This window comes from Gossypium hirsutum, chromosome A02, assembly GCF_007990345.1.
Source record: "Gossypium hirsutum isolate 1008001.06 chromosome A02, Gossypium_hirsutum_v2.1, whole genome shotgun sequence".
NCBI lineage: Eukaryota > Viridiplantae > Streptophyta > Magnoliopsida > Malvales > Malvaceae > Gossypium > Gossypium hirsutum.
The window spans coordinates 76,490,544-76,562,632 of NC_053425.1; the positions used below are offsets into that span (position 1 = coordinate 76,490,544).

At 35.4% G+C, this 72,089-nt stretch overlaps 1 non-coding gene across 1 annotated transcript; it reads right to left on the reverse strand.

Moving 5' to 3' along the window:
• Positions 1–10,855: 10,855 nt before the first annotated feature.
• On the reverse strand, positions 10,856–10,962 carry LOC121217561 (small nucleolar RNA R71). Its single transcript, XR_005913668.1, has one exon. It is a non-coding gene; the product is annotated as a small nucleolar RNA R71 (small nucleolar RNA).
• Positions 10,963–72,089: the final 61,127 nt, after the last annotated feature.

Consider the following 72,089-nt stretch of genomic DNA (forward strand, 5'->3'; position numbering starts at 1 on the left):
TCTTTTCCTTTTATTTTTTGAGGAATCTTGGTCGATGTTAGCTATAGATTAAAAAACTATAATAAATTATCAATACACTATAACACCCTTTACCCATATTTGACACCGGCACAGGGTACGAGGCATTACTGGACTTATACACATGCAATCATACAAAACCGAGACGTAAATTCCCATCCAAATTTTAAACTTTTCCTATACATTTGTATCGTCGCTGAAACAAGCCTTTGAGGCCCAAGACATACATTGGAAGCGATTCGGGACTAAACTGAGAACTTTGGAAAATTTCACAACACTTAGAAAAATTTTCATATTTTAAGAGCCACATGCCTGTGTGGCTTGGGACACGCCCGTGTGGGCAGGCCGTGTGGTTACACACGCCCGTGTCCTTAACCTGTATAACTCTCTGTTTGTCACCCAAGAACAAATTAAAGACACACGGCCAAGTCACATGCCCATGTACTAGGCCGTGTGGTCGATTTAATTTTCATAATTTTTTATAAAATAGTGCAGACTTCACATGCCCAAGGCACACGCCCGTGCCTGAGGCCGTGTCATCCACATGGCTGAGACACACGGTCGTGTCTCTACTCGTGTGCTCAATCTGAGCATTCTGTTTTGCAACAATTAAGGTGCAGGGGACACAAGGCCAGAACACACTCCCATGGGGCAAGCTGTGTGTCACACACGGCCTAGACGCACGCCCGTGTGTCTACCCATGTGGAAAAAAAACAAAGCTATTTACCAAGCCATTTTGTCACCCTTCCATGCACACACCTACAGAACAAAACATAACACCAATCCAAGCAATTATATTCAACCAATTCAGCCAAAAACAAGGCATCCACACATCATTCACATGGTACCATTTACCACATACAACATCACATACTAGCTAACTTAAACCATGCAAATTTCTACATCCATGAAAACATCATCATAGGCATATATACTTAAACCAAAATTAGCCAATTTCAATGATCATTTACAAAATGAATTATCAACCAATATAGGCCAACATATTAGGCCAAATCAATTATGACACATAACAAAATGACAAAGTCCTTATACATGCCATAACTCAAAATGTTAAATTATTTGGTACCCAAAATAATAAGTTGATAGTGTAAGCGGATCTCCAACAGCCTTCGATCCCTGAGCTAGCTTGGTGACACTATAAAACAAGGGAAAAGAAAAGGGTAGTAAGCTATATAGTTTACTAAGTTCCCATGCAAATAATAAGCATCATAACCAAACATTTAACACACAATTCACATGATGATAATTAGCATAAATATCATTAAGATCTTATAATCATAACTTATTCAATCATAACCCTACCGAGGTTCGTCACATAACGAGCTCATTTCGAATGAGTTTTACGTACATACCTAAATCATCTCGAATTGGATTTACACACAATTCATCTTTGACATACTTGTTAAATTACCCGTTGAACCACTTGGAATACTAAAGGATACTCGGGAGTCCCGTACACATGGAATCGTACCAATGCCATATCCTAGATATGGTCTTACATGTAATCTCGTATCGATGCCAATAGCCCAGCTATGGTCTTACACGAAATCTCACATCGATGCCATATCCCAGATATGGTCTTACACGAATCTCATACTGATGCCATATCCCAGATATGGTCTTACACATAAACTTGGTAACCCTAATGTCATGACATTTGTATCCTATCTATTTCTAAGGTTCAACCGGGATTTCACTGTTGTCATAACTTTGTTGAACACGCTCAATGGTCAATCACAATTAATACTATAATAAAGCATTTAAATCTTAATTAAAATAATGCATTATTTACATAAGGACTTACCTCAGTACAAAAATAGTAGAAATAGGACCTAATATGCATTATTTACATAAGGACTTACCTCAGTACAAAAATAGTAGAAATAGGACCTAATCGTCAAACACCTTATTTTTCCCCCGATCTAGGTCCGAACCTTGTTTCTCTTGATCTGTAATAGCAAATTTAACTCATTTATTATTCAGATTACTCAATTCAGCCCGAAAACTGCATTATGGAAAAATTACATTTTTGACGCTGTACTTTGACTTTTTTACATTTTGGTCCCTAGGCTCGTAAAATGAAATAGATTCAATTTCTTCATTGCCCAAGCCTAACCGAATACTAGTGGTGCTCATAACAACCACATTTTTCATTTAATCACACTTTTACTACCCATTTTGTGAATTTTTTACAAATAGGTCATTTTTGATATTTTCATCAAAAATCACCTAGCAAAAGTTGTTTATCTTACATCTAACATACGTTTTCTACAGTTAGACATCAAAATGCACAAATATTCTTAATGGGTAAAATTTTAGACTTTGATTTTCTTTCAAATTATCCTTGAAATAGCTAGATTAGGTTACAAGGATCTCAAAAACATAAAAATCATTAAAAACGGGGCTAGAACGGACCGACAATCGAGCTTGGAAGATGAACAAACCCTAGCTATAGTTCCCTCTTGAGAATTTCAGCCATGGGAAGAAGATGGACAAAATTTGGTTTTTAATTTGATTTTTAATTCATTTATTAGCCAAAGAACCAAAATGCCCCTAACTTAAAACATAAAATTTCTCTTACCTCATGTCCATTTTTGTCCACTAACTTAACAAATGGTCTAATTACCATCTAAGGACCTTAAATTTAAAATTTCATAACAATTAGAAACCTCTACCATGTAGAACTCAACTTTTTCCCCTTTTACAATTTAGTCCTTTTTGCTAAATTGAGCTCGAACGTCAAAAATTTTGAACGAAATTTTCACGAAATCATTCCATAAAACTGTAGACCATTACAATAAAAATAAGTTTTTCTACGCTAGATTCGTGGTCCCAAAACCAATATTCTAACTAGGCCCAAAATTGGGCTGTTACATACACAACCAAATTGGCATTCAATTGCAAAATTATACAACTTTTGCATATTATTTGATTTAGTCCCTAAAATCAAGATTGGCATAACTTTCATATTTAGCCCTCTAATTTAGTTCCAAATACACTAGAGTCCCTATAGGAGTTCCTATTTTTCAATTGTACCACATATTTCATAATTTTTGTATTTTAGTCCCTATTGCACAAATCGTCAATTGACTTTACAATTTAGTCCTTTTTCAATACTAAACTTAAATCCTATCAATTTAGTCCCTAAACCTCAACTATTCAACAATGGTAACATACTCAAACTTTAACAATACTAAAAAATGTTACATGGCTAAACTAGATTGAACTTTGAGGACTCCAAAAACATAAAAATTACAAGAAAATGACTAAATTGAACTAACCAAATTGAACTTGAAAGATAAAAATCCCCAAGCTGTGCGTCTTCTCTTTTCCCTTTTTTGTTTTGGCTTCTTTAACAAAAAGATGAAAATAAAATGCTTTGGTTTTCCACTCTCTGCTATTATTATTATTATTATAATTTTTTAATTGATTTTTTTCATTTTAATTTAAAATTTTATTACAATTTAAACACTTAAACCTCATATACCGTCCATTATATTTATAAAGTGGTATAATTACCATATTAGCTCTTATTCCTTTTACAAATAATGAAAACATATAAAAATCAAAATTTTGATATTTTTTCGATTTAGTCCATGTACCTTAATTAAGCACTAATTCGCTAAAATTACTTGACCGAAATTAAAATCACTTCTAAAATAACTTCAAAATATTTATAAGTCTAGTTTACGAAACCCGGGTACCAAAAACCACACTTTCTGACAACATTGACTTTCGGGTTGTTACACATTATGACGTGCTTTTCGTTTTCATAAGGTTCATTTGGTACCAATTCACAAAACCTAAAAACAAATGTCAAATGAATCATTCCAAACATTTTTGCAACATTGCCTAATTCAGGCAAGGTTAGAACTGGCGCTTCAGTTAACATCTATTTCAATTTCTCGAAACTCTCCTAGCATTGATTGCTCCAAATGAATTGAACATTCTTTTGCAAAAACTTTGTCATAAGCATGGCTATTTTTGAAAACCCACTAAGAAACCTTCAGTAGAAACCGACCAATCCAAGAAACTGTAGACTTTTGACACATTTCTTGGTGTTTTCTACTGTACAATAGCCTCCATCTTTTTCGGATTAACTCTAATCGCAATAACTAAAATAACATGTCCAAGAAATAGAACCTCAAGTAACTAGAATTCACATTTGCTAAGCTTTTCGTACAATTTCTTTTCTCAAAACATTTGCAAAATGATTTGAAGATGCTGTTCGTGCTCAGCTTTAGATTTTAAATATATCAGAATGTCGTCGATAAAAACTACCACAAATTGATTTAGATAGGGTTGAAAAATATAGTTCAAGAGACCCCTGAATGCTTCTAGAGCATTTTTCAGACTGAAAGGCATTATCAAGAATTCATAATGCCTATATACGTAGGAACACCATTTTTGGTACGTCACTGTCTTTCACTTTCAACTGATAGTAACCCAATCTCAAATCTATCTTAGAAAAGAATAAAACTCCTTTCAGTTGATCGAATAAGTCACCAATATAAGGTAGGGAGTACCGATTCTTAATCATTAAAAAGATATTTGAATTGCCTAATTGTTGTAAATTATTCGTAAAGTTTAGATGTTAACTTTTATTTGATAGATGTTTATTCAAGACCGAGACATCCTCAAAGATGGAAATTTGGGCTGACACAGAGTTAGTGTCGCAACACGATAACCCCGTGTCACGACACTTTGTGTAGAATGCAAGAACTGAAGAAACCAACTCGACGTCGTTGTAACACTCCTAATCCATATCCGTCGCCGGAATGGGGTTACAAGTCATTACCGTTCAAATTACAATTCAGAACAAGCTTTCATTACAAGGTAAATCATCTAATATTTAAAAAAAAACAAACTACCCATTTTGATACACTATTTAACTAATTATTCGAATCTGGTAATTCAATTCAAACAAATAAACATAGAAATCTAATACTTAACTTATAATCCAATACAATTCATTTCATATCCAAATGAAATATGCAAACTTAACATTCAAAATATACGAATGGTTTATATATAAATGAATCTGTCAACTTGCAATTTATATTCACCAACTTAAATTAATAAAGTCACACATCATCATGCTTCATATAAATAACATATATCTCAATGTCCATTTCATTTATCAAATATTACCTAACATCATAACATACATTACTTAACCACAATTATTTTATCCCACAATTATAACATGAGCATATAAGCAAATATATAATGACCTGTTTTTATCACATTTGCCGAACCACATAGGTTATGCATGAATAAGTCGAATTAACATACCCAACTTGTCTCCACTTAGCCAATTCACTACATTAATAATCATGACATATGCATATACATATATGTGTACTCATACGATGCTTTTATAACCGAAATAAAATAGCTAATACTTATTTACAATTATATGCATTTTATAATCATTTCATTTCAGTGCTAACCGAAATTAGTATACCATGCTCTAATACAAAGCATAACATATAATTCATATACCAAAATAGATCCTAGTCACATTAGAATATAGCCGAATACTTCTTAGTACCAAATCATGATATAAAATGTACTTTTCAAAGGTAAATCATTCACTGATTATAAATAAATATGTATATCCAAGACACAAATTTCACGAACCATATGGAAAACCATACAAAATATCTCCAATCATGTTCGGTCATTACAATACATCCTTTATTACCAAATAATTTATAACATCTTAACCTAACATAGTAACTAACATTTACATATATAAATTTTCTTAGTATAAACCGCATCCAAATTGAACAAACATGCTTATGTATATATTTTGACCAATTCATTCACACCACATCCGTATCACCAATCAACTTCAATGTACAACAAAGCACATATCTCAAATAATATTCATCCATAGCATAAAATACCATAGCCAAAATAAACTCAAACCATAAGGAAACATAACCGAAATCAAACATGGAAATTAAGCCATTTTCGCATGGCTCAAATTATACAGAACTAAAATCCAACATTTCAAAAGATAATCCAGCCTATACATGCCATAGGTTTGATAGTTCACTTATAAAGGTACCGAAAATAGTGGATAGTGTGATAGACTTTGCTAACGATCCCCGAGCTCGTAACTTGAATCCAAAATCTATAAAACAGAAGCAAATATACACACAGTAAGCTATCTTAGCTTAGTAATTCATAAGCAAATAAACAACCAAATGATATTATCAAGCTCAATTAAACTAAACCATAATATATCATCTTTATCACATTTAGTCTCAAACTATCAAGGTTCATAAATAATACATTTTCATAATCAAACACTACCTTGGCCGAATACTCACATGATCAAGATAATTAATTATCATCCAACCTTCAACGCCAAAATGTCAATATATATATATAACCAAATGTATATACACTTATATTCACAAGCTTAAAAATCATAATATAACATCGTGTACATGTACTATCTATATGGCCGAATATACATGGTCTTGTATACACATATTCAAAAACCAATTCCATAATATTCATATCATTCATTTATAAGACCGAATACACATACCATAATCACATATATTCTTCATTTGCATTACACATGATTTGTAACAAATAATCAAGTTACTTTCTTACCTTATTTTAGGTAGGTAACAAGCTAATTCATTCCTGGTCATTCCAACTCATTTTACACTTTCGTTCACAACTTATCGATGCTCGATGAACCATTCAGAATTGGATAGAACACTCGGATAATCACACATGTATCATACAATGCCAATGTTCCAGACGTGGTCTTTCATATAATCACATATCGATGCTACTATCCCAGATAGGGTCTTACTCGCTCACATATATCGAAATCAAATATCAATGCCCTGGTCTTACTCGCACATCACATATCAGAATCCTATGTCATGAAATATGTATCCTAACTATTCCTAAAGTTCATACGGGGCTTTCGGACGTCGTAACTCGTTCGAAACGAACAGGTGAACATGGTTACCAAGCTTATACACATTCGACATTAGCAAGTATATATTCTCACATTTCATTTTAGCATATATAATTTGCATTTAATTAAAATTAGGAACGTCTATTTTCTTATAAACTTACCTCGGACGATATAAAACGGAACGGGATGGCTAGTCAACAACTTTCGTTTTCCCTCGATCCAAATCTGATTTCTTTGGTTCTTGATCTAAACATATTCAAATTAAGCTCATTCAAACATATTTTCATTCAATTTAGTCCCAAAACATAGAAATGGGAAAATTATTATTTTATCCCTGACATTTACACTTTTTACAATTTAGTCCCTATTGCACAAAACACAAAATACACAAAATTTCACTATGCCCATGTTAGGCCAAATTTTACCCATATTCATACAAGTCCATATGTTTCATTTATTTCACACTTTAGTCCCTTAAACTATTATTTTTACAATTTAGTCCTAATTACTCAAAATCATCAAAAACTCCAATACAAAACATGTTAACCCAAAATATATATTTCATATTTCATTATCAAACAACAAAAATCTCAAGCTCTCATTAATGGCATAACTCAAAATATTCATCAAAATAAAAAATTCAAGATGGGTCTTGAAGATAACTTAGTAACGATCTCAAAAACGTAAAAATTATCAAAAATCGAGCTAGAACTTACCTTGAATCAAGTTGAGAAATGGCCGAACCCTAGCTTCTTTTCTTTTTCTGTCTTATTTTGGTTTCGGTCAAAAGAAAATAAAATGAACATGGCTTATTTTATGATATGTTTATATTATATTAACTTATTCTATTAATTTACCATATTAACCTTAGTTAAAAATATTATATTATCACATATATATGTCCTTTTCCATCCACCGATTTTAATAGTGGCCCAATTTCAACATAAATACTTCATATTAAAAAGACATTAACAATTCGATCCTCACACATTAAACTATCAAGTTTTCATTTTATGCGATTAAGTCCTTGTATTTAATCGGGCACCTAAACGACTAAATTAAATCAGAAAAATTTTACACACACAAATTCATACATAACAAACATAGAAAATAATTTTTAAATATTTTTATGACTCAGATTCGTGGTCCAGAAACCATCGTTCCGGTTAGGGTCTAAATCAGACTGTTACAGTCGCAACACCACACTTCTATGTCGTGACATGGATGACACTTCCCAAATTTCCAAACTAAGCGATGTGTCACGACACTGAACCTTGTGTTGTGACAATGATAAGCTACCAGGTATGTCGCGATATCACTACAATTTTCTACAAGGTTGACCGGACCCAATTGCGCAACCCAACGACTAAACATTTATTTTTACACAATTTGTACCATTTAAAACACTTCTTTTATAACCCTAATATACCTCATAAACATATTTAACACCCTTTTACTCCTTAATCCTCTTAAATCTTTCAAAACTTTTCAAACCATAAAATTCTAATTCTCATTCTTCTTGCAATTAGTGTGAAATCCTTCATCATTCAAAATATTTTGATGTGGAAAAGGAGGGGAGGACGCATAGGAACAATAAGCAGATGTGTACGATAAGGACTTCAAAAAATTCTTTGAGGTTAAGGGTTCTTAACTCAAACTTGTTATTGTTTTATTGAATATTGTTTAATAAATTGATTTGGTTCTTTAGTTTAATCATGCCTCTGAGAAAAGTTAGACGAACTAGTGAACCCGAACCATCGATAGTTCCAAACCCTTCTAATTTTGCAAACTCAGATATTGGAAAATATTTTACTGAACTACAAGGAAAAACCTTTATCCAAGATTGGGGATTTGATCCATTGATGATTTTGTATAAGGAAATATAGCCTTTAGTAAGATATCATATGTGGGAACGTTTTTGTACGATCCTGATAGATAATGTTATGGTTTCTGTTTTTCAAGAGTTTTATGCATCCTTACGGGACTAAGAATCTGGAAATATAGAACACCATATGTGTGACATAGTACGCGTGCAAGGGAAAGAAGTGTGAGTAACCCCTCGAATTATTTGTTACTTTTATAATGCTCCATACTATAAAAAAGATTTTATTGATGAAACTGATTTGGAATATTTTTGAGATATAGTTATGGATAACATTATAAAATTTTTGATTGAAGGGAGGGGTGAATGGAAATATCGCTCAGGTACCAATGTTCTTGTGTCCTTTCATCAAGCCATTATGTTTTCGAAGGCTAAAATGTAGATTCAATTTTTGCGCACGAGAATAGTACCTTCTTTAATTGTTTTTAACGTTAATACTTTTTGATAAATTTTATTATATGCAATCTTGCAGAAAAAGTAGGAGAAACCGGTAAATAGATCCACCATAACATGAAGAGATGCATGAGTGGCTAGAAGGTAGGCATTTTCTTTCCCTATCTAGTGACGACTTTATGAAAAAATATGGGTGTACCTAACACATCCACTAAGCAGCCGCTAAAACCTTCAAAAAGTATCATCGGGGACACCTTGTTCCAACAATACATTAAGCTGAGAGCTAAAGAAATAAAAGAGGGAACAGGTGGCAACAAGACGCTACGACTACACCAGCTTCATCCCAGAGGTTGACACAAGCTCAACAAGAAGTTGGTGAAAGTAGTCATCCAAATCTAGATTGGATGATATAGTGGATGGAAGAATCGGGGCCGATTTTCCAATAATTCTCTAGGCAAAACAACATTCAGGTCCCCAGTTATACACCTAATGATAACTCTTGAAAAAAGTTATATTTTAGGCCTCTAGATTGAATTAATTATTTGTAATTAATTGAATGTGTTTGCATTTTTAGGATATTTTTAGAACATTTCATAACAAAACTTGGATTGGGCTATAAATGTCATTATTTGTTATCGAGGAAGAAAAGTGTAGGTTATTGTTGGCAGTAGGTGCAGGCTGAAGAAGAAAAGAGAGAAAAGAGAAAGAAAATGGAGGAAGTGAAATATTTCCATGGAAAAATGTTGGTTACATTGCCAACAAGAATGCCATGGCAATTCTAGGAAGATGACATAGGACTCAGCCCACGTCACTCTCAGCTAGTTGTACTTGTACTAGATAAACCACCCTGAAAAAGAGGAAGCAAAATGTGTGTACTAAGAGGGAGGGACCTACAGTATAAAGTAAGAAAGGGAAAGGATGTAAGGAGATGAGGATTTTAGGGAAAGAGGAATTGGAGACGAGGATTTTGGGATAAAGGAATTAGAGACAAGGATTTTAGGGAGAGAGGAATTGGAAAGCATTTTTTCTCTTCATCAAATTCTAATGGAAAATTTTAAAGAAAAGAGAGGAGAGGGTAGCAGCTTACAGAGTAAAAATCATAGGCACGAGGAAGGGGAAGAGAAATCTACCCTGGGTTTTGCATCAAATCACAGTATTAAAGTGAAAGCTAGAGTAGCGAGAACTTCCTGCAGTTTTACCTTTATTTTTTGATTTGAACTTTGTGATTCGTAAAATTGAATGATGATGTTGAATAGTTTTGTTTTGGATTTAATTGTCTAATCCATGAGCTAAATCTCATTGGGTTGGAATTATTTGGGTGAATTTTTCAAATGTTACAAACTGTAGGGTAGTTTAGTGGATTACTTACTGAAGATCCACAGTTGCACTTTAGACTCGTTTTGGAAGTCTGCGATTCATTCAGGCAGCAGGGTGTTCCTGAAGATGCCCCGAGACTGAAGTTATTCCCTTATTCATTGCAAGATCATGCTAGAGCATGGTTAAATGCATTGCCCTTAGGTACGGTGACATCTTGGAATGATCTTTTATAGAGGTTTCTGCTAAAATATAATCCTCCAAACATGAATGCCAAATTGAGGAATGATATTACGTCCTTTCGGAAATCTGGGGATGAAACATTATATAAATCATGAGAGTGATTTAAGGAATTAATTAGAAAATGCCCAATGCATGGCTTCCAACATTGGACGCAAATGGAAATGTTTTTCAATGGATTGAATGCACATATAAAGATGGTGGTTGACGCATCTACCAATGAGACTTTGCTTGATAAATCATATAATGAGGCGTATGAAATTCTGGGGAGGATAGCAAACGACGATTATCAATACCCCACTATAAGAGAAGGGACTAGCAGAAAAGGTCCTGGAGCAATGGAACTTGATGCGATTACTTCCCTAGCAACTCAGGTATTATCTTTAATGAATATGATTAAAATAATGAAAAGATCAACTGCAGTGCAGGAAATGAAAGTAGCTGAGCTAGCATGTGTTTATTGTGGAGAAGATCATGTTTTCGATGAATGCCCATTGAAACTAGCCTCAGTTTATTATATGGGAAATTTTAATCTCAACAACAATAACACATATTCCAAGACATATAATCTGGGGTGGAAGCAACATCCCAATTTTAGCTGGAGTAATTAAGGGGTGGGAAATTCCAGCAATGCTATTCGACAGAATGTTACGAGTGCACCACCTGGATACAATCAGCCCATGCCACGGCAAAATGCTCAGCAAAATTTAGCTTCGAGTTCTTCATCTATGGCAGCTCTATTGAAGGAATACATGACCAAGAATGATGTTATTATTCAAAGTCAAATTGCATCGTTAAGAGCTTTAGAAAATCAAGTGGGACAAATTTCCAAAGCATTAAGCTCAAGACTGTAAGGACCATTATCGAATGATATGAAAAATTTACGATTTCAAGAGAAGGAGCAGTACAAAGCCATTACACTCAGAAGTGGTACAGAGCTAGTAGGAGTTGTTAATGATACCATTATTGAAGAAGGCAGTTTGAATTTCACTAATAAGAAGAATTCATAACCAGTAGTGGAGCAGGCTATGAAAGAAAAGAGCAGCTTGAAGTAGATTCATCTTGTATTACCAATAAAAATGCCACGCCAAAACAACCTCAACAAATGGAAGGAAGGCCGCAGCCACCTTTTTCTCAGCATTTCCAAAAATCTAAGTAAGATTTTCAATTTAAGAAATTCTTGGATGTCCTGAAGAAATTACATATCAACATATCGCTGGTGGAAGTATTGGAAAAAATGCCCAATTATGTGAAATTCATGAAAGATATCTTATTAAAGAAGAGAAGATTAGGGGAGTTCAAAACTGTTACTCTCACTAAAGGGTGCATAGTAATGCTGAGAAACAAGTTGCCACCAAAATTGAAAGATCTAGGGAGTTTTACTATACCTTGCTCTATTGGAAATCATTATGTAGGCAAAAAATTATGTGACTTAGGTGCAAGTATAAATCTAATGTCTATGTCTATTTTCACAAAGCTGGGAATAGGGAAGGCGAGAGCTACAACTGTCACATTGCAATTAGCTGGTCGTTCATATGCACATCCAGAAGGTAAATCGAAGACGTGTTGGTAGAAGTTGAAAAATTTATTTTTCTAGCAAATTTTATTATTCTGGAATGCGGGCTGATAAAGAGGTACCAATCATACTTGGGAGATCTTTTTAGCAACTGGTAGAACATTAATTGATGTACAAAAAGGTGAATTAACAACGAGAGTTAACGATCAACAAATAACCTTTAATGTTTTCGATGCTATGAAGTTTGTAGATACATATAAAGAATGTAACGCTGTTGAGATTGTTGACACAATAGTTTAGGAAGTGTGACATCCCTAACTCATATTCGTCACCAGAACAGGATTATAGAGCATTACCGTAAAAACACAACTTATAATCTTACATTTCCAACTTCAATATAAACATGATATAAATCATACAAACACATGTATATCGTCCCTTATTCGAACCTTTGAGGCCTTCGAAACACTTTAGAAACCATTTGAGACTAAATTGGAAACACTTGAAACATGTAAAAAAAAAGTTAAAAAAATTGAACTGCAGGAGTCACATGGCTGAGACACACACCCGTGTCTCAGGCCATGTAACAATCGAAATAGGGACACATAGCCGTGTTCAAGCTTGTGTCCATGCCCGTGTAACTCTTTGTGTTGGGTCACACAGCCAAGCCACAAACTCGTGTGCCAGGCCATGTAACTCTCGGAATGGCCTTTCACGCCTGTGTGCCAAGTTGTATACTAGGCCGTGTAACAGCCTATTTTCAGTAAAATCAAAATAGTGGTTTTGGGACCACAAATTTGATGTGAGAATATTTATTTTAATATTATTTTAATGTCTACAATATGTTAGCAAGGTCGTATAAAAATTTCGTTAAGAAATTTTATCATTTGCATGTTTAATTTGATAAAAAGGACTAAATCATAAAAGGTGCAAAATTAGAGTTCTTTAAGTTAAAGGTACTAAATGGCTTTGAAGTTAAATGGTTAAGGGATTTATGTGGTAATTATACCATATTTAGTATGAGTGGACAAATATGGGCATTAGATAGGTGTTTTTATATGTTAATATTAAGGTTAAATAAGTAATTTTATAATAAATATTAGTACATTAATGAAAACCAGAGCTATCATCTATGTTTTTCTTCTTCCACCAAAAATTGACTTAAGAAAACACCATTGTTAATGTCTTAAGCATTTGACCATCTCTCTTTATTGCATGTAAGTATTTTTCATCCCGTTTTTAATGATTTTTATGTTTTTGAAGTCATTGTAGCTTAATCTAGCTAGCCCAGGGACTAATTTGCAAAACTATTTATAGGTTTGGATATTTCCATGAATATATTTATGTGGTTTTTGATGTTTGATGGAAGAAAATGAATCTTTTTTGATAAATAAACAACTTTTGTAAAGTGAATTTTGTTGAAAATGTCAAATAAGGATTTATTTGTAAAATGTGTAAAGTACATGGTATGGGTTGTGAAATAACGAATAATATGAGTTGATATGGACCTATATGAAATTCTGCAAACTTGGGTAGGGATGGAATTGCTTGAATTTCATTTTTCGAGCTTAAGGACTAAATTATAAAGAAGTTAAAATATTAGGGGTAAAATTATAATTATGAAAAAAGGTTTTGTGGATTGAATTGAATAACTGAGATTTATTGAAATAATTAATTGAAAATACTTATTTATTTAGATTAAGATATATCTCAGCTGGTTATAAACCGAGGGAAGGTGAAAGTCACAAATTAGCTCGATCATTCTCCTACGTGCTAGTTATAAATGTAAGTTCATAGTATTTAGATGTATAATTGAATTTTCGTATGTATATAATTTCATTTTATAACCATGTATGTTAATTATACCTAACTGCACATACGTGCCTCTGCTTGTACTTTGGTACCCCTGATTGCACATACGTGCCCTTGCTTATACTTTGGTACCCCTGATCACACATACGTGCCCCTGTTTATACTTTGGTAATTTCAGTCGAGTAAAATAAAAGTTGCATTCAATTGATGATAAGTTAAAAGATTTACTATGTTCTTACTAAGCTCTGTAAGCTTATATGTTTTTGTGTATTGTTTTGTAGATCATTATTAGTGACTTTTGGATGGATTGAATCTATGACTTACACTATCCATCAATATTGGTAGTTCTTGTTCTCTTCAGGGTTGTGGTATGTATATGTTTTTGGTATAATATGGTAAATTACTAAACTAGGTGATTAGGTACTTGTCTAAGTTTGTGAATAGATATCTTTTGATACAAATAGAATGTAAGTAAACACATATCTATTGTTTTTGTTTTTTGATAAATTAAGTTGATATGTTTGGTTTATAAATGCAGTATATTGATTGGTGTGCTTTTGGCCAAGTAAAAGTATGTTTTGAATGACCAATTTGGTATGTTTGATTTGTGGTTAATTAGGAAATGATTTGGTATAAAGATAAACTAGCTGATGAATGGTTAACTGTGACCATGTTTAGGTATGTTTTATGTATGTGTTTAAGGTGCCTATATGGCATATTGGCTATATGGATTATTAGCCTATTGTATGGATATTTTTATGCATGTTTTGAGCAAGTTTAGAAGTTTTTATCATGTAGGCAAAAGTGCCTAAGTTTGTTCTTGTGAAGGGTAAATGAAATGGCTTGATTTTATCCATTTTCTTGTCCACACGGCCAAAGACATGGGCATGTGTCTCAATCGTGTGTGACGAATGGTTGTGTGTCCCTACTTCGAATATCCATAAGGCCTGGGCACACGGCGGTGTGACCCTTGTAGTATGAAATTTTGTAGCTTTTTCCTTATTATTTTAAATGTTCCCGAATTAGTCCTGAATCATTTTTAAGTGTTTCTAAGGTCTCGAGGGCTCGAAGAAGGGACAATATGTATATGTTTGACTGAGCTATGATATGTTATATAAACTATTTGAAGATGAATGATTTAAGTTGCATATTCACGGTAATGCTCCTTAACCCTATTACGGTGACAGATAGAGGTTAGGGGTGTTACATTTAGTGGTATCAGAACTAAGGTTTAGTCGATTCTAGAATTAACATAGAATAGTAGAGTTTAGTATAAACATGCCACATATACCCTGTGATAGTGTAATGTTTTTGATCTGTTCCAACATATTAATTCTTATATATTCAAGATGTCAGCTAAATCGAATTGAGTTATAGTTAATGAAGCTAAAAGTAATATTCAAGCTTCGAATCTTGAGGCAAGAAGTAGTGCGCCTATTCCACAATCTGTCGGTGATGTGATGGAAAATATGTTTATGGGAATGATGAACCAATGGTTCAACGAGTTTAAGCAAGAAAATGTTGCAACTCCGCGACCTCTACCCCCTATTGTGCCTCCTCGGGCACCCTTGAATACTACCAATCCTGTACTTGTAAAGGCTCCTCAGGTATCTATAGGCAAAATTTAAAAATGTAGAGCAGAAGAGTTCAGAGGTACGGTAGATGATGATCCTTCAAAAGTCGAGTATTGGCTGTTAAACACAATGAGGGTTTTTACAGAGTTATTGTGCACCCCTGAAGATTGCTTGAGGTGTGTGGTATCTTTACTAAAAGATGAGGCGAATCTATGGTGGGATACTTTGAGTACGATGGTACTTGATAATTAGGTTAATTGGGATTTCTTTCAGAATGATTTCAAGAAAAAGTATGTTAGCCGGTTGTTTATCGACCACAAAAAGAAAAAATTTCTGGAGTTAAAACAAGGAAACTGGACTGTAGCTGAGTATGAACGAGAATTTGCACAATTAAGCAAGTATGCTCGTAACATCGTATCAAATGAGGAGGAAATGTGTATCAGATTTGAAGATGGGTTGAACAATGAGATCCGTTTGGCTATAACAACATTAAAGATATGGGAATTTTTAGAACATTCGAAATGGGCTCAGAAGGTCAAAGAGGTTTGTAAAAGCAAACGACAGTTACATTTGAGATTTAGAGATCATACCAAGAGGGGGTTATTCAAACTTGTTCAATTATCTCCCTTGAAGAAATTTAGAAATGACACATGTCAATCAGCTACTCCTTCAAAGTTTGTTAATCGAGATAAACTGAGACAAAGCAATTTCTAGTCAACCAACGCTCCGGTGGCGAGTGTCAAAAGTGTAAGAAATGTGGACAGAATTGTTCTAGTGTGTGATGAATGCAATAAAAGACATTTTAAAGGGAGTCAATCAAAGTCAGAAGCTTGTTTCCGTTGTGGGCCTACTGACCACTTTATTTGTAATTGTCTTAAGAAGCAAAATGATTTCGGGAATCAATCAAATAAGCCTGAAGTAACTTCTCAGAGGGGTAGATGATCTGGAAATGCTAGAAATACTACTCTCGGTTAAGGAAAGAATATTAAGATGAATGAACGGTTAGAAGCGAGAACATCGACTAGAGCTTATGCAATCCAGACTCGAGTAGAAGCTACTGGTCTAGATGTTATTACGGGTATTTTTTCTCTTTTTGATATTAATCTATATGCATTAATTGATCCTGCATCAACTCATTAGTATACATGCACTACATTAGTAGATAAAAAAAAATACTTATTAAATTCACTAAATATACTGTTAAAGTTAGGAATCCCTTGGGTCAGTGTGTTTTAGTTAATCAGATATGTAGATCATGCCCACTGAAAGTTAAGGATTGTGATTTCCCGCTAGTTTGGTGTTGTTACTTTTTGATGAGTTTGATATGATTCTGGGTATGGACTGGATGACATTGCATGATGCTATTGTGAATTGTAGAGTAAAACATATTGTGCTAAAATGTCAAGATGGCAAATGGGTTTGAGTTGAGTTAGACATATTGGATGGTACATCTAGTATTATCTTTGCTATGATGACACAGAAATATGTTAAAAAGGGTTGTGAAGCATATCTTGCTTTTATAGTTGATTCCAGGGTTTCGAAATTGAAACTAGAATTAGTTCCGGTGGTATGTAAGTTTTGGGATGTGTTTCCAGAAGAGTTATCAGGGCTACCTCTGACTCAAAAAGTTGAGTTTGGTAATGAGTTGGTGCCCGAAACATCCCCAATATCGATAGGCCCATATAGAATGGTACCTACAGATTTGAAAAAGGTGAAAGCACAGTTGCAAGAGTTGACAGATAGGGGCTTTGCTCGGCCCAGCTTTTCTCCTTGGGGTGCTCCTGTGTTATTTGTTAGGAAGAAAGACACACGATCTAGAATTGGCAGCTATTGTGTTTACATTGAATATATGGTGTCACTATCTGTTCGGTGAGAAATGTCATGTTTATTCTGATCACAAGAGCCTGAAATATTTGATGACTCAGAAAGATCTGAATTTGAGACAACGTCGATGGTTAGAGCTGTTAAAAGACTACGAGCTTGTGATTGACTGCCACCCAGGAAAGGCTAATGTTGTTGCTGATGCTCTAAGCCAAAAATTATTGTTTACTTTGCATACAATGAATGCGCATCTAGCTATGTTCGATGATGGTTCGATAATAGCTGAATTAAAAGCAAGACTCTTATTTATTCAACAAATTTGTGATGTAACAGCCCAAAATTGACCCTAGTCGGGAAGTGGTTTCGGGACCACAAAACCGAGTCATAAAAATAATTAATTTCCATATTCTATGCTTATTATGTGTGTACATGAGTATGTGGAAGTTTCATTCTCCAATTTTGCCAATTGCATGAGAAATTATTAAATAGGGATCGATATGAGACATGGTGAAAATATGATAGGCTAATTTAAAATGGTCTATTAATGCATGTTGTGAAAATGATGGGTTTCCATGTCAAATTACCCAAAATTTGAGCTAGTGGTTGGCCATGCTATGGGTGGAAACATGTTGGGAGCATGTTGGCCTAGTGAGGTATGTAGGAAAAAAATAAAATAAGGAGTATGGGTAATAAAGAAAGGAAAAACAAAAAAATGAGTGGTTGTTTCCCCCCCATTGCCGTGAGCTAAAGAAAGGAAAAGAAAAACTTGTTCATCCTTTTTCATCCTCTTTTGACCGAAAATTCTAAGGGAGGAGGAAGGAGTTCTTGCTTCATGTTTGGTTTGGAAGAGAATTAGGAGGAAGTTTGGCCATGCATGTAACTAGATTGAGGTATGTTTGATATTATTCTTTGAGATTCATGTATATTTTAAGTTGTAAGTTTGAAATCTACCTAGCCATGGTTCAAACTTTGTTAAATGATGGAGATGATATTCGGCCATGCATGTTACATTCTTGGTTGGTATTTTGATGTTTGATGTTGTGGTGATGAGGCATGAAGATGAGTTAAGATTCGGCCTAGGTGGAGTTTGTGTTAATGCCATTGCATGCTAAATATGAAGCTTGTTAATGATGCATGTGATGGTGGATTGATGATTCTTGAATCTCTTTTTTTTTAGCATTTTTGAGTGAGCACATATGTGCATTGGTTGCTAGATGGGGAAGAATCGGCTAGCAAGTTGTGTGCTAAGGCCGAATATAATTTTTGTAGGTTAATGAGTAATGCATGTGCTAAATTGATGGAAAGGAAGAGGATGCTTTACTAGTGTATAAATGATATAAAGATTTTAGAAATTATTTTTGGTTAGGTGTATGTATGATTAGGTATATTCGGCCATATGAGTAAATATATAGATGATGTTAAATTTGATTATGTATAATGGGCCATATAGGGTACACATTGTGATATTAACTTTGATTCTCCATAATTGATCAAGTGGGTGATTAGTAAGGGTGATTGCCGAATATACTAACATACATATGCATGTGTAATTGGATTGTAAATATTTAGCAAGGCGGTTAAACTAGTTGATTTATTGATTAAGCTCAAGGAGTTAAAGGAGGAGAATCGAGCAAAGGCAAAGAAAAGATCATCGAGTAGCCGAGTTGGAACCATCTTACCCAACACAAGTAAGTCATTAAGCATATCTTTGGTATTGATTTAAAGGATCGTAATACCTATACCATTGTGTTTAATGAGATGAAATGTATACAAATGTATATGTAAGTAGAGATGAAATTTGTCGAATGTAAAAAGGAAGTGAAGCCTATTGAGTGGCTGGTTTTCGGCACTAAGTGTGCGGGCAATAAGTGTTCACGGTCATGAGATTGGCACTAAGTGTGCGGGTTTAAATTGTACAGCACTAAGTGTGCGAGTTTAAAGTACATGGCACTAAGTGTGCGCGGTTGATTATTAAGCACTATGTGTGCGAACCCAATATATATTTTCTATAAATTATTTACATTAAGGGTGCGACTTTACCGAGTCGATTTTGGACAGCGGAAAAGGTAAGTGTGCGAACTTGAAATGCATGGCACTAAGTGTGTGAGTTTAAAGTGCATGGCACTAAGTGTGCGCAGTTGATTATTAAGCACTATGTGTGCGAACCCAATATATATTTTCTATAAATTATTTACATTAAGGGTGCGACTTTACCGAGTCGATTTTGGACAGCGGAAAAGGTAAGTGTGCGAACTTGAAATGCATGGCACTAAGTGTGTGAGTTTAAAGTACATGGCACTAAGTGTGCGCGGTTGATTATTAAGCACTATGTGTGCGAACCCAATATATATTTTCTATAAATTATTTACATGAAGGGTGCGACTTTACCGAGTCAATTTTGGACAGCGGAAAAGGTAAGTACCTTGAGTTCATGGCTAATAGGCGCTATGTTTATATTTGGAGTTGAGCTTGGTAAGTTTTGAACCTATGTGACGATTATAGTTGAAGTCACGTACATAAGGTTCATTGTGGAATAGCTGAAAGTTCGTTTAATTGTATGATTATAACGAAAATAAAATGATGTATGAAAGGCCAATGTAGGACTTGGTATGAGATTGAACCATAGGGTTTAAGGAACTATGGTATAGTTTGGTATGGATGGAGTACTTAACCTCATTTCATTGTTTCCTGTTGTGATAATTTTATTAATGGATGGTTGTGGAATGCTTATGGCTTACTGAGTTATATACTCATTCGGTGTTTGCTTGTCACCTATTCTAGGTTTCTTGGACTCGTCTCTTTTTGCGTGATCGTGCCGTCGTCGAAGTCATCACACCGGCTAGCAACCTTTGGTATTTTCTTCTTAGTTGGTCTAAGAGAACATTTTGGCATGTATAGGCTAATATGTTTTGTTGAAGTTTGGTATGTAAACTTTTAGCCATGCGAAAATGGCATAATGTTCGGTTGAATTTGGTTCTAATGTTGGGTCGTAAGTCTTGGTAATACGATTTTTATGCCATATGTCATGGTTGATTATTTTGGTGTTAAAATTCATGATATGGCAATAGTGTAGTAGGGGGATATTTGACAATGATTAGCCTTTGGCATGGCTAGTCATGATCATAATTTGTGATATGTATGACGAATTACTAGTTAGATCAAGGAGAAATCACGAAATGGGCATAGTTGCTTTCATAACAGATGCTGGCAGCAGCAGTGACGTGAGATTGAAAAATCACTAAAAATAGTAGGAGTGGAATTAATTGATTAATAAATTATGTATTCGAAGCTCGATGAGTCTATTTTCATATAGAAGCAACGAAAAGATCATATGGACAGTATGTTAAGAGATATTCAGGTTCTCGTGAGACAGGGCCAGAACGGTTTCTGGATTCCCTGTTCCGACTTTGGAAATTCATTATAAATTAACCAGAGACAATTAGGAGTCATACCATATATGGATAGACTCCTCTCTGAGTCTAGTTTCTATAGAAACAAACGGCATCAGTATTGAAGCTCTGTGCAGGGAGATATCCAGGTCGTAATGCGCAAAGGTCAGTGTAGTCGATCCCTGTAACATGGGAGACTTTGACTAATAAACTGTACTAATTGGCCCAACCAAAAATTCTAGAAAAAAATATGTAGATGGGAATATGAGTCTAGTTTCAGGGAAAAATCACGAAACTGATTTTCGAGTTGTGAAACTCAAGATATGATTTTTAAAGCGACTAGTACGCAGATTGGCAGTGTCTGAGAAATATTTTTATAAAGGGTTTAAAGTCTGTTAACACCTCGTGTTTGACTCCGGTGTCGGTCTCGGGTTCGGGGTGTTACATGTGATGCTCAGAAAGTTGATAATGATTTGTTAGCAAAACGGGTCCAATGTGATTCAAATGTTGATTCAGAGTTTTGAGTTGACGCTGAAGGTTGTCTGAGGTTCAGAAACTGAATATGTATTTTGAGAAATCCAAAGTTAATTCTGATGATTTTGAACGAAGCTCACAACATTCGGTTATCTGTTCATCTGAGTAGTACAAAAATGTATAATGATCTGAAACGGCTTTATTGGTGGCATGACATGAAATGAGACATTTCTGACTTTGTTTCGAAATGTTTAGTCTGTCAGCAAGTAAAAGCCGAGCATCAGGTACCTTCTGGATTGCTTCAGCCTATCATGATACCTGAGTGGAAATAAGACAAAGTCACGATGGATTTTGTATCCGGTTTACCGTTGACATCAAGCAACAAAGATGCAATCTAGGTTATTGTGGATAGATTGACTAAATTGGCTCATTTAATTTCCAGTTCACACAGATTACTCGCTTGATAAGCTAGCTAAATTGTATGTTTCTCAGATTGTGAGGTTGTACGGAGTACCTATTTCTATTGTTTCAGATAGAGATCCGAGGTTTACATCGCGGTTTTGGAAGAAATTGCAAGATGCTCTAGGTAGGAAATTACATTTCAACATATCTTTCCATTCGTAAACAGATGGCCAGTCTGAACGAATCATTTATTTACTTGAGGATATGTTGAGATGTTGCATTCTCGAGTTCAAAGGTATGTGGGAATGACACTTACCTCTGATTGAATTTGCGTACAATAATAGATTTCAATCGAGTATCAAAATGGCACCTTATGAGGCTTTGTACGGTCGTAAATTTCGTACACCATTGTATTGGACCGAGCTTAGTGAAAATAAGATATATGGGGTCGATTTGATTAAAGAGACTGAACAGAAAGTAAAAGTGATCCGCGAAAGTTTGAAAACAGCATCAGATCGTTAGAAATCTTATGCGGACCTGAAACAAAAAGATATAGAATTTCAAATTGCGGACAAAGTCTTTTTGGAAGACTCACCGTGGAAGAAAATACTCAGATTCGATCGTAAAGGCAAATTAAGTCTGAGATTTATTGGGTCGTATGAGATTATAGAGCGTATCGGGCCAGTTGCTTATAGACTATTGTTGCCACTTGAGTTAGAAAATATCGATAATGTATTCCATGTCTAGATGCTTTGTAGATATCGATCTAATCCCTCACATGTGATTAATCTGTCAGAGATTGAGATTAAGTCTAATATGACATATGAGGAATAACCGATTCGTATTTTGGCTTGCGAAGTTAAATAATTGCGGAGCATGAAAATTTCATTAGTGAAAGTACTATGGCATAAACACAGAGTTGAAGAGGCAACGTGGGAGCTAGAAGATGCAATGAAAGAACGTTATCCGAACCTATTCACCAGTAAGATTTTCGGGGATGAAAATCCCTAAGGGGGAGAGTTGTAATAGCCTGATTTAGACCTTATTCGGAACAGTAGTTTCAGGACCACGAATCCGAGTTAAAAAATATTTTAATATTATTTTCTGTGTTTATAATGTGTGAATTTATATGTGTGAAATTTTTGTGTTTTAATTTTGTCGTTTGAGTGCCCGATTTAATAAAAGGGCTTAATCGCGTAAAATGAAAATTTGATGGTTAATTGTAAAAGGGCCGAATTGAATGTGTCTTTATAAGTTGAAGTATTTACAATGCAATTTGACCATGAGAATATGATATGGATGGTTGTAGTCTTAATGGATAAGGTTTTGTTATTAAATTTTAAAGGTTAAATATGTAATATGTGTAATAATATATATGATATAATATAACATAATTAAAAGCCATGTTAATATGTTCATATTTTGACCGAAATAAAAAAAATAAAGAAAACAACAAAAGATTGGGGTATTCAGCCATTAGCAAGCTTGATTCAAGGGGAGTTTTAGCTCGGTTTTTGATAATTTTTACGTTTTTGAGATCGTTGCTATGTTATTTATCAAGCCTGTAATAGCCTGATTTAGACCCTATTCGGAACGGTGGCTTCGGGACTATGAATCTGAGTTAGAAAAATATTTAAAAATTATTTTCAGTGTTTATTAGGTGTGAATTTATATGTGTGAAATTTTCGTGATTTAATTTGGTCGTTAGAGTGCACGATTAAATAAAAGGACTTAATCGTGTAAAATGAAAATTTGATGGTTTAATGTGTAAGGACCAAATTGAACGTGTCTTTATAATTTGAAGTATTTATGTTGCAATTATGCCATTGAATAAATGAATGGACGGTAATGGCATGCATTATTAAGTTGTTATATTAAATCATTAAGGTTATATTAGTAAATAAATAATAAAATGTTATTATAATAATATATGTTATAATAAAATTAAACAAGCATTTGTCTTTTGTTTCTTCACCACCGAATGTCAAAATAAAAAAGAAAGAAAAAGGTTTTCTCATGTTTGACCATTGCTAAGCTCAATCAAGGTATGTAACTATCTTGGTTTTTGATAATTTTTACGTTTTTGAGATCGTTGCTAAGTTATCAACAAGACCCATGCTTGAATTTTGATTTTGGTGAATATTTTGAGTTATGCCATTGTTGAAAGCTTGTGATTTTTGTTGTTTGATGATGAAATATGAAAGATATGTTTTAGATTAACATGTTTTGTATTGGAGTTTTTGATGATTTTGAGTAATTAGGACTAAATTGCAAAAATAATAATTTGAAGGACTAAAATGTGAAATAACTGAAATATATGGATTTTTTTGAGAGTGGGTAAAATTCGGCTCAATTTGGGAAGCTAAAATTTTGTGTATTTTGTCTTTTGTGTAATAGGGGCTAAATTGTAAAAAGTGTAAATGTTAGGGGTAAAATGTTAATTTACCCATTTATGTGTTTTTTGACTAAATTGAATGAAATTATATTGAATTAGTTTATTTTGAATACATTTAGATGAAGAACCAAAGAAATCAGATTTGGATTGGAGGAAAACTAAAATCGTCGATTAATCGTCTCATTCCGATTACCGTTGTCCGAGGTAAGTTTATAAGAAAATAAACATAGTTATTTTTTCTTAATAAAAATAAGTTACATGTGCTGAATTGATATATTGGAGAATGTATAAATGATAGCCAAATATGTGTACACTTGGGAACTATGTTTACGATTCGATTCGACCAAGATTCGATGTCCTGAAAGCCTCGTACGATCCTTTGGAATAGCTAAGATACATATGTCATGACATAGGATTTCCAATATGTGTTCTCATGTAAGACCATGTCTGGGACATCGGCATCGGTATGTGATTTTGAGTAAGACCATGTCTAGGACATCAGCATCGTAATTGTGATTCGTGTAAGACCCCATCTGGGACAGTGACATTGACATGTGATTACATGTAAGACCACGTCAGAGATGTTGGCATTGTACGATATGTGTTATAATCCGAGTATCCTTTTTAATTCCAAATGGTTCAACGGGCAAGGATAAGTTACGAATGAATGTGGAAACAAGTTAAAGAGAACAAGTATGTGACAATTTATTACCTTTTCGGAAATAAGGTAAGTTGATTATTTGATATGTGATACAAGTTATAAATGACGTTAATGGTAGTGATTGTGTATATGAAAATCTATATGTGGATTAATGCATAAGTATGTGATATTAATGTTTGATTTTTGAGCTTATATTCGGCCTCATGTTACATGAGGAATAAATTAAAATGTGAAATTCATATTGATATTAAAGGATTTATGTGCATTCGACTAGTAAGTATTTGAAATGTGAACCTTGAACGTGTTTAATGGGAAGTATATATATTCGGCACAATAAGGCCTATGTGATATTAAATATGTTAATGAGTCAATGTGTTTCTGGAAATGTTATAATTTATGTATAGATAAATGTTTGGTAATTAAATTTCATAAGTATGGCTTGGTTATGCCTTAATAAATATGCCATTGAGATAATATTTGAATTAAGGATTGAGCTATGAATGACGTGAATGAAACCATATGTTTAAGTATATGATTGGTCATATTCAGTTTAACGATATATATATGTATGATATGGAAATGTGAATTTCATACTTATGCCAAAGTTTATATGCGCATTTGTCTATATGGTAATTGAATGTGAAATTATGACTAAGGAAATGTGAATTGTATAAATGTATTATGATAGTATGTATTCGGTCAAGTGAAATTTTTATTGATATTGAGTATGAAAGATGATTTTGGATAAAGAACGAATGCATGCTTGGACAAAAATTAATTCATGTTTAGTTATATGTGGATATTTAAATTTACAAGTATGGTTTGGTTATGTCTTATTAAATTATTATTGTTATTGAGTTAATATTTGCTTATGACTTACTAAGCTAAGATAACTTACTCTATGTGTGTATTTTTACTTCTATTTATAGATTTTGGAGACTAGTTTTAGGCTCGGGGATCATCAGCGAAGTCTATCACACTATCGACTGCTTTCGATACTTTTAAAAGTTGAATTAGAAACCTATGGCATGTATAGGCTATACTACTTTTCTAATATGGTTGAAGTTGTATATATATGTCTAAGCCATACGAAAATGGCTTGTCCATTTTGCTAATCTTGGAATTTATGCTTTGGCTTGATGATTATGTTTGGTTGTGGTTTTTGTTGATTTGGTTTTGGTATATATAAGTATGGTTATGTTTGATATTTTACTCATGAGTTTATTGATTCAAATATCTCTTGTATTTGGTTTTATTGAGAAATGCGATTTTGTGCATATATGGCTAAAACTTTGGTTTTATAAGGATAGGTATAAAATTTGATTCATAATGTACTTTCATTGAATAGCCGAATATAAAATGACTTAATATGGTCTTGTGATTTGGAAAAAAGTATAATTCCTATATGTATTTTAAAACATATGAATTTAACTTGTTTATATTCGGCAATTGTATTTGGGTTTTGACCATTTGAATAGTAAATTTGGATGCTTTGTTGTGTGTTTTCAAATTATGTTAGTTTATTAATAATTATTTCCGCGTAAGAGATTTATGTTTAAGACATGACATTTATATATAATGGATGTGTTAGCTTATTATAATTCTTTCATTAAGTAAAGAAATGGATAAGAATTATGTTGGTAAATAAATCACGATTTGGTATTTATATATATATTTACATATAAGTATATGAAGTGATGGGTTGATTTATATATAATTGTCTGTGCTTAGTTGAATATGTATTTGTTGAATTGGTCTTGAATATGAAGTTTGTTATATTGCAAATACATAGTTGTATTGTTCTTAATGTGATATGAAAATTTTGGATAATGTTTGGAATTAGTTCTATATAAGAATATGATTTGCAAAAAGATTAATGTAGTTTTATTTATATTAATAATTACTGTTTTAAGAGTTTCAATAAAAATATGCATATGATTATTCGGAAGTTATGTTTCGTCTGGTAATACCTCGTAACTCCTTTCTAGCGACTGATACAGGTTAGGGGTGTTACAAAGCCCATGTCTCAATTTTTGAATTTGATGATGATTTTGTATTTTGCCATTGTAGAAAGCTTGTGATTTTTGTTGTTTGATGATGAAATATGAAAGATATGTGTGACAGCCCGATTTTTTACCCTAGTCGGAACGGTGGTTTCGGGACCACGAATCCGAGTAAAAAAAGTTATTATTTATTTATTATTTATCTATGTTTTGAATGCATGAATTTGGTTGGCGTGAAATTTTATTTTAAAATTTGCATCATTTGAATGCCGATTTATTGAATAGGGTCTAAATGCATAATATTAAAACTTAATGAGTTATTGGGTGATAATCAAATTATGAGGACTATTATTGGTGGAGGGATTTCATAGGAAATTTTGCCATTTCCAAGTGTAGTGGACGACACTTGTTATTGTTATTAGTTTTATATAATGAATATATGCATTTTACCTATTAGTATTATTATATTATTGAAATGAAAGTAATAAAAATAAAAGAAAAGGAATAAAATAAAACGACTTGCCTTGTTCTTGTCGAAATAAAAAGAAGAAGAAAATAGAAAAGAAACAAGACATTCGGCCTTCCTTGATTCAAAATTTAGGTATGTGTTTAGCTTTAATTTGAAATTGGTTGCATTTTTGAGATGTTAGTTGTTTTTTGATCATAACCCATGAATTTATTTTCCGAATTGTTGAACATTGAATGTTCGGTCATGAGGTTGATATTAAGAAATGCTTTAGTTCTTTGTTGAATGTGTTAGAAAATAAGAGTTGGTGTTTGATTATTGAGGTTTAAATTTAGATGTTAGGTGATTTTGTGTTTATGGTATGAAAATGAAATAAATTGTTAAATGGGAAGTTAATTGCGAATTGAAGATATGTAAGGATTCATATAGGCATATGGAGCATTCGGTTATGGTACATTGAAATAAAGAATTGATGTATTTTAACTATTAAATACTTTGGACTATTTAGCAAATGTTGAATACCATGAGGAGCGAATAAGTAAACTTATTAATTATGAATTAAGAATTGATTTGTTTATAAATTAAATTGAGTGAGTTGAAATTGAAATTTTAATTAGATCAAGAAACGAGGAGATCGGAAGTGGATAAGAGAAAAGCGAAATTAATTGAATAGCCGAGAAACTTAATCTGTCGATAATCAAGGTAAGTTTTAAGCAATTGAGTTGATTGAATTTAATTATAATGTAATTCATGAATTCAATGGAAGTACATAATTATATATGTATAGTTTGGTATAATCAAAAGTGAATACATATGTATGGTTTGATATCACCGAAGGTGAATATATATATACATTTATTTGATCTAGCCGATTGTGGCATAAGTATGTGTATATATATTCAAAATGGTAGTAAGCTTGAGATGAGCACTAAGTGTGCGAAGTGAAATTGGTAATGAGTACTAAGTGTAAAAAAATTGATCATTTGGCACTAAGTGTGCAAACTGAATTTATACCGAGTACTAAGTGTACGAGATCGGTTAATGAGCACTAAGTGTGTGAGTTTATCTTTACGTATCAAAGATGGATTAAGGTGAATAAATGTTTATTTGTTTGTTTGAATTAAGCTCAAGAGAAAAAGGAGCTAAATTCGGAAAGGGGGAAAGCAAAAGTAGTTGATTAATCAATTCGTAATTGTGCAATGACATTCAAGGTAAGTCCTTAAGTAATTAAATTTGATTTGCTGCGCGCTTAAGATTATATAATATGATAAGAAATTATTTGACCTTTACAAGTTCGATTTGCAATAAGTATATTGAATGTAGGCTATAAAGCCGAATATGAAATGGATGATTTATGTATATAATGTGGCCGAATGACTATTAAGTAATGATGTGAAAGTGTGTAATATGTGTGTACAATTTTACTGAACTTGTTTGTATAAAGTCGAATGTGAATTGAATGGTATATATGTGGTGACCGAATAGCTATTATGAAACAAAGTCAAAGAATGGGATATTTGTATAATTGATGAATTGTGACTATTGTTCCTACTTGATCGAGGTTGTGTGTGAAATAATTTGTGAATATGGCATATAGCCGAATGGTTATTAAAAGTGAAATTGGGATAGTGAAAAGATTATGTGTTCTTTGTGTATGATTATTGAACCGAAAGTTAAAGGGTAGGTGTACATTTTGTGCTTATATTCGAATGAAGCAATTGAATTACTAATGTGATATGTTATGTGAAATGTGTTAACATGTGAAAAAAATATGCAAGACACTGGAAATGTATCCGGGCTAAAGTCCCACAGGCTTCGTGCTGGAAATGTATCCGGGCTAAAGTCCCGCAAGCTTCGTGCTGGAAATGTATTCGGGCTAAAGTCCCGTAGGCTTCGTGCTGGAAATGTATCCGGGCTAAAGTCCCGTAGGCTTCATGCAGGAAATGTATCCGGGCTAAAGTCCTGTAGGCTTTGTGCTGGTAATATAATTTCAGGTTTTATACCTAGCAGGCCAAGTGCCGATGAATTTGATAAAAGTATACAATTACAAGATCCTACACTAAGATGACAAATTGAAAGTGTATTACATATTAAGTTGGCCAGGTATGTATCATGTACTCGTATGTGATTTTGATTTGAATTAAATTATAAATGTATAAAGTGATGCATCTGTGAATAAGTGTTATGACTATATATGCGATCGTGATACATTCGGTAAATGTGTGAAGTTATGTGAAGTGATTCTATGTTTATATTCAAATATAAACACTTGGTCCTTGTGGAAAGGTTTGTGGAAGTATATGATTTTAGTTTTAGGTGATTACGATCATGGAAAATTAAATGTGAATATGATATTGTATTTTATTCGTGTCAATTGAACTAAAGTTGATAGTGAATCATTTTAATGCCTATGTTATATGAGTTCGATCTTGAATGACATGATATACATGTTTAAATAATTTGAATGCAAGGAATGTGTGAAAGAGCAAATTTGTAATAAATCTGCTTGGGACAGCAATAGTAGTGTGATTTTGGAAAATCACCATAAATTGTGTAAATTGAATTAGAAGCTGAATAAATTATGTAATTAAATATTAATGAGTCTAGTTTCTTATAAAAGAAACCTATAAGCAAAAGAGTTTTAGATAATGAGATATTTGAAGTGGCGTGACATAGAGTCAAAATGACTTTGAAATCCCCTGTTCTGTTTTTAGAAAATCACTGTAAATTGTACAATGATGATTATAGGATAAAGTTTATATTCTTAGACTCCTTAATGAGTCTAGTTTCAAATGAAATAAACAAGAACATATTTTGAATTCTGTACAATGAGGAATTTGATTTATAGTGAAGAATGGTCAGAATAGTCAAACAGTGAAACAGGAGAAATTTTAAGAAAAATATGGTATTGATTGGTCAAACCAAAAATTATGAAAATTTTAATGATATAAGATATATGAGTCTACTTTCAGGGAAAATTAACAGCACATGATTTTGAGTTTTGTAGCTCCAGTTATAAATAATTTAGTGACTGCTGCTCACCAAGACAGCTTGTAGTGATTATGTGATTATGTTGTGAACATTGAATAAACTTGGTCAGATGTATGTAGTCCATGTGAAAATGAGACGTGATAAATAACAGATAAATATATGCTATATGTGCTTGACATGTGACCTTGTGGTTCCATGAATCAAACATGGAAAAATATGACATGTTTTGGTTGGTATGTATTGGATATGTGCAAGTTTTGTTCATACGAATGAATTGGCAGTTATCACACGAATTTAAAATGATAGTCATAAGTTATTTGTAAATATAAATAAGTGAAGCTATTTAATAAGGTTATATGAACTTAAGAGTACTATGAATGTATATGCAATTGAGATTATTTTTCAATTCGGATTAGTGATATGAAAATTTCATAATCATTGAAATGATTTATTTGCTTAAGGCTTACTAAGCTTTCAAAGCTTATTCTGAGTGTTTTTCCTATGTCTATAGGGCTTCAGAGAAATTGCTTGGGTTGGAAGTCGAGGAGATTTCATCACACTATCGAGTTATCATGTGAGTAGATAAAATTTGTATATCATGAAGGTTTAAGGCATGTATAGAATAGACTAATAGTGGAAGGATATTTTGGTTAACGTATTTAAGCCATGCGAATATGGCATCTTTTGGATGTTTAATTTTATAAGTTAGAAATTCGATCACTGGTTGTGTCTAGCATTTATATAAAAAAAATCTTTATTTCAAGAGAATGTTCAAAATTTTACTGTTAAGATCTGTTTTCTGATTTTCGGTAACGCCTTGTCCTATTCCGGCGACGGTTATGGGATAGGGGTGTTACAATATGTTTTGGATTAACATGTTTTGTATTGGAATTTCTGATAATTTTGAGTAATCAGGGCTTAATTGCAAAAATGATAATTTGAGGGACTAAAATGTGAAATAAATGAAATGTATGGACTTGTATGAACATAATGAAGATTCGGCCTAAGCATGGTGTACTCAAGTTTTCATGTTTTGTGTTTTGTGCAATAGGGACTAAATTGTAAAAAGTGTAAAATGTCAGGGGTAAAATGGTAATTTTCCCATTTATGTGTTTTTAGACTAAATTGAATGAAAATAAATTTCAATAGGTTTAATTTGAATATGTTTAGATCAAGAACCAAAGAAATCGAATTTGAATCGGGGGAAAACCAAAGTTGTCGATTAGCCGTCCCGTTTTGATTTTCGTCGTCCGAGGTAAGTTTATAAACAAATAAATGCTGTTAATTTTGAATATATGTGAATTTAAAATACTGAATTGAATTTTATGAGTACATATATATGATGGCCGAATGGTTATATACATGGGAGCAACATGTATAAGTTCATTTCAACCAAGTTACGATGTCCGAGAGCCCCGTACGAACCTTAAGAGTAGCTAGAATACATATGTCATGACATAGGATTTCTGATATGTGTTCTCGTGTAAGACCATGTCTGGGATGTTGGCATCGATATATGTGGTTACGTGTAAGACCATGTCTGGGACATCGGCATCATATTTGATTCGTGTAAGACCCTGTCTGGGACAGTGGCATTGATATGAGATAACATGTAAGACCACGTCTGGGACTTGGCATTGTATGATATATGTGATTATCCGAATATCCTATTCAATTCCAAATGGTCCAACGGGCAATGATAATTGTGATTGAAAGTGTAAAACGAGCTAAAGTGATCAGGTATGTGATAGCTTATTACCTATTTGAAATAAGGTAAGTATATTCAGCCTTTTGATTATATAATGTGAATATTTATGAAATGATTCATGAATTTATGTATATGAGTTTGTTGATATTTGGTTATATAATGGTACTATGGTTTTGAAATTGAATGTTACTTTGATAATAGAAACATGTATATTCGGCCAAGGTATAGTTTGTATATGGAAGTATATGTTATATATGAAATCTTGAACTTGAGCATAAAAGTGATTATGAGAGCATAAATTAGTTTGGTTAAGTTGAGTTGATATTAACATTGAGTTATTTATTTGCTTATGACTTACTAAGCTACAATAGCTTACTCTGTGTGTTTATGTTTGTCTTTGTTTTATAGATTTTGGAGTCTAGATACGAGCTTGGGGATCGTCAGCAAAGTCTATCACACTATCGACTGTTCTTGTTACATTATAAGTTTAAACTTGATATTATGGCATGTATAAGCTAGGTTATGTTTGGTTAAGTTTGAAGTTGTGTATATGTTAAGCCATGGGGAAATGACTAATATGCTATGAGAGTATATAAAACTTTAGTCAAGTTTATATGTGTTTTATGTTTTGAGAATGGTTCGTGATTTTGGATGTGGTTTGATTGAATCGGCATGGTATATACATAAGTATGTTTGGTTGATTCGGCTATGGTTCATGCTAAGATAAAATATACATGTGAACTTGGTTGTTATGTTTGGTTAAGGTGTTAAATATGATTTGGCATTAAAGGTTATTTGGTTATATCCGAACATGGTAGGAGTTTATTTTTGGTATGTAAGTTTTGTGTTTTGGATATATATCTATATTTGGTTAATGACTTATTGCTGAAAAGTATAATTTGTAATATGAATTGGTTTTGAAATTGTTTATAATGTACTTGTGTATTCGGTTATTTGTTGAAAATATATGTGGTGGTTATAATCAACTTTGTGATTCGGCAATGATGGTTTAAGAGGTAAAATATTGAGTATAAATTGTATGTGAAATTGCTATATTGATTCATTTGTTAATTGACTATTAATGAAAGTGTATTTGGCTAGTCAAATAGATAAAAAGGAATTGGTCTTGTATATGATATTTTGGTATGATGTATAACATGTGAAATCGGCATGTTTTGATTAGGCATCCAAATTTATGAATTTGGTTTTAAGTTATATAGAAATGGTATGAATCATTTGTATGTGTAATAATGACCGAATAGATGATGTTTGATTAATTAGTATTATGCATATAAAATTTTAGTATGTTTTGATTTGTTAATTATGTTCATAAATAGCCTATATTAATATAGTAATATGCACATGAATTTGCAATATAAAAGAAGTATATTTGGCTATGTTGTAATGCTAGCTATTATATTTTATAATGATGAATATTATTCCATGATATAAAGTGATATATGAATGTATATAGATTTATGTTTTCAAAGCCAATGCTGCATACATTATTATTAAATAATTTCATTATCTGTTATGTTTGGTTATTAAGCACATGTATATTATTGAGATATTCAATGCTGAAATTTTTCTGAGGTATTAGGTTTCTTTAATGATAATAATATACGAATTTTGTATTTATTTAAAAGTATATTATATATGACTTGATATTTCACTTATATTTGTATTATGATTTAAATTATGTTTTTAATGTTTAAAAAGATTTACGTTTTAGTTAAGCGAATATAATATATGTATATATGTAAATGTTCGAAATTTTGTGTCTCATCCGGTGACGGATACGGGTTAGGGGTGTTACAACGTAAGAATATATTGCTTAGTAAATTTGTAAAACATGAACTTAACTTACCATTTCAATGCATAATCTTAAAATTATAGATGATACAATCCAACCACAAGGCACAAGCCAAAGCATCATCCACAACACATGTTAGTGCATCAATTCATAATTGACTTGAATTAGCATAAGGTAAGTCATTATACACAAACAGCATCACATGAAATCATCATTTTCATGAACATAGATATACTTTCATTGAACATTACCCTTTCATAGAATCATGACATAAGCCATTTGAACACTTACCATTCTTTTCCCTTTTCATGCTCGTTAAACCATTTTGAATAACACCGGATACGCGGGAAAGCTCACACAAAGTGTGCTAAACATATAACCTTTCCTTTCTTTTACATCGTTGCTCACTTGAACCATGAAATGGGCCTGCTCATAGAAGCTGACAGTCAGAATGTAAGCTACACGATGCTACTTACACAAGCTATTGAGTATCCGCAACAGATGCTAGAACTCAACCATCGGTAAGACATTCAAGACCAGCACCCGAAACATAGTAACTTTAATGACATGTCATTTGTAACCTATATATTTCTAAGGTTCAAATGGGGCTCGATAGTCATCGTAACATTGTTGCTGTAACACCCCTAACCCGTATCCATCACTGGACTAGGGTTAAGCGGTATTACCGAACATATCAAAACACTTTGCATTCATTTCACAAACATCATAGCATCATAGTCAAACATCAACATAAAGTCCTATCTTAGGTCAATGAGACCTTAAACATGCATTAGGAATAGGTCGGGACTAAACCGAACACATTCAAAATTTTTAGAACTTAGCAAAATTTCTCAATTCTGTTGAGGTCACACGCCAGTGTAACTAGGCCGTGCCAAAACAGAGTTTACATACTGACTTTTTCCCATGGCCAACATACACGCCCGTGTGCTATGGTCGTGTGGTTCTTAGATAGCTACTGACTTAAGCCCATGGCCAACAGACACACCCGTTTGCTATGGCCGTGTGGCACAATGCAGGCTTGGTTTAAGCCAAATTGCCACCCCTATTTGGGTCAACCTGCAAGCACGGAAACAAGCATATATGTACAATCCAATCAACCAATTTTTTTTATGCTACAACACATATCATTCATACCATAATATTATCAACCATTTACATACTTATAAACCTTACCTATTTATAATGAACATAACGTAAGATTATATCAAATAATCATACAATCTCATTCCAAAAATTCACCACACTTGCCATTTTATTTATCCAACTAAGCATACTACAATTTCAAATTAACATCACATATCATAAACCATTATCAACTATGAGTTCAAACACAAATTAGCCAACTTCAAACACAAATTAGCCAATTCACATCACTAAATATATATACATCACAAAACATACTTCCACAACTACTAGCCTATACATGACATACTTTAAATATATATACATTTTCAAAAATACCAAAATGAGGTTCGATAGTGTGGCGACAATCCTTGATGATCGCTGAGCTTGGTAGCTTTGATATCTACAAAACAATTCAAACACACACACAAAGTAAGCTTTCAAAAGCTTAGTAAGCTCGTACTCAAATCATCAACAATATATGAAACATAAAATAACAACATATGAGTATTTGCACAATTTCAATCCATAATACCCTATCAACTCAATGAAATTCACATATATAACATCATCTACCACTTAGGTATTATACATACCTGAATCTTCCTGTACTTATTCACTTTCGTACTTACCTCTTGTTGAATGTTATAAGACTTTCCATAACTTATTCGTATTTTAGACATCACCACACTTAGTGCAATAAGATTAGTCGAAGCTAAATATTTTCGCACACTTAGTGCCATCACAAATAACCGAGAATAAGTCAAAATTGCACACTTAGTGCCTCAAGTAGTTGAAGCTAGTTTAAATCGCACACTTAGTGCCAAAACTTCCGATTCATCATCATATTATCCAATTCAATTATATACAACCCATGTATAATAAAGACATCAAAGCTTCCTTAACATAATATTTTGAGTACGAACTTACCTCGTACTTGAAGGTGTCGACTCGAACATTTATTCTATAATCTTCGATTTTCCTTGATCTAAATTCGAACTCCTCTTTTCTTGATCTATAAGTATTCAAAATTAATCCTTTTATTCACCAAATAATTCAATTCAATCCATAAACACATAATTAGGGCAATTTGCAAACTAGCCCTCACATTTTCACATTTAGACACTTTAGTCCCTATTTCAAAAAAACACAAAACACACATAATTTGCATATACACAAGCTTACCCGAATTCTCCTAGTACTCATACTAGTTCACACATTTCATTTATTTCACATTTTAGCCCCGCAAAATAACATTTTTACAACTTAGCCCAATTTACTCAATTTCATAAAAAAATTCAAAGAGAACATATGTCAACCCAAAATATACCTTCCATAATTCATCATTTAACAACACAAAACTCATAAATTCATCCATAGCATATTTCAAAATCATCACCAAAATCAGAAATTGAAGCATGGGCTTTGTAGTATACTAAACAACGATCACAAAAACGTAGAAATTATCAAAAATCGAGTCAAAACCATACCTTAATCACCAAAAATAGTAGCCGAACCCTAGCTTAGCTTTTCTCTTTTATTTTCTTTTTCAATTTCGGTGAATGAGCATGAATATGAGCTTTTTTAAGCTTTGTTTTATTAATATTAACTTAAAAATCTAAATGACCATTTTGCCCTTTCATTAAACCAATATAATTTCACCTAACACATGCCTTTTTATGTCCATTCAAACTTCCAATGGTCAAATAATCACATAAGGACCTTTATTTTAGAAAGCCAACTCAAAAAGGTACTTTAACATCTAGCACACAACTTTTACCTTGTACGCGATTAGGTCATTTTTACAAATTAGGCACACAAACAATTAAATAGACTTTCACATATGTGAATTCACTTATAATAGGCACAGAAAATAATATTATAATATTTTCTGACTCGGATATGTGGTCCCGAAACCACTATTCCAACTAGGGTCAAAATCGAACTGTTACAATTCTCCCCCTAAGGGATTTTCGTCCCCAAAAATCTTACAGTTAAACAGATTTGGATATTGTTGTTTCATAGCATCTTCAGATTCCCACGTGGCCTCTTCAATACTGTGTCGATGCCACATCAATTTAACTAACAAAATCTTCTTATTACGTAACTCTTTAACCTCTCGAGCTAAGATTCGGATCGACTTTTCTTCATAAGTCATATCAGACTGAATTTAAATCTTAGACGGAGGAATTACATGCGAAGGATCAGATCTGTACCATCGAAGCATCGACACATGAAACACATTATGTATCTTTTCTAAGTCAGATGGTAGCCTCAATCTATAAGAAACCGACCCAACTGGCTCAATGATTTCATATGGTCCAATGAACCTTGGACTCAACTTGCCTTTTCTACCAAACTGAATCACTTTCTTCCACAGAGACACTTTCAGAAACACTTTATCGTCGACCTCAAACTCAATGTCTTTTCTTTTCAAATATGCATATGATTTTTGACGATCAAAAGCCGCTTTCAAACTATCTTGGATCACTTTCACTTTCTGTTCAATTTCTTTTATCAAATCAACCCCATAAATTTTATTTTCATTAAGCTCTAACCAATATAAAGGTGTACGGCATTTGTGACCATATAAAGCTTCGTATGGTTCCATTTTAATGCTCGACTGAAAACTGTTATTATAAGCAAATTCAATCAAAGGTCAATATTGTTCCCACGTACCTTCAAACTTAAGAATGCAACATCTCAACATATCCTCGAGTATCTGAATAATCCATTTAGATTAACCATCTGTTTGCGGATGATAAGCGGTGCTAAAATGCAATTTGGTACCCAGAGCATCTTGCAACTTCTTCCAAAATCGTGATGTGAATTCGAATCTCTGTCTGATACTATAAACAATGGCATACCATGCAATCTCACTATATAAGAAATGTATAATTCAGCTAATTTATCAAGCCAATAATTAGATCGAACTGGAATAAAATGAGCCATTTCATCAATCGATCAACTACAACCCAAATTGAGTCTTTCTTTCTTGGAGATAGGGGCAAACCTGACACAAAGTCCATAGTTACTTGATCCCATTTCCACTCCGGAATCATAATAAGTTGTAATAATCCAGATGGCACCTGATGTTCAGCTTTGACTTGCTGACAAATCAAAAATTTAGAAACAAAATCAGAGATATCTCTTTTCAATCCGGACCACCAATAATGTTGCTTCAGATCATTAAACATTTTCGTACTGCCCGGATGCACAGATAACCGACTACTATGGGCTTCACTCAAAATCATTTGAATTAACTTTGGATTTCTCGGAACATAAATCCTATCCCGAAATCTTAAGCAATTATCTTGATCAACTCTGAATTCTGAATTTGTCTCTACATCACATTGAGCTCATTTAGCCAAAATCTCATTATCAATCTTTTGAGCTTCGATAATCTACTGTAAGAACAAGGGTCTTGCTTTTAATGCAGCTAAAACTGAACCATTATCAGACAGAACCAAATGAGCATTCATTGCACTCAAAGCAAACAATATTTTCTGACTTAAGGCATCAGCAACAACATTTGCTTTTCCCGGATGATAATCAATTACAAGTTCATAGTCTTTTAATAGTTCTAACCACCTTCTTTGTCGTAGATTCAAATCTTTTTGAGTCATCAAATACTTCAAGCTTTTATGATCAGAAAACATGTGACATTTCTCACCATACAGATAGTGACGCCAGATCTTCAAGGCAAACACAATAGTAGCTAACTCGAGATCGTGAGTTGGATAATTCTTTTCATGTGGCTTCAACTGTCTCGAAGCATAAGCAACTACTTTTCCTTCTTGCATTAGAACACATCCCAAATCAATTAATGAAGCATCACTATAAATAAAAAATTCTTTACCCGATTCAAGTTGCACCAAAACTGGAGCTTCAGTCAATAAAGCTTTCAACTGATCAAAGCTGTTCTGACACTTTTCAGACCACTCAAACTTCACATCTTTCTGGAGCAATTTTGTTAACGGAGTCACAATCATCGAAAAACCTTTTACGAATCTTCTATAGTAACTAGCAAGTCCCAGAAAACTAAGGACTTCAGAAACATTTCTCGGTGGTTTCCAATCCCAAATAGATGAGATTTTACTCGGATCAACTCAAATACCAGAGGCTGATACAATATGACCCAGAAAACCCACTTCTTCCAACCAAAACTCTCATTTACTGAACTTTGCACATAACTATTTACCTCGCAAAGTCTGTAACACTATTCTCAGATGCTCGGCATGTTCAGATTTGTCACGTGAATAAATCAATATGTCATCAATGAATACCGCAACAAATTGATCTAAATACGGTCTGAAAATTCTATTCATCAAATCCATAAAAATAGTAGGCGCATTAGTCATTTAGAAAGGCATAACTTAAAATTCATAGTGGTCGTACCTCATTCTGAAAGTAGTCTTCGAAATATCTGAATCTTTCACTCGTAGCTGATAATAGCCCGATCTCAAATCTATTTTCGAAAACACAGTAGCTCCTTTCAAGTGATCAAACAAATCATTAATTCGGGGCAAAGGATACTTATTCTTGACAGTCACTTTATTCAACTGACGATAATCTATACACATTCTCATCATATTGTCTTTGTTTTTCACAAATAGAACCGGAGCACCCCAAGGTGAGAAACTCAGTCTAGCAAATCCTCGATCGGTCAATTCTTGCAACTGAGACTTTAATTCTTTTAACTCGGTCGGAGCCATTCTATATGGAGGTATCGAAATCGGATTAGTACCAGGTACCAATTCAATGCTAAATTCTACTTCTCTAGTGGGAGGTAAATCCCAAAAGTTCTTCAGGAAACACATCAGGGAACTGATGAACAACAGGTACAGATTCAACTTTCTTTTTTTGACACTTTTGAATCAATCACATAAGCAAAGTAGGCTTCACAACCCTTTCTTACAATACTCAAAGCATTCATCGAAGATATTACAGCAGGCAATCCATTCAAATCACTAGATTCAATTCTGACTATTTCATCATTCTTGCATCTCAAATCAATAGTTTTTCATTTACAGTTCACCACAGTATCATGCAAGGTTAACCAATCTATACCCAAAATTATATCAAACTCATCAAAATGTAATAGCATCAGATCAGCTAGAAAACAATTGTCTCGAAACATTAAAAAACAATTCTTGTAGACTTTATCAACTAGAACACTTTTGCCTAGGGGGTTCGAAACACTAATCACAAATTCAGTAGACTCTATAGGCAAAGTCTTATTGTTCACTAAGTCCATGCATATATATGAATGTGTTGATCCAGGATCTATCAAAGCAATCACAGAAGTATCATAGAGAGTAATTGTACCCGTAATCACATCTGGTGATGAAGCTTCCTTGCGAGCTCGGATAGCATATGCTCTAGCAGGTGCACGAGCCTCAGATCTAACAGCTGTGTCTTTCGTTCCTCTCTGAAATTCACATATATAACATCATCTACCACTTAGGTATTATACATACCTGAATTTCCCGTACTTATTCACTTTCGTACTTACCTCTTGTTGAATGTTATAAGACTTTTCATAACTTATTCGTATTTTAGACATTAGCACACTTAGTGCAATAAGATTAGCCGAAGCAATGTTTCCACACACTTAGTGCCATCTCAAATAACCGAGAATAATTCAAAATCGCACACTTAGTGCCTCAAGTAGCCGAAGCTAGTTTAAATCGCACACTTAGTGCCAAAAATTCCGATTCATCATCATATTATCCAATTCAATTATATACAACCCATGTATAATAAAGACATCAAAGCTTACTTAACATCATATTTTAAGTACAAACTTACCTCGTACTTGAAGGTGTCGACTCGAACGTTTATTCTATAATCTTCGATTTTCCTCGATCTAAATTCGAACTCCTCTTTTCTTGATCTATAAGTATTCAAAATTAATCCTTTTATTCACCAAATAATTCAATGCAATCCATAAACACATATTTAGGGCAATTTGCAAACTAGCCTTCACATTTTCACATTTCGACACTTTAGTCCTTATTTCACAAAAAACAAAAAATACACATAATTTGCATATACACAAGCTTACCCGAATTCTCCTAGTACTCATACTAGTTCACACATTTCATTTATTTCACATTTTAGCCCCTCAAAATAACATTTTTACAGATTAGCCCAATTTACTCAATTTCATAAAAAAATTCAAAGACAACATATGTCAACCCAAAATATACCTTCCATAATTCATCATTTAACAACGCAAAACTCATGAATTCATCCATAGCATATTTCAAAATCATCACCAAAATCTGAAATTGAAGCATGGGCTCTGTATTATACTAAACAACGATAAAAAAAACATAGAAATTATCAAAAACCGAGTCAAAACCATACCTTAATAACCAAAAATAGTAGTCAAACCCTATCTTAGCTTTTTTCTTTTCTTTTATTTTTCAATTTCAATGAATGAGCATGAAAATGAGCTTATTTTAAGCTTTGTTTTGTTAATATTAACATAAAAATCTATATGACCATTTTGCCCTTTCATTAAACCAATATAAGTTCACCTAACACATGCCTTTTTATGTCCATTCAAACTTCCAATGGTCAAATAATCACATAAGGACCTTTATTTTAGAAAGCCAACTTAAAAAGGTACTTTAACATCTAGCACACAGCTTTTACCTTTTACGCAATTAGGTCCTTTTTACAAATTAGGCACACAAACAATTAAATTTTCACACGAGACTTTCACATATGTCAATTCACTTATAATAGGCACAGAAAATAATATTAAAATATTTTCTGACTCAGATATGTGGCCCCAAAACCACTATTCCAACTAGGGTCAAAACCAGACTGTTACAGTTGGATTTCCACATTTACTTACATGATAAATAGCACAATGACATATGAATCGAAATAACATTTAAGTCGTTATTTAAACATATGAACTTACATCGATTACAAAGATGTCGAAACAAGATCAAGTAATCCGATGCTTTTGCTTCTCCTCAATCTAGACCCGTATGAGGTTTATCTTGATCGAGATAAACAAATTCAATCCATTTAATACTTATACTATTCAATTTAGTCCAAAATTCATACTTTTAAAGAATTACACTTTTTCCACTAATATTTTAACTTCTTTACAATTTAGTGCTTAAGCTCGTAAATTGAAATTTATGCAATTTCATCCACCTTTCATGCTAGCCAAATTCACTAGGGACCTATACAACCTCATACAAATCAGCATTTCAAAATTTTACCATGGTATTTTACTACTTTTACAAAAAAGTTCCTAAATGATAATTTCATCAAAAATGCCTCTACAAAACTTGTTTATTTAACAACAAGGACTCATAATCTTTCATTAAAATTTCAAGAATCATGAAAGCATGCTCATGGAAAATCCTAAACCTTTAACAATTTTACAAATTAGTCCATTGGCTAGCTAGATTAAGCTACAACAACTTCAAAAACATTAAAATCATTAAAAACGGGATGGAAAACACTCACCATGCACCAAAACAAGCCTAGCCTAATGAAGCTATCATCAAAGGATTTTTCTTTGTCTTAGTTTCAGTTAGGGAAAAAGAAAAATAAAAGATGATACCTTTTTTTTCTTTTCTTTTTAACTTAATTTACTTAATTACCATTTTAACCTTTAAAAACTTTAGTAATTTCATTAAAACCATGTCCATAATATCCACTATCACTTAAATTGGTCTAATTACTACCTAAATCCATTAGTTATAAAGTTTCATAGCTTTTTGACCCCTTTAACTAATAGAACTCTACTTTTACACTTTTTACGATTTAGTCATTTTTACTTAATTAAGCATGCAAACATTAAAATTTTTTAACAAAATTTTTATACGACCTTTCTAACATACTGTAAACATCAAAATAATAAAAAATTACTCATCGGATTTGTGATCCCGAAATCACTGTTCCAGTTTCACTGAAAAATTACTGTTACAACTCTTCCCCCTTAAAGAAATTTTCCTCATAAAAAATCTTACTAGAAAAGAGGTTCAGGTATTACATTTCCATAGCTTCTTCCGGTTCCTAGGTAGCTTCTTTTATATCGTGACATTGCGAGAGAACTTTCAGTAAAGCTATATTGTTATTTATCAATTCTTTAACCTCTCGAGCTAGAATTATGATCGGTTCTTCTCTGTACGTCATATCTAGCTGAATCTCAGCATTGACCGTTGAAATCACGTGTGAAGGATCTGATCGATACCGCCATAACATAGATACATTGAGTACATTATGAATCTTTTCTAATATTGACGGCACAGCTAATCTGTAAGCTATAGGCCTAATTCTCTTAGTGATCTCATTCGACCCAAGAAACCTTGGATTAAGCTTTCCTTTACAACCACATCTAAGAACTTTCTTCCTGGGCGATACTTTCAAAAACACTTTGTCGCTGACTTGAAATTCGATGCCTTTACTTTTCAATTTTACATAAGATTTCTGTCGATTTGAAGTTGCTTTTAAACTGTCACGTATCACTTTATCCTTTTCTTTGATTTCTCGTATCAAATCAACCCCGAGAAGCTTTTTCTCACTAAGCTTAGTCCAATACAATGAAGTTCAACACTTTTGACCATACAAAGCCTCATACGGTGCCATTTTAATGCTCGATTGATAACTGTTGTTTTATGCAAATTCAACTAAAAGTAGAAATTTCTCCCAGTTACCTTTGAGCTCCAAAACGTAACATCGAAGCATATCCTCGAGTATTTGAATCACTCACTCAAATTGACTATCGGTCTAAGGATGAAAAATGATACTAAAATGAAAACGAGTACCTAGAGCCTCATGTAACTTGCCCCAAAATCGAGACATAAATTGCGGATCTCTATTAGAAATAATAGAAACTGGCACACTGTGCAATCTAACAGTCTCATCACATACAACTCTGCTAATTTCTCGAGTGGAAAATCCACACGCACCGGAATGAAATGCGTAGATTCGTCAAAAATTCAACAATGACCCACACACCATTTTTGTTTTTCAGCAACAGAGGCAACCCGACACGAAATCCATCGTGACACGTTTCCATTTCCATTCTAGAATTATCACCTATTGTAACAAACCTGAAGGTACTTGATGTTCAAATTTAACTTGTTGACAAACTAAACATCTCAATAAAAACTCTGAGATCTCTTGTTTCATACCTAGCCACCAGTTCATCTGTTTCAAATCACCATACATTTTATTGTTACTAGGGTGAGTAGACAAGCTACTACTGGGGCTTCCTGTAAAATCTTCTAAATGAGATCAAAATTTCTCAGAATACAAATTCTTCTTTGGAAGTACAAACTACCATCGAAACCAACATAAAAATATGAATCAAGTGTCGTCTCAATCTGTTTCTGTGTAGCTATCAACACATCGTCACATTTCTAAGCTTCGAAAAATTGTTGTAAAAACATTGGTTTAGCTTTTAACTCAACTAAAATCGAACCATCATCAATCAACGTCAATCTTGTTTTCAGAGCTTGCGAAGTAAACATAGATTTTCTACTCAAAGCATCAGCAAGAACATTAGCCTTTCCCGGATGATAATCAATGATCAAATCATAGCCTTTCAGTAACTCGAGCCATCTGCGCTATCTCAAATTCAAATCTTTTTGCGACATCAAGTACCTCAGACTTTTATGATCTGTAAAGATATGACATTTTTCTTCGTATAAATGGTGTTGCGAAATCTTTAAGGCAAATACAATAGCTGCAAACTCTAAATCATGAGTCAAATATTTTTTTTTCATACGGTTTCAACTATCTAAACGCATACGCTATCACCTTACCCTCTTACATCAGAACACAACCCAAACCATTAAATAATGCATCACTATCACAAATTCTTTATTGGACTATGGCTAAACTAATACAGGTGCCTCAGTTAACAATACTTTCAACTAATTGAAGCTTTGCTGACATTTCTCGGACCATTCAAACTTAACGTCTTTTTGGAACAATCTCGTCAACGGTGTAGCAATCATTGAGAATCCCTTGACAAATCTTCTATAATATCTGACTAAACCCAGAAAACTTCTTACCCTAGAGATATTTCTCGGAGGCTTTGAAATCTACCATAGCTAAAATTTTGCTCATATCAACTCTAATGCAATCGGCTGATACAACATATCCCAAAAATCCAACATCCCAAAGCCATAATTCACATTTGCTAAACTTAGCAAATAATTGGTTTTAGTGCAAAGTTTGCAAAACAATTCTCAAATGCTCTGCATGCTCTATCTCATCCCATGAATAGACCAAAATATCATTAATGAATACCATAATAATTCTGTCTAAATACGGCCTGAAGATTCTATTCATCAAGTCTATAAATACTGTAGGTGCATTAGTCACACCAAATGGCATCACAAGAAATTCATAATGTCCATGCCTTGTCCTAAACACAGTTTTTGGCACATTTGAGTCTTTAACTCACAATTGATAATAACCAGAATAAAGATTGATATTTGATAACACTGTCGCACTTTTCAACTGATCAAACATATCGTCAATACGTGGTAGTGGATACTTGCTATTGATTGTGCTTTGTTTATCTGTCGATAATCAATACATAATCCTTTGTCTTAAGAAATAACATCGGGGCACCTCAAAGAGAAAAATTGGGTCGAGCAAAACCCCTATCTGTCAACTCTTGCAACTGTGTTTCAAGTTTCTCAACTCTGAAGGTGCCATTCTGTAAGGAGCTATCGATATCGAAGATGTTCTTGACACTAACTCTGTAACACCCCAAACCCGGCCCGGACGTTATGGCCGAATCTGGCATGTCACATTGAAATGTTTTAGCGAAACCCTTGTTTTCATTAAAAACCCTTCCTTAAAATGTGAAACCTTAATTAACTTATAAAAACTCTCTTTCAATCGCGAAAGCTTGTTCAAAACATATGATTTATGAAAACTTGTCATTTTAAAATTTAGTTGCGGAAACGTAGAAAAACAAACTATGTTTTAGGAAACCCATGTTTTAGGAAACCCATGTTCAACTTCTCATAATTACAACGCATAAAAATAACAATCCAAATAATAATAAAAGGGAAGGCCTTGTAACAATCCAGTCTAAAATTACTTAATAAACTAGAAACTATATGCTCATTTAAAAAAAAAAGTCCAAGTCGTCTTGCTAGCTGGCCACCTTCGAGTCCCTCCAAACATCGAACCTTTTACTGAACATCACCTGAGAAAAATAAAAGAAGGGGTGAGTTTTCGAAAACTCAGTGTGTACAACCCTCAACGAGTAATAAGCATTTATCAATCCATGAAATCATACATGCAATGCAATGCAGTGCAACCCACCCCAATAATACAATCGTTACACATCAACTCCATCCCACGATAGACATCATGTGGGGATATAAATATCGACCCACCCATCCGATACACATCAATGGTAGTTCGATTGCGGAACTACCTTCAATGCAGCAAGTTGCCAATCACATATTGGGCTTAATAGCCGTTGATGGATCCACGGTTGTTAAGCAACCATGCGATCCTCATATACTTCCTCCGTTCCATAATTCCCAACCCATATGCAACCTAAACAAAATATCGTATGTATAAAGCAGATATACATGTAACATCCATAAATCTTACATTCAACACATAGGGGTATTTTGGTTTTTTTCCCTTAGTGTTTTTGTAATTTCTCTTTATTAGGTTTATTACTTACGTTGGCCCGTTAACAAGTCCTCGTTGGCTAAAGTGAACAGATACTATGCACCAGGTAGGATTCCAGAGAAGAGGAGGTGAGTCATTAAGACCACTTAAGTACCAAGCTCTCCCTAGATCCAATCTTAGACATTTATATACCCATTACCACACCTTAACCTTACGACTCGTCCACGGTCACAATTAATTAATTAAGTTTTATGTAAACTAAACGGTTATCAGATACTAGGCCCAAAACCCCTTACAAAGCCCAAACAAGTCTACATACATGCATATGGCTCATTAGGCCCAATCTTATTCATATGGCCCACTAGGCCCAATCTCATTCATACGGCCCATTAGGCCGAAATCACATTCGTATGGCCTATTAGGCCCAAATCACATTCATATGGCCCATTAGGCCCAAATCACATTCATATTCATGCTTTCATATAATTTCCATCACTTAACATCAAGTGGCCAATTTTGCCTATTATGGGCCCAACAGCCTATCGGGCCCACTTAGTCCTATCTGGCTCGGTTGGCCAAAACAGGACCCAAGTTCATGGAATGGCCCATGGAGCCTCAGATAACCTATCAATTTTCCCCTTACGAGTGTTCGCGCACTCGCAAGACTACCGTAGCCAAACTTTCAGCATTTCGGCATTTCGGCTTTTGCCGATCTACTCTGTGTGTGCAATGTATGTACACACCTAGTAATAAAGCATGCTGCGCTTCCCCTTACCACGAACCTGCAATCAATATCACTCAATGATTACTCACATATACTTATCGAATACTTTACCAAAAGCCGAAGTCTCACCTTAACCTTACCTGAAACGCCAAGTCTTAATAGCTTTTCCTTGATCACTAATCGCGAGTACTTCCCGGATCTGTATTAACCTTTATCGTTTAAAACATATTATGTCACTTGTATCCATCATAAAGCCTATTCGGCCAACCTTTACCGAAGTGAAGAACACTTACCAATATCTCACACCTAAGGAGCAAATCGACAGGGATCCAAAAGACTGGGATTCGATACTAATCCTACCAAAACTGATTAGAAGAAGTGAGGGACAAAGTGATCTATACTAGCAAAACTGATTGAGAGAGAAAACACTTACACTAGAATCGATCAAAGTAGAAAGAGTAGTGGCGGCACAGAGGATATTCGACTCTTGAGACTTGTATAGTGAAAAAGATTATTCGGCACAAAGAAAAGTAGAAACTGTTTAAAACCAGAGGTGAATCAAAAGGAAAAATTTGTGTAACACCCCATACCCGAGGTCGTTGCTGGAGTCGGACACGAGGTGTGAACGGACTAAATTCACTTATTTGCACAGTCCATTTTAAATTTCCAGACGAGCTGGCTAACTGCATCACTGTCCCCTTAAAAATCATATCTCGAGTTCCAAAACTCGAAAACCAGTTCCGTAAATTTTTCCTGAAACTAGACTCATATGTTCATCTAAAAAATTTTTTCTAGAATTTTTAGTCGAGCCAATTGGTACAGTTTATTAGTTAAAGTCTCCCCTATTTCAGGGTTCGACTAAACTGACCTTTGCGCATTACGAATTGGATATCTCCCTGTACAGGGCTTCAATACTAATGTCGTTTGTTTCTATAGAAACTAGACTCGAAAAGGAATCTGTAAATATATGGCATGACTTATAATTATCTCTGGTTAATTTATAATGAATTTCCAAAGTCGGAACAGGGAATCCAGAAACCGTTCTGGCCCTATTTCGCGAAAACCTATATATCTATTAACATACAACTCATATGATCATTTCGTTTCTTCCATGTGAAAGTAGATTCATCAAGGTTTGATTAAATAATTTATTCACCATTTAATTCCATTCCTACTATTTTTAGTGATTTTTCAAATATACATCACTGCTGCTGTCAGCATCTGCCTTTAAGGTAGACTTTACCTATTTCATAGTTTCCATGATTCAACTAGCCCTTTAGCATATATAGCCCAAAATATAATCATGATGAACCATTCTAATGGTTAATCGTTGCCAAACATTTCCATGCCTCCTAATGAACATATACATTCAAGATGATTATAACATTATGCTCAAAATATATATAAGCCATTTTTGCATGGCTATCCAAATATATACAACACCAAAGTACTTGACTAATAACAAAAAAGGGGTGTCCTATACATGCCATTTCAAAGTTCAACCAAAAGTGTACCAAAAGGAGCTTTGATAGTGTGGGCGACTTCGACTTCAAAAATTCCGAGTCCGATAGCTGAAGAACCAAAATCTATAAAACAGAGATTTACAGAAGCGGAGTAAGCATTTAATGCTTAGTAAGTTTTGAGCCATAAAATTTGACACAACTAAAATGTAGCATTCATATGGCTAAATGGATAATTTGACATGCACAAATTCTCAATATCATACTTACTTCACATTACCAACCCTTATATTCATACACAAAAGATCAACATAGCCAAAGGCCGATAGCTCATTTATCGACTGAGCGAATACTATTTGTAAGGGATTAACTAATTCGATGCATATACGAACATACCTCATTGCTGGGATTTTACGAGCGTATTAATTGAAACTATAACAGCAAGGTCGCTCATTCCCAAGCCAAGTACCTTCGGGATTTAACCGGATATAGCTACTCGCTCGAATGCCTTCGGGACATAGCCCGGATATAGTAACTCGCACCAATGCCTTCGGGACTTAGCCCGGACATAATAACTCGCACGAATGCCTTCGGGAATTAGCCCGGGTATAATAACTCGCACAATTGCCTTCGGGCTTAGCCCGGAATTAGTCACTAGCACAAATGCCTTCGGGACTTAGCCCGGTTATCATCCGAATATCTATGCGCATATCAATAAATCATGACACATCTCTATTTCAATTTCATAACTAGAATTCAAACACAAGTCACGTATTAAGCAATCCCATTTTCGGCTCACTAGCCACATACAAACAGCATGGTTTAGTTTACTTTATGACGCGATCTCTATGCACATACGGCTACCCGTCACACGTATAGACTAATTAACTCAACATATAATTCAAGTAGAATCATCATATCACCGTATATTTGTTATGCTCATGCGTCATGACTTAATCAAATCGTAAATTAAGTCTCGTTACTCAAAAACTTACCTCGGGTGTTTTCAAACGGTTTCGATGGCTATTCGACCACTTTTTCCTTCCCTTTATCGGATTTAGATCCCCTTTGCTCTTGAGCTTAATTTAAACAAATAAATTCATTTAATATTTTCACTTGGGCAATTCCATTCAATACATGTATGTCATACAATTTAAGTCCAATGAACTTGCTCAATACTATTTAAACATCATGCATTACCGAACTTCATCAACACCATCTAATTTCATATAGAAACACATATCGTCCTAGGTCGGAACACAAGTCAAATGCATCATTTAAATTGTCATAGTCCACAATTTAGTCATATTACTCTATCATAGTTTCTTCACTTAAACCGAATTAACAAGCCCATATAGTCCTTGGCCGAATGCTATTTAACCCAAGTCATCAAGAATTTCATTATTTAACACCTTAGATATCCATAGCTAAATAGGTTATTTGTACATACATATATATACATAAGTGCATAGATACTATGTTACTAACAATTATTTCCTTGCTTAGCAGCCGAACCAATATACACATTACTTCATATCTACCCGTCACGTTTTCTCTACTTAAACCGAATAAACTTGCACATAAGGTCCTTGGCTGAACCTCACTAAAACAAGTCAACCAAAATCTTAGTATTTATCTTGTGTATAACCTTATTTACCTTCCAAAAATCACAAAAACATCAAACTCTTAATGTTTATGTACAAGGCCGAATCTTAACATGATCCAACCTCCAACTCATTCCTTTCAACAACCAAAACCGAATGCTCAAGCCATCACCAAGATTTCGAAATTTTGCCATGGTTTGTGTAAGAAATTAGCTAATTAACTAGAAACAAGTTTAAAACTTAAGAATTTAACACAACATACTAACCTCCCCTTAAGCTCAAGGTGACCGAAACCTCTCTTCTTCCTCCTTTCAAACCGGCTAAGAAGAACCAAAGGATGAAGCCTTTCTTTTTTTTTTCTAGTTTCGGCAAAATGGGGGAACAACCACACACTTTTTTTTTGTTTTCATCATATTCCCTTCCATTATTTTATTCCCATGCTCCTTATTTTATCATACCTCCCATGAAACACTAACTTAACATGTTTATGACATGTTTTTGCCCATCACACTTGGTCCACCATACTTGTCATGGCCGGCCACTACTAATTAGGGGGAGGGGGAAATTGACATGCAAGTCCCCCTTTTTATTTCATGCACTAATAGATCCTTATGCTTTGACCTATCACATTTCAAAATTTTCTCACATAAGTCCTATTTACTAAAATTCACCTACAATTAAACAAAATTCAAATATGAAATTTTCACACATGCATATATACATATAATAAGCATCAAATATGACAGCTAATTATTTTTATGACTCGGTTTTGTGGCCTCGAAACCACTTCCCGACTAGGGTCACATTAGGACTGTCACAACTTGAGTAGGGAAGAATGGAGAATCGGTACAAAGAAAAAGAAGGAAGAAAAAGGGATTTTTGGCTTTTAAATCTTTGGAGAAAAAATGTGCTTTCTAGCAACAAGGTTTGGGAGAATTCAGCATTAGCCTGGCAACCTCACATTCGGCACCTATATATAGCCTCTATGGCAGAATTTTCTATGCCCAAATTCCCAATACGGGTCCACCTCTTTTTCACTCCTCATCTCCTATTTTTTTTTCCCTGATAACTCCCTAATCCCCTTTTCAAATTTCTCCTCTTATCACTCCCTATAGTGTTCATATCCAACGCCACCACTGTCCATCCCTTAAGCAAAAATAAATCCTTCTTTTGAGCAAGGAGGGGTTCAAACCCCGGACCTCCTTATCATGCATGTGACGCCACTTGCCACTCCACCATAAGGGTTTCTTGTGTCCAATTCTTCCTTCATTTATTTAAAGCCAACCTACTTGCCAACAAGGTTATTTTAATAATTAAACCATAGTTTCCTTCACCCTTAAGTTCGAACTCAAACCTTAACCAAGACCTACTATCACATAATTAACACTTAACTAGGAATGTTAAGCACAATTTTTATCGAAATTGAAAAAAATGAAAGTTTGAGATTTCGAGATTTTTGGGGCGTTACAACTCTACCGCCTAAAAGAAATTTTGTCCTTGAAATTCCTAACTATTAGTACAGCCACATAGCATAGACTTCCACACCATGCTCCTGCTGCGCAATCTAATTCCAAACTAAATAAATAGCATATTATGGTTAACGTACGTACCAATATTCGCCTCTGGAGTGTCTCCATCCTCTCGACAACGTGTTGCATAGAACAACACTGGCTGTCTCACCTCAGCATGATTAGCACCTCTGCCCGATGCTCCACGACCCAAACCGTTTCCACCCCTGGCCTGACCATGGCCTTTGGGCGGCTGCTAACCACCTCTTGGTGGTTGTACATCACCTCTACCCACGCCTGGCACCTGAACTGGCATCTTAGGGAAATTCCTGATCCTATGCTCTATAGATCCACAAGCCAGACAAGCTCCCGTCCTCTTTCAACACTCTCCTACATGACCCTTCCCATAATCAGCACAAGATGGCACCCTTGGATTCACAGCAGGGGGCCCTGCTTTAACCGGCCCATTATCTTTGGCCCTAGCCCTAGGCCTCTGTCCAACACCAGGAGTCTCAGCCTCTCTTTTATTCCTACCCTTTTCTTTTTCTCGATTTAAGCACTCAGTGCATTTCACCTCCTCCGCTATCTTTGCTTTCTCTACCAACTCTGAGAAGACTCGGTCTTTTTGTGGAGCTATCAATACTCTGAGGCTATCCCTAAGACCATCCTCAAACCTAACATAACACTCATAGTCTGTTGCCACCATAACTCTTACATACCTAATAAGGCGTAGAAATTTCACCTCATACTCCGCCACAGATTTGTTTCCCTGGGTCAAGTTCAGGAACGCCTTCCTTCTAGCATCCACATAACTTGTACCCACATACTTCCCTTGGAATGCAGTTCTAAAAAACTCCCAAGTGACCTGCTCAGGTTGGGTGCCCTCTTTCACTGTCAGCCACCACTAGTAAGCTTCTTCCCTAAGGAGTGACACTGTCCCTTTCAACTTTTGTTCAGGAGAACAGTCCAAGTCCTCTATTATCCTGTCGGTGGCCTCCAACCAGTATTCTGCCACGTTAGGAGCCACACCAGCCACGCCTCTAAAGATCTCAGCCCCATTTGATTGAAGTCTCTCTGGAATGGACCCCCGATTTCCCATGCCATTATTGGGCCTTGTGACCCTTTCCAAAATCCTCAGTATTGCCTGCGACAATGCATCTTCCCCCACGGCCCAATCATATGGTCCATTCCCAGCCACGGGTGAGGTTAGAGCCTCTTCTACTCCAAATTGGACATATGGCCTGATGCCGACGATTCAGCCCTAACACTTCTACGGCCTCGGCCACGGCCTCTTGCACCTCTTTTAGCAGTCATCGTTGTCTCATGTATTATCTGGATTAGAAATTTTATGAAGTTTTAGTTAGTTTTAATAATTAAACTGATGTTTTATGGAATTATTAAAAGAAGGTTGTTTTCGTAAATCCTCTACAGTTCCAAGGTCCTACGGGCTTCAGTTTCAATCTAAAAAAAAACCTTAGCATAATCATCTAAAGTAGCCCACTAACATCCTATAGTATATCAAATTAAACAAGCTTAATAGTAAAAGAACTTACTTGGCTCGACGTCGGAGGCTCGGTGTGCCGCACAACAAGAATTTTTTTCTTCCAAAACATTGTGAATTTTTTTAAAACAAAACCAAAATAATAAGGCCCACTTCACAGCCTGAGTTTTGTAACTTGGGCTCTGATACCACTAAATGTAATACCCCAAACTCGACCCAGACGTTATGGCTGAATCTGGCACGTCACATTGAAGTGTTTTAGTGAAAACCTTGTTTTCATTGAAAACCCTTCCTTAAAATGAGAAACCTTAATTAACTTATAAAAACTCTCTTTCAACCGCGAAAGCTTGTTCAAAACATATGATTTATGAAAATCTGTTATTTTAAAATTTAGTTGCGGAAACGTAGAAAAACAAACTATGTTTTAGGAAACCCATGTTCAACTTCTCATAATTACAACGCATAAAAATAACAATCCAAATAATAATGAAAGGGAAGGCCTTATTACATTCCAGTCTGAAATTACTTAATAAACTAGAAACTATATGTTCTTTTAAAAAAAAAACAAGTCCAAGTTGTCTTGCTAGCTGGCCACCTCCGAGCCCCTCCAAACATCGAACCTTTTACTAAGCATCACCTGAGAAAAATAAAAGAGGGGGTGAGTTTTCAAAAACTCAGTGTGTACAACCCTCGACGAGTAATAAGCATCCATCAATATATGAAATCATACATGCAACGCAATGCAGTGCGACCCACCCCAATAATCCAACCGTTACACGTCAACTCCGTCCCTCGATACACATCACGTGGGGATATAAATATCGACCCAACCATCCGATACACATCAATGGTAGCCTGGTTGTGGAACTACCTTCATTGTAGCAAGCTGCCAATCACATGTTGGGCTTAATAGCCATCGGTGGATCCACGGTTGTCAAGCAACCATGCGATCCTCATATACTTCCTCCGTTCCATAATTCCCAACCCATATGCAACCTAAACAAAATATCGTATGTATACAACATATATACATGTAACATCCATAAATATTACATTCAACACATAGGGGTATTTTGGTAATTTCTCTTTATTACGTTTATTACTTACCTTGGCCCGTTAACAAGTCCTCATTGGCTAAAGTGAACAGATACTATGCATCAGGTAGGATTCCAGAGAAGAGGAGGTGAGTCATTAAGACCGCTTAAGTGCCAAGATCTCCCTATATCCAATTCTAGATATGCATATACCCATTACCACACCTTAACCTTATGACTCGTCCACGGTCGCAATTAATTAATTAAGTTTTATGCAAACTGAACAGTTACCAGATACTAGGCCCAAAACCCCTTACAAAGCCCAAACAAGTCTACATACATGTATATGGCCCACTAGGCCCAATCTTATTCGTATGGCCCATTAGGCCCAAATCACATTCATATGACCCACTAGGCCCAATCTCATTCATATGACCCATTAGGCCTAAATCACATTCGTATGGCCCATTAGGCCCAAATCACATTCATATGGCCCATTAGGCCCAAATCACATTCATATTCATGCTTTCATATAATTTCTATCACTTAACATCAAGTTGCCAATTTTGCCTATTATGGGCCCGATAGCCCATCGGGCCCACTAGCCCATTCTGGCCTGGTTGGCCAAAACACGGCCCAAGTTCATGGAATTGCCTATGGGGCCTTAGATAACTTATCGGTTTCCCCCTTATGAGTGTTCGCGCACTCACAAGACTACTATAGTGAATCTTTTAGCTTTTCGACATTTCAGCTTTTCGGCATTTCGACTTTTGCCGATCTACTGTGTGTGTGCAGGGTGTGTACACACCTGGTAATAAAGCATGCTGCGCTCCCCCTTACCATGACCTTACAATCGATATCACTCAATGATTACTCACATATACTTATCGAATACTTTACCAAAAGCCGAAGTCTCACCTTAACCTTACTTGAAATGCCAAGTCTTAATAGCTTTTCCTTGATCACTAATCGCGAGTACTTCCCAGATCTACATTAACCTTTATCGTTAAAAACTTTTTGGGTGACTTGTATCCATTATGTGTCGCCCTTTACTACTAAAGCCTATTCGGCCAACCTCTACCGAAGTGAAGAACACTTACCAATATCTCAGCCCTAAGGAGCAAATTGGCAGGGATCCAAAAGACTGGGATTCGATACTAATCCTACTAAAATCGATTAGAAGAAGTGAGGGACAGAGTGATCTATACTAGCAAAATTGATTGAGAGAGCAAACACTTACACTAGAATCGGTCAAAGTAGAAAGAGTAGTGGTGGCACAGAGGATATTCGGCTCTTGAGACTTTTATGGTGAAAAAGGTTATTCAGCACAAAGAAAAGTAGAAATCATTTAAAACCAGAGGTGAATCAAAAAGAAAACTTTGAGTAGGGAAGAATGGAGAGTCGACACAAAGAAAAAGAAGGAATAATAAGGGATTTCCGGCTTTTAGATCTTTAGAGCAAAAAGGTGCTTTCTGGCAATAAGGTGAGGGATAATTTAGCATTAGCCTGGCAACCTCACATTCGGCACCTATATATATCCTCTATGGCTGAATTTCTTATGCCCAAATTCCCAATTCGGGTCCACCTCTTTTTCACTCCTTATTTACTAAATTTTCTCCCTGATAACTCTCTAATCCCCTCATCAAATTTCTCATCTTATCACTCCCTATAGTGTTCATATCCAACGCCACCACTGTCCATCCTTAAGCAAAAATAAATCCTTCTTTTAAGCAAGGAGGGATTCAAACCCCAGACCTCATTCTCATGCATGTGACGCCACTTGCCACTCCACCACAAGGCTTTCTTGTGTCCAATTCTTCCTTCATTTATTTAAAAGCCAACCTACTTGGCAACAAGGTTCTTTTAATAATTAAACCATAGTTTCCTTCACCCCTAAGTTCAAACTCAAACCTTAACCAAGACCTACTATCACATAATTAACACTTGACTAGTAATGTTAAGCACAATTTTCATCGAAATCGAAAAAATTGAAAGTTCAGGATTTCAGAATTTTTGGGGCGTTACAAACTCAATAGTAAACTCAACCTCTCTGATCGGTGGTAACCGGGGTAACTCTTCTGGAAATACATCTGTATACTCACATACCATTGGAACTGATTCAAGCTTCAACTCAGTAACTCTAGAATCAAATATTTAAGCGAGATACACTTCACAACCTTTTCTAACATATTTTTGTGTTGACATAGCCGATTTAACATTAGATGCACTATCCAGTCTATCTAGCTCAATTCGAAGCTTTTCACCGTTCTAACATTTCAACTCAATATGCTTTCATCTATAGTTCACTACAGTATCATGCAGAGTTAACTAGTCCATACCCATAATCACGTCAAACTCATCAAAGGGTAGTAACATCAAATTAGCTGGAAAATTGCAACCTCGAATCATTAAAGCACAGTTTTTACAAACTTTATCAACTAACACATACTGACCTAGGGGATTCGTTACTTTAATCATAAACTCAGTAGACTTAAAAGGAAATTTCTTATTTGACACTAAAGTCGTGCATACATGTGAATGTGTAGACCCCATGTCGATTAAAGCAGTAACATCAGTATCAAAGATAGAAAATGTACCGGTGATAACATCTTGCATTGAAGCATCCTTTTGAGCACAGATTGTGTAAGCTCTAGCCGACACTCGTGCCTCGGGTCTCACAACAGAGTCCTTTGTCCCACTACAACTATTTCTCGTATTTCTAATGTTCCATGGTGGTCTACCTCTTACAGTAGTGTTACTTGGTCGATTAGTGTGAGCCTTTTGTTTGACAGACCTTTCTTGGCAATCTTTGATAAAATTTTCATACGAACCACATTTAAAACATGCCCCGTCTTTCATCTTACAATCTTTAGTGTCATCGTCCATACTGCTGACATTCAGGCTTATTGTTTTAAACACTACCCACGCTCGCTATGGATGTAGCCTGAGGTTTTGAACTCGCATGTTGTTTTCCTCGATCTCTACCAGAGTAACCCACGGAAGCTAACAAACGACTATGATATTCCTTTGACTTTTTTGACGGCGATTGATATGATCTTCTCACTGATCTCTTTCCTGAATCACGAGCCTCATAGTCAATATTTTTCTTTTCTTTACTTAACTCTTTTGCTTTGTGTGCTTTGTCAATTAGAATAACAAATTCTTTTAATTTGAGAATCCCGACTAACAACTTGATGTCTTCGTTCAACCCGTCTTCAAACTGTTTACACATAGCAATTTATGTCGGTATACATTCTCTAGCATACTTACTGAGTTGAACAAATTCTCTCTTGTATTCAAATACCGTCATCCGTCATTGTTTCAGCTCAAGAAACTATTTATGTTTTTTATCAAGAAATCTCTAGCTCACATACTTCTTTCAAAATTTTGTCTGGAAGAACTCCCAATCTATCCGATCTCTTGGCACAACCGATACTAGTGTATTCCACCACTGATAAGTTGAGTCTTTCAATAATGATACAACACATTTCACACATTCTACAGATGTACATGATAATTTATTGAAATCATTGATTGTATTTTCTAACCAGAATTCAGCTCTTTCTAGATCATCTTCAAACATACCTTGAAACTCTTCAGCCCTATATTTATGGATTTTTTCAACTAAAGGCTTGCTAACTCGCACTGGTTCCAAACCCTGAGGAACTAAAGGGACCAGTTGGGGAACAAGTGGGGTGAAGGTCGTTGAGCTAAAGGGTTGGTTCGTATGAACTTTGTAAGCCATTCGTTCATCATCTAGAAGAAGGCTTTCTTAGCCTTTCCTCTTCGGCCTTCGGATATGGGCCTACTACCACTCGACGCTACTCTGTGAATGGAGGCTTGCGTGTTACTTTTAGCCTCATCAAAATCAGCTCGGTTGGATGACATTGTCTATATGAAAGCATAATTCAAATCGAGTCAGGAGTTATCACACTATCACAGGTTATATAATGGCATGTATTTCTAGACTCGTACATGCTATGTTCAGCTTAAGAACTGGCCAAACAGTAGCTCTGATATCACTAAATGTAACACCCCAACCAGTATCCATCTCTGAAAGAAGGTTACGGAGCATTACCTTAAAAATGTAACTTAAAATCTTACTTTTCAAACTTCACATTAACATGATATACATCATAGAGACACATGAATATCGTCCCTTATTCAAGCCTTCGAGGCCTTAAAAACACTTTAGAAACAATTCGAGACTAAACCAGAAACATTTAAAACATGTAAGAAAAAGTTAAAACAAAAAATTGAACTGTAGGGGTCACATGACCATGTGGCCAAGCCATGTGACTCACACGGCTGAAACACATGCCCCTGTCCGAGGCTGTGAAACAATTAAAATAGGGACACATGGCTGTGTCTTAGCCCGTGTCTATGCCCGTGTAACTCTTTGAGTTGGGTCACATGGCCAAGCCACACACCCGTGTGCCAGGCCGTGTAACTCTCGAAATGGCTTCACACGCCTGTGTGCTAGGCCATATAACTATTTGACTTGTAACCTTCGAAACCTACAGGAGGCATACGGTTGAGACACACGCCCGTGTCTTAGGCTACATGGACATTAAATTGGCCAAATTCAAGCCATTTCCATCACCCGTTTTAAGCTTGTACTTAAACACAATTTGCACACATGACCATAACATCACAAACATACCAAAACAAGCATAATATGACAAATTCAAATGACCAAATTCCATTCAACCAATATGCCAACAATGCACCTCAATCATAGTTAATCAAACATACCTAAACAAATGCATATTTGGCCATATATCAACCATACACACCTAGCTCAATTCCATAACAAATCATACCATACTTGTAACACCCCTATCCCGTAACCGTCGCCAGAATAGGTAAGGGGCATTACCGGACTTGTAGCTCATGTCAGAACAGTAAAATTTTAAACTTTTTCTTGAAATAAAGATCGTTCATTTAAATAAGTACTAAGCACAACCAGAGGTAAAATTTAAACTTCACTAAGTAAACATTCAAAAGATGCCATTTTCGCATGGCTTATATACATTAACCAAAAATATTCTTCCGCCACTAGTCTATTCTATACATGCCATAAAATAATTCTAAACATAACAGTAACAAGCGGTGGATAGTGATAGTGTGACTAGTTGCTGACGATCCCCGAGCCTGTAGCTTTGCAATGAGATCTATAAAACAGAGGAAACAGAGTAAACGGAGTAAGCATTATAATGCTTAGTAAGTTTTAAGCAGTGTCAACAGATAACAATCAAATTATAACATAGTTGTTCGTATATTTTATTTCACTCTTCCTTCGGGCATGCCATCCCTTTACCGAATATGCACAACTCATCATATACAATAGGCAGTTAAACTTTCACATAAAAGTGAGCTCATGTGACATAAATATATTGTATGATTTCACATAACCTCTCACACTGATCCGATGTCACATAATCATAGGAATAGTCTCATAGATTGCTCTCGTATGCTTCACATAACTACCTTATGATTTAGTTCAAATCAAGCTCACATATAAACTTGGAGTACATACCTGTTTAACCTTTCGCATTGAATTTATTTATAAGCAATTCTTATTACGAAGTCTTATAGCTTTAACCTCTACTCGGATTATCGGCGAGACCTTTAGCTCAGACGAAATCTCCACACGAAGTCATCGGGTCTTACCCGGACAAAATCTCCACACGTAGTCATCGGGTCTGTAACACCCCGAACCCGAGACCGACACCGGAGTCGAACATGAGGTGTTAGCAGACTTTAAACCCTTTATAAAAATATTTCTCAGACACTGCCAATCTGCGTACTAGTCGCTTTAAAAATCATATCTTGAGTTTCACAACTCGAAAATCAGTTTCGTGATTTTTCCCTGAAACTAGACTCATATTCCCATCTATATATTTTTTTCTAGAATTTTTGGTCGGGCCAATTAGTACAGTTTATTAGTCAAAGTCTCCCATGTTACAGGGATCGACTACACTGACCTTTGCGCATTACGACCTGGATATCTCCCTGCACAGAGCTTCAATACTGATGCCGTTTGTTTCTATAGAAACTAGACTCAGAGAGGAATCTATCCATATATGGTATGACTCCTAATTGTCTCTGGTTAATTTATAATGAATTTCCAAAGTCGGAACAGGGAATCCAGAAACCGTTCTGGCCCTGTCTTACGAGAACCTGAATATCTCTTAACATACTGTCCATATGATCTTTTCGTTGCTTCTATATGAAAATAGACTCATCGAGCTTCGAATACATAATTTATTCATCAATTAATCCCACTCCTACTATTTTTAGTGATTTTTCAATCTCACGTCACTGCTGCTGCCAGCATCTGTTATGAAAGCAACTATGCCCATTTCGTGATTTCTCCTTGATCTAACTAGTGATTCGTCATACATATCACAAATTATGATCATGACTAGCCATGCCAAAGGCTAATCATTGTCAAACATCCCCCTACTACACTATTGCCATATCATGAATTTTAACCACAAAATAATCAACCATGACATATGGCATAAAAAGGTCGAATTGTCAAGATTTACGACCTAACGTTATGAAACCAAACCCAACCGAACATTTATGCCATTTTCGCATGGCTAAAAGTTTACATACCAAATTTCAACAAAACATATTAGCCTATACATGCCGAAATATTCTCTTAGACCAACTAAGAAGAAAATACCAAAGGTTGCTAGCCGGTGTGATGACTCCAATGACGGCCCGATCACGCAAGAAGAGACGAGTCCAAGAAACCTAAAATAGGTGACAAGGAAACGTCGAGTGAGTATATAACTCAGTAAGTCATAAGCAATGCACTACCATCCTTTAATAACATTATCACAATAGGAAATAAGATGGAACGAGGCTAGTTACTCCATCCATACCGAACCATGCCATAGTTCCTCAGACCCATCGGTTCAATCTCATACCAAATCATGCATTCACATTCCATATACTCATCAATAGGATATTTGAGGCATTTTCATACATCATTTTATTTTCGTTACAATCATACAACTAAACGGCCTTTCACCTATTCCACAATAAATCTTATGTACGTGACTTCAATTATAATTGTCACATAGGTTTCAACTTACCAAGCTCAACTCCAATTATAAACATAGCGCCTATTGGCCATGAACTCAAGGTACTTACCCGATCCGCTGTCCGTGATCGACTTAATAATGTCGCACACTTAGTGTCCATAATGATTCAAACGTATATATTAAGTCCGCACACTCAGTGCTATATAATCAACTCGCACACTGAGTGCTATATAATCAAACTCGCACACTTAGTGCTACATAATCAAACTCGCACACTTAGTGCTACATAATCAAGCTCGCACACTTAGTGCTACATAATCAAGCTCGCACACTTAGTGCTACATAATCAAGCTCGCACACTTAGTGCTGTACAATTTAAACCCGCACACTTAGCGCCAATCTCATGATCATAAATGTTTATACCCGCACTCTTAGTGCCGAGGTCAACAACTCAATACATCTCACCTCTTTTCTCTTCATTCAACACTTTCATCACCACATACATACATGTATATAAATTTATCATTCCATTCAGCATGATTACATAGACATTATGTCTATTTAGATCAATACAAAATATATGCTTGATGACTTACTTTGTGTTGGGTAAGACGGTTCCAACTCGGTTACTCGATGATCTTTTCTTTGCCCTTGCTTGCCTCTCCACCTTTAGCTTCTCGAGCTAAATCGATAAATTAACTAGTTTAACCATCTTGCTAAACATTCATACTTCAATTACACATGCATGTGTATGTTTGTATATTCGGCAATGACAATGGTAATTTAGCAAACCTTAATTTAACTTATAATTGTTCATAACACATTTAAAGCATCCACTCCATTCCATCATTTTAAAGCACATACATTACTCAATATTATCCAAATTCACATTCGGCATTTTCACAAACACACATGCCGATTTCATTCACTCATCTCTAATGTTAATTAAGAAATGCCGAATGTCACCAACTAAATGGCATACACACACACCCACATGCATAAAAGTCATCCACACCTCCTATAGTTCATTCGGCCTTCACCTTTGCTAGTTTTCCCCATTTTTTTGTCGGTTATATATACATAGTCCTAAGGTAATATCACGAATGGGCTTACATATATATGTATATATACATATAGCCGAATATGCAAAGCTTAAACCCAACATCACATAAGCTCCTAAGTGATGGCCGAATATGTATATCTATATATATTCATCAACTATACTATTACTTTTAATTTATCTAATCACACAATTTCATCTAAGTTTAGCATGTAACACAATCATCACCCTTATTAATCTCTTATAGCCGAAAACCATACTTACCCCCAAAATCGAAATTTCAACATGGTTTACAAAAATCACTTGATAACTCACTCAATATTAACTAAAATTTCAAAAGCTAGTACAAACTTCCTTACCTTAATAGTGACTTAAGATGACCGATTGCTCATGTTACCAACAATATTCAAGATTTGAACATGGGCTAGGTAAGGGACTTAGTAACTAGCATAATACATTCAACAATTTCCAAAAGCTACCATGCATTACATACCTTATTCAAGACTAGAAGGAGTGGCCGAATGTCTTACTTCCCCTTCCCCCTTCTTCTTAGCATTTTCGGCCAAGGATGATAAAAGATGAACAATTTTTCTTTCTTCTTTAGATTCGGTTAGCAAGAACATGAATGATGATCCTTTTTTTTTTCCTTTCATCATTCTTTTTTTTTCCATTTCTTTGTTATTAACTTTTTATTTTGTTATTCATCCCATGATGCACCAACAAAACATGTCTATGACATGTTTTGCCCATCACACCTTGTCCACCTTATTTGTCATGGCCGGCCACTACTAAAAGGGGGGAATTTGACATGCAAGTCCCCCCTTTTTCCACATGCACTAATAGGTCCTTACGCATTGACCTATCACATTTTAAAATTTTTTCGCATAAGTCCTATTGACTAAATTCACATGCAATCGACTAAATCGAAGCTTGAAATTTTCACACATTCATAATTACATATTCTAGACAATAATTATCACATTCAAACATTTCGGTGACTCGGTTTAGCAGTCCCGAAACCACTTCCCGACTAGGGTAAATTTTGGGCTGTTACAACTCTCCCCCACTTGAGAAATTTTCGTCCCCGAAAATCTTACCGGTAAATAGGTTTGAGTATCGTTCTTTCATTGAGCTCTCGGTTTCCCAAGTAGCTTCCTCGATCCCATGTTTGAGCCATAACACCTTCATTAACGGAACCCTTTTGTTTCGCAACTCCTTCACTTCACGAGCTAGGATACGTATCGGTTCTTCTTCATAACTCATATCGGCTTGAATTTCAACCTCTGATGGGCTAATTATATGCGATGGATCAGATCGATAGCGTCGAAGCATCGAAACATGAAAGACGTCGTGAATCTTTTCAAGCTCAGGGGGCAAAATCAATCTATACGCAACCGGACCAACTCGTTCGGAGATTTCGTACGGCCCAATGAATCTCGGGCTCAACTTGCCCTTACGGCCAAACCTGAGTACCTTTTTCCAAGGCGAAACTTTAAGTAACACTTTATCTCCCACCTGATATTCAATGTCCTTCCGTTTCAAGTCCGCATACGATTTCTGACGATCTGTGGCTGCCTTCAGACTTTCACGGATTACCTTTACTTTCTGTTCGGCATCTTTAATCAAATCAACTCCGAAAATTTTACTTTCACCGAGCTCGGTCCAAAACAATGGTGTACGGCATTTACGACCGTACAAAGCCTCGTAAGGTGCCATCTTAATACTTGATTGAAAACTATTGTTGTAAGCGAATTCAATCAAAGGTACATACCGTTCCCATGAACCACTAAACTCAAGGATGCAGCATCTCAACATATCCTCGAGTATCTGAATTATCCGCTCGGATTGACCATCGGTTTGGGGATGAAAAGCGGTGCTAAAATGCAGCTTGGTACCCAAAGCTTCTTGCAATTTCTTCCAAAATCGTGAGGTGAATCTCGGATCTCTATCCGACACGATAGAAATAGGTACCCCGTGTAATCTCACAATCTGAGAAACATACAATTCGGCTAATTTATCCAATGAAAAATCCGTACGCACGGGGATAAAGTGAGCCGACTTAGTCAGTCTATCAATAACAACACAAATCGCATCCTTCTTACTTGCTGACAATGGCAGTCTGGACACAAAGTCCATTGTGACTCGATCCCATTTCCACTCGGGTATCATGATTGGCTGAAGTAATCCGGAAGGCACTTGATGTTCCGCTTTCACTTGTTGACATATTAAACATCTCGAAACAAAGTCAGAGATGTCCCGTTTCATACCATGCCACCAAAACCGTCGTTTCAAATCGTTGTACATTTTCGTACTCCCCGGGTGAATTGACATTCGGCTACAATGAGCTTCGTTCAGAATCATTGAAATGAGTTCTGAATTTCTTGGAACACACAACCGACTTCTGAACCTCAAACAATCGTCATCATCAATTTGAAATTCGGATTCCATATTCGGAATACATTCAGCCCGTTTTGCAACCAATTCATCGTCGACTTTCTGAGCTTCACTAATTTGATGAATCAATGATGGTTTGGCCTTTAATTCAGCTACTAACACATTGTCGGGTAGAACAGACAAGTGCACATTCATCGCTCGTAAAGCAAACAGCGATTTTCGGCTTAAGGCGTCCGCAACCACATTAGCCTTTCCCGGGTGGTAATCAATGACAAGCTCGTAATCTTTCAACAACTCAAGCCAACGTCTTTGTCGCAGATTTAAGTCTCTTTGAGTCATCAAATATTTGAGACTTTTGTGATCCGAAAATACATGGCACTTTTCGCCAAACAAGTAATGTCGCCATATTTTCAAAGCGAATACGATGGCGGGTAGTTCGAGATCATGGGTTGGATAATTTCTCTCGTGTGGCTTCAATTGTCTCGACGCATAGGCCACAACTCTACCTTCTTGCATCAATACGCAACCCAACCCGAGTAGGGATGCGTCACTATAAATGACAAACTCTTTGCCTGATTCGGGTTGCACTAAAATTGGAGCTTCAGTCAAATGAGTTTTCAGTTGATCGAAGCCTTTCTGACATTTCTCCGTCCATTCGAACTTAGCATCCTTTTGAATTAGCTTCGTCATTGGTGTGGCTATCATCGAGAAACCTTTGACAAATCGTCGGTAATAACCGGTGAGTCCCAAAAAGCTCCGAACCTCAGTAATATTTCTCGGAGGTTTCCAGTTAAGTATGGCTGAGATTTTGTTCGGGTCAACTCGAATACCCGATGCGGATACCACATGACCCAAGAAGCTAACCTCTCTTAACCAGAACTCACTCTTACTGAACTTAGCATATAACTTCTTATCCTGCAAAACTTGCAACACTAATCTCAAGTGTTCAGCATGTTCGATCTCATCTCTTGAATAGACCAAGATGTCATCAATGAACACAACTACGAACCGATCCAAATATGGTCTGAAGATCCGATTCATCAAATCCATAAATACTGCAGGGCCATTAGTGAGCCCAAACGGCATCACTAAGAACTCGTAGTGACCGTACCTCGTTCTGAAAGCAGTTTTGGGCATGTCCGAATCTCAAATTCGCAACTGATAATAGCCCGATCTCAAATCTATTTTTGAGAACACTGAGGCTCCCTTCAGTTGGTCGAATAAATCATCGATGCGCGGTAACGGATATTTGTTCTTTATCGTCACTTTATTCAGTTGACGATAGTCAATGCACAACCTCATGGTTCCGTCCTTCTTTTTCACGAACAATACTGGTGCACCCCAAGGTGAGAAACTTGGTCGAGCAAAACCTCTATCCGTCAATTCTTGCAACTGAGATTTTAACTCTTTTAACTCGGTTGGTGCCATACGATACGGAGCTATCGAAATCGGCGTAGTCCCAGGTACAAGCTCAATACCAAACTCTACCTCCCGAACAGGTGGTAAATCCGGTAATTCTTCAGGAAAAACATCCGGGTATTCACAAACCACCCGCACAGATTCGGGTTTCTTTTCTAATTCTTTATCATCAAGTACATACACAAGGTATGCTTCGCACCCTTTTCTTACATATTTCTGGGCCAACATTGCTGATATTACAGCTGGCAACCCCTCCAAATCCGTAGACTCAACTCGGATTACCTCGTTATTTGTGCACCTCAAATCAATAGTCTTGCTTTTGCAATTCACAACCGCATCATGCGCGGTCAGCCAATCCAAACCAAGAATAACATCAAATTCATCAAACAGCAAAAGCATCAAGTCCGCCGGAAAACAAGAACCTCGAATTACTGGGGACATCTCTTACACACTTTGTCGACAAGCACGTAACGACCCAAGGGATTTGACACCCGAATTACGAACTAAGTAGACTCAATAGGTAGAGTCTTACTGGATGCTAAGGTTTCACATACATATGAATGAGTAGAGCCAGGGTCAATCAATGCAATCACATTAGTATCAAAGAGAGTGAAGGTACCAGTGATGACGTCAGGGGAGGATGCCTCCTCTCGTGCGCGAATGGCATATGCTCTAGCAGGAGTACGGTTCTCGGCTCGAATAGCCGTATCAGAGGTCCCTCTCTGACTACCACCCCTACCTCCTAAAATTCTCGGTGGTCTACCTCTAGTTGTCACTCCACTAGGTCTTGCACCTTGAATCTTATTCTTCTCATCAAGCTCCGTGCAATCTCTAATGAAGTGGTCCTTCGAACCGCATCCGTAACAGGCCCTGTTAATAGACTTACCCCAACATTCACCTATGTGTCGTCTTCCACATTGGGGACATTCAGGTTTCTCTAGATGGTTATTGCCCACACTAGCTACCGAAGTAGCTCGGGAGTCCGTCGATGGTCTTGCTCTGATGGAAATTCCCGCAGTCGTCCTCGACTTATTAGTGTCCTCCCTGAACTTCTTTACGGCTGAGAACGGAGCTTTACCCGTCGATCTTTTACGATAGTCTCTAGCTTCAAATTCAGCCTTCTTCTTCTCCTTTCCAAGTTCTTCCGCCTTGCAGGCTCGTTCGACTAGTGTTACGAATTCTTTTATTTCCAAAATACCCATTAGTAGCTTTAAATCTTCATTCAATCCTTCTTCGAATCTTTTGCACATAGCAACCTCATTAGCTACACACTCCCGGGCATACCTACTGAGTCTTACGAATTCATGTTCGTATTCAGATACTGTCATACGGCCTTGCTTGAGTTCCAAGAATTCCTTACGCTTTTGATCAATGAACCGTTGACTAATATATTTCTTTCGAAATTCCGTCTGAAAGAAGTCCCAAGTTACTCGTTCGTTTGGGACTATGGAAATCAGGGTCCTCCACCAATAGTAGGCTGAGTCTTGCAACAAGGATATAGCACACTTTAGACATTCATCGGGTGTGCATGACAGTTCATCAAACACCCGAATGGTGTTATCAAGCCAGAACTCGGCCCTTTCAGCATCATCAGTAACTATGGCCCTGAACTCCTCAGCCCCGCGCTTCCTAATCAAGTCTACAGGTGGCTTACTCAGCCTCACAGGATCAGTAACTGATGGCATTACTGGCTCCTGGGGTGGATTATTCAAATTCGGGAATTGTTGGACAGCCGGATTGGTTCGGGCATACTGCGCGACCCACTCATTCATCATGGTAAAGAAGGCTTGTTTAGCCCCCTCACCTTGATTATTCGCAGATGACTGAGGTTCAACAGGCGGTGTCCCTTGTGCAGGAGCAGCCGCTACACTTTCAACGTCATCCGCTAAGATTCTTTCTACACCGGGGTCCATTTACTAATCAAAACATAAATTTTAACCGTCAGAAGTCATCACACAGTTAAACATTAACATTCGGCATGTATAGCTAGACTCATACGTGCTATGGTAGTCCTAGAACCGACTAAACCATAGCTCTGATACCAATCAAATGTAACACCCCGAACCCGAGACTGACACCGGAGTCGAACACGAGGTGTTAGCAGACTTTAAACCCTTTATAAAAATATTTCTCAGACACTGCCAATCTGCGTACTAGTCGCTTTAAAAATCATATCTTGAGTTTCACAACTCGAAAATCAGTTTCGTGATTTTTCCTTGAAACTAGACTCATATGCCCATCTAATATTTTTTTCTAGAATTTTTGGTCGGGCCAATTAGTACAGTTTATTAGTCAAAGTCTCCCATGTTACAGGGATCGACTACACTGACCTTTGCGCATTACGACCTGGATATCTCCCTGCACAGAGCTTCAATACTGATGCCGTTTGTTTCTATAGAAACTAGACTCAGAGAGGAATCTATCCATATATGGTATGACTCCTAATTGTCTCTGGTTAATTTATAATGAATTTCCAAAGTCGGAACAGGGAATCCAGAAACCGTTCTGGCCCTGTCTCACGAGAACCTGAATATCTCTTAACATACTGTCCATATGATCTTTTCATTGCTTCTATATGAAAATAGACTCATCGAGCTTCGAATACATAATTTATTCATCAATTAATCCCACTCCTACTATTTTTAGTGATTTTTCAATCTCACGTCACTGCTGCTGCCAGCATCTGTTATGAAAGCAACTATGCCCATTTCGTGATTTCTCCTTGATCTAACTAGTGATTCGTCATACATATCACAAATTATGATCATGACTAGCCATGCCAAAGGCTAATCATTGTCAAACATTCCCCTACTACACTATTGCCATATCATGAATTTTAACACCAAAATAATCAACCATGACATATGGCATAAAAAGGTCGAATTATCAAGATTTACGACCTAACGTTATGAAACCAAACCCAACCGAACATTTATGCCATTTTCGCATGGCTAAAAGTTTACATACCAAATTTCAACAAAACATATTAGCCTATACATGCCGAAATGTTCTCTTAGACCAACTAAGAAGAAAATACCAAAGGTTGCTAGCCGGTGTGATGACTCCAATGACGGCCCGATCACGCAAGAAGAGACGAGTCCAAGAAACCTAAAATCGGTAACAAGGAAACGCCGAGTGAGTATATAACTCAGTAAGTCATAAGCAATGCACTACCATCCTTTAATAACATTATCACAATAGGAAATAAGATGGAACGAGGCTAGTTACTCCATCCATACCGAACCATGCCATAGTTCCTCAGACCCATCGGTTCAATCTCATACCAAATCATGCATTCACATTCCATATACTCATCAATAGGATATTTGAGGCATTTTCATACATCATTTTATTTTCGTTACAATCATACAACTAAACGGCCTTTCACTATTCCACAATAAATCTTATGTACGTGACTTCAATTATAATTGTCACATAGGTTTCAACTTACCAAGCTCAACTCCAATTATAAACATAGCGCCTATTGGCCATGAACTCAAGGTACTTACCCGATCCGCTGTCCGTGATCGACTTAATAATGTCGCACACTTAGTGTCCATAATGATTCAAACGTATATATTAAGTCCGCACACTCAGTGCTATATAATCAACTCGCACACTTAGTGCTATATAATCAAACTCGCACACTTAGTGCTACATAATCAAACTCGCACACTTAGTGCTACGTAATCAAGCTCGCATACTTAGTGCTACATAATCAAGCTCGCACACTTAGTGCTACATAATCAAGCTCGCACACTTAGTGCTGTACAATTTAAACCCGCACACTTAGCGCCAATCTCATGATCATAAATGTTTATACCCGCACTCTTAGTGCCGAGGTCAACAACTCAATACATCTCACCTCTTTTCTCTTCATTCAACACTTTCATCACCACATACATACATGTATATAAATTTATCATTCCATTCAGCATGATTACATAGACATTATGTCTATTTAGATCAATACAAAATATATGCTTGATGACTTACTTTGTGTTGGGTAAGACGGTTCCAACTCGGTTACTCGATGATCTTTTCTTTGCCCTTGCTTGCCTCTCCACCTTTAGCTTCTCGAGCTAAATCGATAAATTAACTAGTTTAACCATCTTGCTAAACATTCATACTTCAATTACACATGCATGTGTATGTTTGTATATTCGGCAATGACAATGGTAATTTAGCAAACCTTAATTTAACTTATAATTGTTCATAACACATTTAAAGCATCCACTCCATTCCATCATTTTAAAGCACATACATTACTCAATATTATCCAAATTCACATTCGGCATTTTCACAAACACACATGCCGATTTCATTCACTCATCTCTAATGTTAATTAAGAAATGCCGAATGTCACCAACTAAATGGCATACACACACACCCACATGCATAAAAGTCATCCACACCTCCTATAGTTCATTCGGCCTTCACCTTTGCTAGTTTTCCCCATTTTTTTGTCTGTTATATATACATAGTCCTAAGGTAATATCACGAATGGGCTTACATATATATGTATATATACATATAGCCGAATATGCAAAGCTTAAACCCAACATCACATAAGCTCCTAAGTGATGGCCGAATATGTATATCTATATATATTCATGAACTATACTATTACTTTTAATTTATCTAATCACACAATTTCATCTAAGTTTAGCATGTAACACAATCATCACCCTTATTAATCTCTTATAGCCGAAAACCATACTTACCCCCAAAATCGAAATTTCAACATGGTTTACAAAAATCACTTGATAACTCACTCAATATTAACTAAAATTTCAAAAGCTAGTACAAACTTCCTTACCTTAATAGTGACTTAAGATGACCGATTGCTCATGTTACCAACAATATTCAAGATTTGAACATGGGCTAGGTAAGGGACTTAGTAACTAGCTTAATACATTCAACAATTTCCAAAAGCTACCATGCATTACATACCTTATTCAAGACTAGAAGGAGTGGCCGAATGTCTTACTTCCCCTTCCCCCTTCTTCTTAGCATTTTCGGCCAAGGATGATAAAAGATGAACAATTTTTCTTTCTTCTTTAGATTCGGCTAGCAAGAACATGAATGATGATCCTTTTTTTTTTCCTTTCATCATTCTTTTTTTTTCCATTTCTTTGTTATTAACTTTTTATTTTGTTATTCATCCCATGATGCACCAACAAAACATGTCTATGACATGTTTTGCCCATCACACCTTGTCCACCTTATTTGTCATGGCCGGCCACTACTAAAAGGGGGGGGAATTTGACATGCAAGTCCCCCTTTTTCCACATGCACTAATAGGTCCTTACGCATTGACCTATCACATTTTAAAATTTTTTTCGCATAAGTCCTATTGACTAAATTCACATGCAATCGACTAAATCGAAGCTTGAAATTTTCACACATTCATAATTACATATTCTAGACAATAATTATCACATTCAAACATTTCGGTGACTCGGTTTAGCGGTCCCGAAACCACTTCCCGACTAGGGTAAATTTTGGGCTGTTACAGGGTCTTACCCGTACATAATCTCCACACGTAGTCATCGGGTCTTACCCGGACATAATCTCCACACGTAGTCATCGGGTCTTACCCGGAATATATTTCCAAGTTTCATGTACATTTAATCACATGTTGCAACATTCACATCGACTGTCATATTTGTAATTCATTTGCCTCATCAAAT